Below are 72,089 nucleotides of genomic sequence, written 5' to 3'. Positions count from 1 at the left end.
GCTTTGTTAGTAGTAACTGTAGGAAAAATATCGCTATTTCCTACCTTAATAAAAGACATTCAAAGATAATTTGTGATGGATCTGTTACTTAGGTCACTGCTAGAGGCTGGTGGCGTAGAGAGACTAATGAACATCACCAGACAACGGCTCAAATACACACATCGAGTGCTGAAGTTTGCCGGCCAGGTCCTCTTTACTATGTGGCAACATCAGGAACTTAGGTATGTGTACAAAACTGAAGGACTTTCAAATCACTATAAAATGCCACTGTTACTTTTACTTTAATGTGTTGTGTTGATTTATAAATACAAGAATTCATCAGAGAAGCGAGATCAATGAATGACGAGACATTGTAGCGATTGCTTTTATGTCACAATAATTGGCCACTTTGCCATTAGTTATATTTTAACTATCAGTTGTTACAAATTGTTATTTTTTCCAAAACTTGATTTTTGTTTTGTTAGTACCAGTCTTTTCTTCTTGCATAGTTATTACTTTTTCAATTCATGTACGGCCTTTATTTATTTATTTATTTATGGTATATTAAAGAACTGTCGGCTATAGGGGTATTGCCTTGCTATTTTACTAGTCCTCTCATAAACACTGCTAAACCAACGATTGTCAGCAGTGTCAGGAACATCGGGGGAGTAATATTTCCTTGTTAATGTCACCACAGTAATAGTAGATTTGTTTGATAAGTATTTGAGGGTAATCAAGAGCCTGAATCTACTCCAGGCAAAAGATTTTCAGAAATTGGCAGACAACAAAATCTCAAGTTTTTTAAAGGTCAAAGCCAAGATGTTGCCTACAATTTGAATTTTAAAGTATCTTGATCTGGTTCTACAGCAGATAAATTTCCATTGTGTGTTTATAAGTTTCAAATTTGATGGTTTCAGGGAGGTGTACAAGAAGCACGGGTGGAAGGAGCAGGACTTTGTGACCAAGACAGTAGCTGCACGTAATGCAGGTCCTCATTCCCCCAACAACGCCAACAACACTCTGAACAGACCAATGGCCAGTCAGGGTGGCACACGTTACGAGGACAGAACCATCCCCAGGCCTACCAACTCCGATAACTCTAGGTCCCCGGGTCCCTCTAACAACTTCCCTCCAGGGGTGAGTCAGCTTGTAAAGATATACTCCATTCCACGTTCACTTTGCACTTTGCTTTTAAATATCATTAAAAAGTTATAAGGTTTACCAATAGGGTGTAGCACTACTGTATTATTATTATTTTTTTTTTCATTTATGACAACATCTAATTTGAACCAACTAGCAAAAAAAGAGCTTTGAAAAATGAGAATTTCATTTCACTGGTAGAACATTATGGCTATGGTAGATGTGCTATGTTAAAGCATACCGTAAATTGAAAGAACCAAATTTTCTTAAACCATGTCCTCTCCCATTGCAAACGCAAAGCACAAGTATAACTGCAATAAGCATTTTATACTTATACGCCAACCCCTCTCTGTTTGTACTAGATATTTGCATTATAATCACTTTGGTGTTTGAAAAAATATTTTTGGATGATAATTAACTCTTCAGCAGCTGTTTGAAACTATACAAGATGGCTGCTAGCCTCCAAGATTATGGATAGGACTCTTGACTTGTACTTTTTTCTCAAGTTTTTTTCTACTACTTTAATTTAACAATACCAAAGTCAAAATCCAAATCACTAAGTCAAATATGAATCTATGAAAACGCAGAAAGTTACTGAAACAAGTGAAAACGTTCTTTATGATGTTCGAAGACAGTTGACTCCGCCTGCATGAACATGATTTTTCCAGGACTGCCTCCTTGTAGACCTGTACTGCACGTGAACGTAGAATTGATTATAGTTTTCTAATACAAATCCTTAACTTATTTATTTATTCATCTGAAGCAGATATCTAGCAGGGTGTCTGTTCCGCACAGCAGTCACTGATTTTACAAGGGAGTCGTTGAATTTCTTAAAATCGCAGATTTAATTTTGATGTGTTATAAATCATGGATTTATATTAGGGTCACAAAAACTATATACAGGGGAACTTTGAACAGCCATCAATCTCATCTATCACCTCCCAGCTTTTGTCACAGTTATTTAAATAATATACTATCATTTTTTGCTAAGTTGCCTTTAGGCCAAGGTTTTTAAGGATTTATTAATGGATAGGCTTACCAGTAGCTTACCTTACTGACGAAAATTGATGAAAATCCACAAATAAACACATTGAATTTTCAGAGCTACTAGCTTCTTCTTCAGTACTGTAGAGTCTTTCTATGTTCTTGTAGATTGTGTGAGGAGTAAGATAAATATGGTGTCCAGTCTATAGCTTTTGGTCACTTTTACCAAATCACTACTGAATTCTATAAAAATTCATCTATATTTACAAAAAATTGGGGTAGGATTATTATCTGAGGTTTAAAGTTGGGGGTTTCTCTGAATATGGTTATCCTCTGGGGGAAAGTTCTCATATACTCAATCCTTCAATTGCAAGTTGGGGGAAGGGCTTTATGATTTTTACCTAACAAAATTAAGTTTGTTTATCCTTTCCTCCTTGCTTAATGTTTTGTGATTGTGACTGTATTTCAGCATGGATATAAGTGTCAAAGGCAAGTAATAAGTATGAGAAAATCTATAATTCTTAAGGTGACAATTGTTAGCTCTTCTAAGTAGCTAAAGAACATGTCTTCTAAGAACATGTAAAGCAACAATGAAAACTGAGATTGGTCCTTTATTTTACTATTTTGTGATATAAAAGTAGCCTCATTCATTGTTGATGAATGATAGACACCATCAGTTTATATATTATGTAATCATAGAAAGTAAATCAATTCTTTATAAAATTAGGAGAATTTGTCAAGTTATGTAACCTAACAAAGACCAAGATAAACCCATAGAAGGCTCATTCCCATGTGACATGGCAAGATGCAAAACCTGCCACATAAATAGGCCCAGCACAACATTTACAAGCACATCAACAGGAGAAACCTTCAAAATTAAAGGACACAATACATGCTCCACGAAAAATGTTGTATATCAACTTCAATGCAACCATTGCTTATCTCAATACATTGGACTTACCACCACTAGTTTTAGAACAAGAATGAACAATCATAGGACAGACATAAAAAACAACCATCCAGAAAAACCAGTGCCTATTCATGCTGCCAGCCACAATATGCAAGATTTAAACAGTTGTTTCAATTAAAAAATAATAAGATCTTTCCCTCCCACCTGTAACCCATCACAACTAAGGAGATGGGAACTTTCTTATCAATGGTTCACAAAATCCAGGAAGCCCCCAAACCTCAATCTCAGATAGGCCTAACATTTTCCTTTTCCCCTTCCACACCTAAAAAGCAGGCTTAGACTAAGTGTAAATAAAAATAAAAATCAATGACTCATTTAACCTGTAAATATTCATTTGTAAATTCATAGTGTGTTGGCAACACTGCTTCCTTACCAGTGAAAGACTAAATATCTAATGTGACTCTCCATGTTGAGAAAGGGGCCAGTGGCCTCGAAATATCCAGTGTTTATTTTGTTTTGTGTTTTCTTCTGTGTTCTGTAGTGAATGAAGTGGGATGCCTACATTTATTAAAGTAAGCCTGCTTATCCTATCCTTTCTCACACCCGGTGGGGCACACGGAAGATTTCTAAGGTGCCGTTTGACGTCACTAACTGCTGACGTCACTAACTGCTGCGTCTGAAGTAACAGACAATTTTATAATTTTCTATTATTAAATTAAACTGTCATAACCTAACCAAACTAACCAAACGTGCTGATAATGGAAAAATCGAATAAAGGTTTACTAATCTAAAAAATAGTTTTGTTCATAAAATAAAATTATAATTGTTCAAATTCAATTTTATAATCTTTTAATTATAAAATTAAACTGTCATAACCTAACCAAACCAACCAAACTTGCTGATATGAAAAAATTGTTGATAAAAAGTTAGTGCCGCCGGCGGGATTCGAACCCGGATCATCGGGATTATCAGCCCGCAACGCTATCCACTGCACCACCGAGGTCGATGGCTAAACACCGTATCGTTGCGGTATTGGTGTTCCCTCAAAGTGACGTCAGCAGTTAGTGACGTCAAACGGCACCTGAGAAATCTTCCGTGTGCCGTTTTGTTCTCACACCTATTCTCAGGCAATAAGCCCTTTCTCTCCAAACCTAACCTCAATTTGAATCAAGTTAGCTTAAGGGGAGAGTGCCACTTTCTCTTCACAATAAATGGGGGATCAATGTTTAAGTTAGGTACACATATTGGTGATAATGTGATGAAACGTTTGCACAGCTATCCTGACATATTAAGTAACATCGTAGTCCAAGCAGCAACATAAAAGTTCAGCATTCTAAAGCAACAAAAGTAAAGATAGTTTTTTACCGTTAACTAGAACCCATTAAAACTGACAGTCGGTTGCGGTTTTGTTTTCAGAATGAAGAAATCCCAATGGCCGACATGTCTTACCCAGAGGGTGCGACTCATGCACCTCCCCCGGGCGGTGTTCGAATCTACCCTCCACCACCGGTTAGCTTTTTATTCAGTTAAATTTAAATGTAATCCTCCTAATACTGTTGCCTCCAATGCAATTCAGAGTTACATTCACTTTAAAAAATTAAGTTTAAATGTTGCAAAATGTATAAGCATAAAATATTATTTTTTAGTGCTAATTTTTATTAAAGATGAATAACTTGTTACAAATATTTTCTTTTAATTTATTTGAGGTTCTAGAAAGTTTTTCTGCTAAATCAAACACAGAAATCAACATTATTTGACATAGAAAACTGATACGGTAGTTTTAATAATTTAGCTTTTTTAATGAACCGGACTCTGGTTTTCATTGTTGCTAATAATTAATTTAGTCATGCTCTTAAGGATCAAGACATAACATCAGACATAGGGGGTAAAGAATATCAACATTAAAAAAACTTATATTGGAATTAGTTTAAGATTAATTTTAATGATCTCAGTAGCTAATATTTTCTTATTTCTCTCGTTAAAACATTTAATATGAATTCAAGTTAATGAATAGTGAGCTAGCTCTTACAGCAAAATTGTGAAATGTGTGTTGTTAAAACATTACTCTGTGATGCTGGTAACCTGGTAGTTTTTTAGCGTTTAAGTTTTCGGTGACTTACTTAATAATCTTTTAAAGGCTCTACAAAATACATTTCTTGTGTTGTAGGTGAAACCCGGAGAACCGTTGTACGCTCAAGTTAACAGGGAAAAGAAAAAGAACCGAGGCCCTGGTAACCAGTTGGACGGGGGAGTTGCCCCCGGACCTGGGGACATGTGGGGCTACGAAGACCAAGGCCCCGCACCCAAGGGACTTGTAGTAGATGGACACGGTCACATGGCAGCCCCCGCGCCACCCGGAGGGGACTCTTGGGTCTAAGACTCACTTTTCTACTGTGTATAGTTTATTTATTACTGGAACAGTGCTCGAACGCTAACCAGTGTCTCTCTTTTCTAACAATTATTCTGTACATAAGAAGACGGTGGGAGGTCTATTTGAGCTGGAGTGCCATCCACGACTGTAAGACTGTAGTCTCCCTTTCTTGCGATTTTAAGATTGTGCATTCCATTTGTGTAATGTTATGGTGTATCTTTAAGTACATGAAACCAAATGGTCGAGCGTGTGTTTTCTTTTTACTGCTCGACATCGTACAAAATATCCTTTTTAGCCTCTTTTGTCAGTTTTCTAAACAGTCTCAAATGGTTTTTATTTAACGACATTGTCACGCTCGAAACGGATTGCAACCATGTAGGTGATTATATTGAATATATTTGTAAAGAAGGTTACATTCCTGTAACGATTTTTTTACTCGATGATGGTGAGTGAACTATATACTATAGGAAATAAATTTCCTACTATATATTACTGATATTTTTATCGTTCTTGTTTTAAAATTACATATATTTCCTATTCAAACACTGCTGAATTATGAAGAAAATAAAACATAAAATATGTGTTTTGTTTGTTGTTATTAAAAATGCTGACATCTTGCTATCAATTCTGAAATAAAAATAAAATTCTCTGTTTTGGACTTTATTATACAGCTTTGAGTGTCAATTTTCACTGACTGTGAACAAATTAAAACAAAAAAAAACGCTGACTAGACAACAAATTATTGTAGTACTACTAAAGCTTAAAAGAAAAAGTAACCTATTTTGAAAGTCTTCCGAAACACAAGTTAGAGAGTGTGAAATGATTCATTCACTATCTTTGAGGCATTATTTTCTGTCATCAGTTGGTTTCCCTATACTCTGTACACACCACTGAATCAAACCAAATACATGGCACCATATTAGAGAGGTAGAAAAGTGTATTAGCAAAGTTGTCATTGCATTATTATAATCATCAATTGTCTTGTTTACTAATGAAGATGGTTTGTTAATAGAAAATATAGTGAATGTGTATTCATTGAATTTATTGATATTGTTTCAGTTACAGTATCATAAAAGATATTTTGGTTTTGATCTCGTATTATCGTAATGTAGAAGGCAATGCAAGTTTTGTCTAACAGGCAGGTTTCTTCGAATGTTGACTTTTATGTTTATTTATTTTCTACGGAAGTTCCGTTTTTCGGTTATTGCCGGATAAGAAAAGAGTTGGCACCATTCTAGAATTGTGTTACAAAGCTCATATTTTTAATGTTGAGGAAATCGAAGCATTTTGTGTTTTGTACTTTTTTGCTGAAATTGTGCATTGTAGCAAATCATTGGAAGTATTTAGTTTTTTACATGATTAATTCTGTTACTCATAAGCAGTGCTTGGTTTTATTTTATTTTTTCAAGTAAAACAGTATTTTTTCTCAATTCAAATTTGCTCAGAAATATATCAAATATCTTCTGCCCACACAGACGGGGAAATTATGTAAAAAAATACTTCCTCAGACCAAACAAGTCTTAATTTCAGAGAAGTAGATTAGAAAGGATTGTACAACAAACTTATTTTTAATTATCTACTTTCTCATTTCAATTACATTTTGGAAAACCACCAATTGTTAATTTGTCACAAACCGTATTTATAGAATTTTTCCATGATTGGATGTGTTTTGACTTTGAGAGTTCAGTGTTAAGAGTGGTTCTATTTATGTTCTCAGAACTGAATTTGTAAAAATTCTTTAAAAAAGTGAATTTAAACTTTTTCTTACATAGTTTGTCATGACTAGGCCTAATGCAAGCACTGCACAGGCAATTTATTTTTCATATTTTCTTGTTTAACAATGTGTAATTAAGTTTACTTTTTCAAATAAGAAACTGATTTGTTGATTTTATGTTTAAATGAGCCAAGAATTTTTCATTGACAATTTATGCACCATTCATAAGTAATTTATCCAAAGGAACATCACTCGTATTGAAATTCTTAAGCAAATTATTAAAGATTTTGGTAAATGAGTTGAGTATTGAAATCCCTCTTGCCATTGAGAAATGTGCTAGAATTCTTTCTTTCTTGTTCCCGTTGATAGTAGGCTGGACTAAAAGTCATGAAACATCATGTTAAATTCAAATTTAGACTATGCTGCAAAGTGGAAATTTAGGCTGTAAGTTCGTTTTTGTTAGTTCTCTCCCAGGTTTCAGATTTACATAGTGTTTTGGGGTTTACACAGATCTAAAACCAAAGGCACCTGTTAATGCATTGGAAATAGAATTTATTTCATTTGTTTATTCTACTTATCAATCAGATATGTTCATCATAGAGTGTCAAGTGATTGAGTTGCCTTCAACAGACATGAAACCGAACATCAATAGTCAGTGTTAATTATTGGAAAATCTACTGTTTATTTTCAATTATTACAATCCAAAGGAAAGGTCCAATGTGGAATGAAATATGAGTATTAAATTATTAATAATAAACCAGATGCATCATTTAATTGATGTTATTAAGTCTAACACTAGTATGGAAACTTACAAGAATACATTCCATGTGCGCACATGTAGAGCCCTTTGAAGTTCTTAGAACTTGTAGAAAAGTTTTGGTAAATTCCACCGACCTCAAGAATAAAGCTCCTGGCTCTGACAAAATCCCCATCAGGTTCTGAAGATATACCTACGACAGTAGTTTTTTAAGTAAAGGCCATTTTTGCCTATAGCCTCGTAGTTCCCGTTTACGCAGCAACGAGGCTACTCGATGCTTACTGGCTTCATTTGTGAATAAATTGGCACAACTTGCAGCTCTGTAGCTGATGTATAAGCTTTGCTGTGCGTTTAAATTTTTTTTTTAATTATTTAATCTCCCGCCGCATGCGCAATAAGGTCATTGATATGTTTTTTTAACACAAGAAACATTTCCAATGCTAACATTCATTGCCAGATGACTTATGGTTATGACAGTAGTGCAATGAGTCAGGGTAAAGTGGGCAAATGGGTTAGGAAGTGTAAAAATGGCCCTAAACACCTTTTTCCTTTCTGGTCTTCTGTAAGAAGTCTGGGTACCTACCAAAAACACAATTCCTTCCAAAATGGAAATTTTTGTGGTCAAAAAACGTATCACTGGCCTTATCTTGAAGGTAGCAGGGGATTCAATAATTTTCTAAACATATGGCTACAAAGCTGCAAATGGTGCTATTCTATTCACAAATGATGCTAGTAAGCAGTGAGGAGTCTCGTTGTGGCGTAAAGGGGAACTACGGAGCAAAACGCAAAAACGGCACATACTTAAAAAAGACCCACGTAAAAGACAATTTTTGCAATTCATATATTTTCAGAATGGGTTGTTATTCTATAATATGTAAAATATTAATAACTAACAACAGATTTTGACAACCAGATGCTGATTTAAAACCCAATACAACAAATAAATTTGCCTTGGTATGGAAAGTTTGTTTTAAATTGTTTTGTGTGTCCTGTCTTATAAAATTTAAATTACTTAATATCTCAACTCATTTACCTTTTCCATCAAACTAAAAGATTAAAAAAAGAAAATTTCCAACTACATACTAAAATGTGACATAATAGCACAGCTGATAGATTAATTGACCTTTTTTTACCAGAGTATTTACATTATAGTTGTTTCCATTTGATGTTAAAAATAATAAAATAATATATTTTGATGTGTTCTGAGTTCAGAAATTGAAATTATTACTGGTGGCAGCGGTGTAGAAAAAGTGTTGATTTTAATCTTAAGCCTCAAACCAACAACAAAATGGATCTGATAGCTCCTAAACCATTAGACTTAAGTTTGGGTTTGTTTGTTTGAGTTTTTTGCCAAAGCAATCTCGACGTCTAGAACACCCATCCTCTGGCTCCAGCGGCACCACCCCAGCAAACTCAAATTTATCAGGACAAGCTATGCACTAGTGGGCCTAAGACCCATTATTCGTCCAACGCTTTGGACAGATGAAATTGGAAGGGAACGGAAGCGAGTTGGTTAATGAAGCTTCTTGTAGGTTGTTTGTATGTAACTGATGAACAATGTGTTTGATGAAAAGATTGAAGAAATAATTCTATTCCGAGACTGGCTTGCATTTCTTGCAGAAGTGTTAGTCAGTCTCCTTCTCGGAGTTGATCTCAGAACATAATAGTTTTTTCCATCTCGATTCCTAAGTCTTTTTATGCAAGACAATGTTCATCAGCTACATACTAACAATACACATCAGAACGATCTATTATGCAACCTTCATCCATTCCCTTCCAAACTCTTTCTCTTGTCCAATGCGCTGGACTAATGATGGGTCGTCTGCAGATCCACTGGTACACTTATGCATGGCACATCCTGATGAACTTGAGTTTGCTGGGGTGGTGCCACCGGAGACCATTAGGGTGCTGCAAGCTTGGGCAGTAACTTAAGTGATATCACTTAAGTCTAATGTTTTTCAAGTTTAAAGATCCATCTTGTTGTATGTTAGAGGCAGTTTTCATCACAAAAATGGTTACATTGAGGTTGTTTTGATTTGATGTTAAAAGAAAGTGAATAAACTGGTATATCTTGTTCTGACTTTAGACATTGAAATTATTAATTTTAATTATAACAAAGCAGGTAATCATGGTGACAGTTCTAGTTTTGGACCATATCCTCATTTCAAGGTATACCATTGTCGGGCCTATTTTATTATTAATAAAATTAGTCTTTTTTTAAGATACCTGGTATTTAACGAGTTCCAAGTCATTTATGAATGTTTGTGTGTTGTTAGCTGTTGTGTTTGTTAATTCACAAAAGACTACTGTTAGTAACTATCGACAGTATTAATTTATGTATTTTCTAAGACTATGACATTTATTTTTAATCTAAAAGTAAAACGTTATCTTTCCATGCTATGATTAGTCAGAAGACATAATATTTAGCACTCTTTGTAAAGCAAAGTGCAAATTCTTAGTTAAGCTATATTGTAATCATAGTTGTGAAATATGAATGTTAAATACTGTTACCCTGATATCAAAACTTTTTTTGTAAGATTTTTACAAACAGATTAGAGATATTAAAGTCGCATAAATTGTAGTTAAGTTGTGAAAACGCCAATCTCATGACATATGGTACGAAAGCCTAAGTTTAATGTAGTGTGGTAATGATTTGTAGATAGCTATATAAATGTACAATAAATTACAATGTGTGCTACACCAGCTAGTTAATATTTATCTGAATCATTGAACAATGTTATCATCTTTACTTATGACTATGAGAGATGTTTTATTATATTTTATTTTTATGTTATTATTGCTTTACATAGTTTATGAAAGCAGAAAGCGAAGGAACTGGAAGTTTACATAAGAACTGTGGATGTTATGTCTTTCAAAATCGCTGATAGTCCACCTGTGAGTTTTTTACTTTTTTGTGATTTTTAGCAACACGTATTGTATGTGACTTTATTGCTGGGAATTTAAATTTCATTATGCCGTTAATGTGTATTACTTATTCTTTATAGACTTAAAAACTTTCTTAACTGGAATGTATCAAAGTAATTTTCCAATAAACTAAGAATATATTTAAATTATTTATGTGGTCAATATGAAGACGGCCTTTTTCTGTCTTTTTATTGTATTCATACCTCGTCACTCATTAGCTTGTTGAATGGTAATTGTCTTATCTTACCTTATGTTAAGGGAAAATGTTATTATTACGTAATAAAATAATTATTGATTATATTACAATAAATAATTTTTACAGGTCAAAGTCAATTGTTGTTTATGAGTTACCTTAAAACATGTTTACCACTATCCTCCTCCTAATTAATGTGTTTCTTAGAAATCGTACGCACATCAAGTTTTATCAAGAAACTCATATACATATTGAAATTATAAAACTATATTGAGACATAAAAACATGGTGAAAGCTGGTTTTAAGACAACTACAAACAGAACCACCAAAAAAAATATCTCGGTGGGGGGGGGGGGGGTATGCTTGATATGATTCTTGTCTACGAAATGTGAACCAAAAACTACAGTGCTGTGCTAATTGTAATGAGAGCATCTGCTGCAAAGTCCATGAATTAAAAACTTTTATTAACTTAACTGTTTTGTTTTAACATCTAAAAACATAAAACATTGAGATTTTTTACAGTGTGTACCTATATAAATTTGATATAGTTAACATTAAGGTTTTAATGATGGATTTCGAATTAATTGTTTGTTGTTTTATTGCTTAAATCTAATAAACATTATATGTGATGTGGAAAGCGAAAAGGGACCTCTTGTTGGCGATGCAAAATTTTCAGTAAGGCCGATAAAGTAATTAAGTTAGAAAATATCAAAATTCTTTTTTTATCGATTTGTATACCTCATTTAACATAGAACAGGACAGTATCAGTTAAAATATCGAATTGTAGATGAAGGTCAAAATAAATCATTTTGTTAGCCTCTGCACGGTCTGAGAAAAAGTAACTCTTGTCGCCCAATGTTATTTTGCCATAACGACAGGAGGACCCATTTCTATATTCACTTTATAAACAGACTTTAGTCCAAAAAATAAGTTGTACTGCGTTCTAGATTTTTTTTTTTTTTTTAGGACGCGAGGCACTAGCTAGGGATTGTTTTTCACATTACTTCAGGCTAGACCTAGGGGTTGCGGCATTATCACTTAGATAAAATCCATTGGTGACTTGACAGGATTTGAACCCAGGGACTTAAGTCCCATGCAAATTTAGAGAACTACGACAAAGTTTACGGAGAACAAAATATCTCACAAAATATCAAATTTTGCGGTCCCGACAAGAGGTACCTTATTCTATCCTATGGAGAAATAACATAGGGCCGACAAGAGGTCCCTCATTGTTCTTAAATTATTGTGGATTGACTCATCAGTTTTGATGTTTGTTTGTTTTCACGTCCAGTGCCTTTGGATGACTGAAATCTGTCATTGCTTGCGTGTGTTCTGACTAGTGCTCGCTTACAGGTTATCTCTTTTTAAGGTAGATGGGGACAAACCCCCTGCCAATTTTAGAATTACATTCACTCAGAATGTATCTTTCAAGTTTCAAAACCAAATCCCGACCTATCCGAGCATTGGAATTGTCACACGTACCGTCTCGGGTATGTACGATCCATGTATCATGTGTGGTTTGAGGACTCAAAATTGATTGAGCCTGCGCCAAGTCAAATACAACAATCCACCTTTAGGGATAGAGGTGTGCTCTGTTGTATTGACTTGATTTAGTCTCTTCAGTGATAGATAGGTCTGAAGACCACTATCAGACAACAGTAAGTGTGTTTTGTGTGGAACGTGTTCATTACGAGATTCCAGCATTCACTGGGCTATACGAGCGTTCAACTCGCTTTTACAAACTCTGTGTGACAGTGGAAGAATTTAGCAATCCACAATGTCAAGAGTGCCCTACTTTTCAAAATTTCACAGAGACTATGATTAATAACTCAATTAAATTTAAAATGAATTTGATTAGTCATATTGAAATTCAGAAATGTCTACTAGAGACAGCTGAAGTTGGGTTCCAGATTCCAGGAACCAATCAGCAAGCGATGACAGATTTCAGTCATCCAAAGGCACCGGACGTGAAAACAAACAAACATCAAAACTGACGAGGTCCCTTTTCTGAAATGTGATTTTTACGACATGCTCCGATAAAACTATTATTTGAATTAAAAGTACCGTGGGTTAAGACAAAAATTGGTATTGCCTCCAAAGATCATAAGCTTTCTTTTGATACCAAAATTGTTTCCTAAATACAAAAAAAAAACTGTTTTTATGCTTTTTGAAATTTTGAAAATAGTTTTTCTCAAAATGACCCTTTTCCATAACAAAATTTTAAAGTCCTATAACTTTAACAAAAAAAAATCTCAGATGCATGGGACTTGCACAAAGTGATTTGGAATTTAATAAGGAATTCAAATACAAATATATATAAAACTTAAAATCAAAAATTCCCGACAAGAGGTTCCTTTTCGCTTTCCACATCACATATTGTAAATATTTATCCCACGCCTCTCGCTATGGCGATAAGTGCAGGCACACTAGAACAGGAGTTCTGCCCCCCTTGGAGGGAGTAAGGTGTATTTAAGGTGAAAAACCTTCAGGTTGTAGTATTGCCTTAGGAGTTTTATTGTATGATGCTGTTTATTTGTATCAATTTTTATTACAACCGGTGTAAAGGAAAAAAGCCCATTAGGTGCATCTATTTCATTTAACATTCATATTTTTATAGATCTCCAAATCTGGTATATTTCAAATAAAAATATTTATTAAGATAGAAAGTAAAAATAGATATATACGTACAGATTTATTGGAAATTAATATAAAAACAAGCAACAGAAAATATTGACTTTTTTTGTAACTTTACCTTTTAACTTACTTTTATACGTTATTGAAGCACCAACATTGTTTGGTCAGATCTGATTGCTGATATTCTGATATTCAATAGCTAGAAAATTGTACTGTCAAATTCAGGGCCATCGACGGGGGGGGGGGGGGGGGGGCAAGCTTAGGGGCCCGGGCATCAAGGGGTCCCAGGCCCCTTGTGCCCACAGTGACTTTTTAATATATTTTTTTTAATTTGTTTCCAAATGTCTGTGTAGCCCTGAGAATCTTTTGCACAATCCCGGTTACTGTGGCTGAGGCCGAAAGAAGTGTTAGCAAGATGAAAAAAATAAAAAGTGTTTTAAGATCCACCATGGCCCAACAGAGAATGAGTTCATTAGGCCTTTTAGTAATCGAATCAGAAATGGCCTCAAAGATAAACTTTGAAGACATAATAAGTGATTTTTCACATAAAAGGGCTAAAAGGATCATCCTGTGAGAGTAATACAGGGATTTTTTGTCATCTGCTTTATTATGAACACTCCCCTGACTAATTTTTTAACATTTAGCTTCCAAATTTTTATCTTGTTTAACATTTTTATGTAGCTTCATAATTTATGATAAATGTTTTACTTTTTGTCAATAAGTAAAACAATACTAACTTGAAATTGTGACTTCTGTAATTTCTTATTTAAATGTGCTCTTAATCAGCATATATAAAAATTGTATTACTTGCGTAAGATTTGCACAAATTTGATTGTTTTAAACCCCCACCCCTTGACTTTAAAACCGGATCTTTTTACAAATAAAATTTTTTTCTAAAATAAAAAAATCTCTTTTCTATATGGTAAATAGCCTAAAAATGTGAGTTTACAGGTCTAATTTCAAAAGTTCCCCTAGACCCCCAGTGTGACCCCTCCCCAGTTGGGGGCCCAAGGTCGTAAGTTGCACAGGGGCCCAAAAATTTTCTCAACGGCCCTGATAAAATTTCAACATTTATGCAGTTTAACAAGATTCATTAGTTTATCAAATTCAATGGACGGATAAAAAAAATGAAATTCATAAAAAATACATAACAATGCCAGATATTCGCAATTGCTATTGTAAAATTATATAATTAACAAGTATTAATAATTCAACTTTACAACTTACTCCATCATGTGCATTTCTTAATCAACTGCATATGATGGATTCTCATTGTTATAAATCAAGTACCATTGGTGGCTTGCTGATAACATTGAACAAGGTCTACAAGTACTAATTTGCAGATAGAATCATTGTATTCAAGCTGCAAACAAATTGTGAATCACTCATCTAGTGGCTATCTTTTAGTTAATATACACCTAAGTGTTGAGTTGCAGGTTTTCTTCTGAAACATATATTTTTGGAAATGTTTTGTATTTTTCAAAGGTTTGTTAACTTATTTATTACATCATCTCAGAAATATACATTCATTATAAACATAGGTATAGTTGCATGATGGTATTTTTTCCATTAAATCATATTTTGTGAATTTAGGCCTATGTAACATTGTACTTGCTGTTTCTTTTTGGCTTAAAACCAATTACAAACTAAAAATCAAAATATTGTTATTAAGTCTTGTTATTAGAGGAGTCTATGTCAACTCCATTAACCATTAACCTCATTAAAACGGTCAGTTTAGACAAAACTTTGCACAAGTAGATAAAAGAGAATCTATTATCTATTATTTATACATATATATATATATACAGGGTGTCCGGTCATAAGTGTTAAATAAAATTTTGCATCAAACTACATGGTAGTGGCGACATAATGACGCACATTTGAGGTTCCCAACCTCAACCGTTAGGGAATAACAAATAAATTAAGATTTTTCAAAAATTATTGTAGTCGTTATGAAAAAAGCTTATATTACTCTGTTAAAAATGCACTAATTGTTGATTTAAATGTCATTTTCAGAATCCTCACAAAATTTTAAATAGATATAACATATAATCGTTGGGGTACGGAAAAAAGTTCATTTAAATTTCTTCGTTTAACAATTATTTTTAATATCGACGAAAATTTAAATAACATTCAACAATATATTTCTCGGTTACCGAGATCCGCTGAGTTTAACAAATATTACTAAAAACTTCCTTATTTAAAGGGCTTTACAACGATGTATAACTACAATTATCTTCTGTAAAATCTATGGTGTATTTTACGTACTATTGTGAAAAATCATGGTTGAACCAAAACGGATATTGTAAAAAACAATGAATTTGACTTACTATTTTATGAGCTGACCACTGATGATGAGGGTTTGTGTAATTTATGATTGACCAGACTACACTTTCATCAAACTAAAGAGTTTTTGTTTAGAATTTGGAAAGTTTGTTATTAAAAACACACAATACATTAGTAAAAACACACAATACAAATCAAATCTATGACATACTTCGTCCGAAGCACTGGGTGTAAAGTGCCCTCCGTTTTCCCGCAAGCAGGCCCTAGCTCGCTTGTGAATCGCGCCTCACACGTCAATTTTTCCCTTACTTTCCCAGCAGCCTCAAAGATTCTCTCCCGTAACTCAACTTCAGAGTTTACAACAGTCGAGTAAACTAGACTTTACATGTAACCCCAAACAAAAAAATCTAACGGGCCAAAGTCTGGAGATCGAGGAGGCCATGTCACACTTCCTCCACGTCCAATCCATGTCGGGTAGTTTTGGTATAGCCACAACCGAACTTCCGCGAGTTAATTGAAATGTTATCTGAAATATGAAAAATAAACGATAACTGTAACTTTATCACAAACACATTTTGCTACTATATGTTTCTTTTCTTAGCTTAATAGTTATAAAAAAGCTTTGCATGCGAGAAAAAAATACAAATTATTCGTTGCCTGCAGTTAAATGTATTATTCTTCACAATAGCTTTTCTTTGCCCTACCATGTTTTTTCACAACAATGATTGAATTACATTAGAAAATTTGAAACTTGGTAAAAACTATTATACACCATTGTAAAGCCCTTTAAATAAGGAAGTTTTTAGTAATATTTGTTAAACTCAGCGGATCTCAGTAACCGAGAAATAAATTGCTGAATGTTATCTAAATTTTCGTCGGTATTAAAAAAAATTTCTTAACGAAGAAATTTAAGTAGAATATTTGCCCGTACCCCAACGATTATGTGTTATATCTATTTAAAATTTTGTGAGGATTTTGAAAATGACATTTAAATTAACAATTAGTACATTTTTATTAGAGTAATATAACCTTTTTCATAACAACTACGATAATTTTTGGAAAACCTTAATTTATTTATTATTCCCTAACGGTTGAGGTTGGGAACCTCAAATGTGCGTCATTATGTCACCATTACCATGTAGTTTTATAAAAAATTTTATTTAACACTTATTACCGGACACCCTGTATATATATATATATATATATATATATATATATATATAATAAAATATATGATCTTCAATGTTACATTTTATTTATGAATTTAAACGGAGGGTGTTTTTTTGCCTCTGAGGGCCTCAAAACGAAAAAGTAAATCGAATCAAGATTCAAGAATTTATTGCAACAAATTACAAAAAGAACATTTTGTATAGTTGAGGTCAATATGAGAGTAACTTAGGCTAAGAAGTCGGGTATAGGTCTTACCATGAAACCTACGGTAACAGGTTATTTCCTATATGGGGAATTCGCCTAAAAATCTAAACAAAACCCATGTACAGTTAAAAGGATACAATTTAAAAGGATGATACAATTTATTTCTATAGTTTATATTTAAAAAGCAAGAAATAATTTTATATGTACGTAATATTTTTAAAGGATATTATTTTTTACAAAATAATTGCATTATCATGATTTGAAGTTAAAAATTACTCATACATCGAATTGCAAATTTTTCCCCTTTTCCCCCCTGATCTTATATTTTTAACACTGGGGTAAGACGAGTCATCATACACTTTGTTTTGAATTTCTTTTCTTATCAAAGTTGCAGCTGTAGAAACGATTCTCTAGTCTTATCATTGTTATGCCTTTTATATTGAGAGTACCAAATTTTACACAAAATCTTGTCCACCCATCTTAAACAAACTATGGAGGATTTATTTTTATGTTCGTAATCTAGGTAAGAGTTCTTTCACCAATGTGACTAAAAGTAATAACGTTTTGAAGTATTTTGTTTCATAAACCTGGTCTCTGCCTGATATTTTTTTCATCAATTGCAAAAGGTCAGGAATACTATTATGGCAATCATCATTTTCCTCAATGATTTCACAAACTTTTATAAATTATTCTTTTAATAAATCCTTATCTGGTCTACCACGACCTGCACACATATTGGATGATTGAACGGGTTGTTTCAAAAACCTAGCATAACACACAGTCAGAATGGTACGGTAACGCCACAGACAAATATAATACCTACTTGGTTTCCATTGTCTGTGGTAACGCCCCTCAGCAGCTACAAGGTCTACAACTCCTTCTAGCCTGGACCCTGGACCTGACCAAATCACCCCAATCATTTTTCCTATTTTCAATAAATTTTACTTATAGTTTGTTTAGTAGTTGAACTATGAACTAAATATACTGTTTTCCCATATCAGTCAATCTAGGGTTTTACCCGGAAATGTGAGGTATAAAGCTAATTTTGCACAGATGTCCGTTATGGTATGTAAAATCACATCCTAAAAGTCCCCGCCTGTCCCCTGTGTGCTTCCCCCGTTTTAACGAAATAAAGGGGGGAGGGGCGCGACTTATTTAAACGTGTCCGTGAACGCGATAGCTTGAGTAATTTTGGTCCGATTTTGATTAAATTTGGCTTAAAGGTGTAAGATGGGATAATCTTGAATGAGTTGGCAAATCACCATGATCGGACCTTGGGAACGGGTGTTTACAACGGGGGGTTTTATGGGGTAAAAATTGAATTTTCTCATTTTTGACCCTCAAAACATAAACATTTCTAATTTCCCTCTAAACTATTTTAAAAAGCTTAAATAGTCAAATATTTTAGTATATTAAAGTTTTGTAAGGTTATTAGTTACGAAGAAGATTAAAAAAATTATAAATTTAAAATTTCCATGTTATCTGTTAGCTGTTGTAGTTTGCTTGTTTACGGATATATTTTCATCAAACTTGGCAAATCAACTTAATTTATACTAAGCTATTGATATTTTACTAAAAAACGCACTTCATTACCCTCCCTGTAGCAGCAAACCTAGGTACTTGTTAGGCATAATGTTATTTAAATAGATTTAATTAAAAATCCAATTGGGCAAATGAAAATTTGCTTAGTCTGCAGGTTTGCTGCGGCGGGGGTATTTTCATACAAAGTTGCACTGTCCTAAATTTACTTTATCAATGGTTTTCGTCAAAACAACACTTAATTTTTTTCCCTTAAAAAGTATATTTAAGCTGGTAATAGTATGAATAAACTCCAGAATAAACTTGGACAATAGTCTAAAAACATAACATAAGCATGGTATTCAATAAATAATGTACAGGATATAGTAACATTAAAAAGTTTTACTATTATATATTTTAAGTACAATCAGAAAAGATTACTGACATTAAATAATATTTGTACAAATTGGATTAACTACCTTCAATATGATACCCAATGTTTAATGGGTAGGTCAGTAATAATTACATTTTTTTTGTCCTAGGACTTTAGGCACGAGCCTGGGATTGTTTTTCACATTACTTCAGGCTAGACCTAGAGTTTTTCAATGAAAACCTGGAAAAAATCCACCTCTTATCTCAAAATGGCCCAATTACAAAATTATAATTGGTGGTGATGTTAATGCCCAGTTCCACGTTACCAAGCCAAGTACCCCGGTCATCAGACTCCTGAACCTATTAAGACAACATAACCTGTATCACCACAACGACCAACCAACAAGATATAACGCCTGCCTTGACAACGTGTTCACAAACTGTGGCAGCGACAACCTCTCCACCTTCTGTTGTTCCTTGTCACTTTTCGGACCATGATGGACTCGCTCTGTAATACTCTGAGCCTGTAAATACAGACGAGAAGACCTTTATAAGGCCTTTCTCTGAACACAATCTCACACTTTTCAAATCAAAAATTCTCAACACTGATTGGACAAAGGAATTGACTACCCTTGGAACACTACAACCAGGTAACATTTTTCAAAACTTTTTTGACACTTTTATGCATGAGTTTGCTTTGTGTTTTCCACTGATTAGATCTAAGCCTCAGAATAGCAAGAACACACTTAAACATAGCTGGTTTGATGATAATTTACTCAGGCTCAAGGAACAACTTCATCTTAAATACCTTAACCTTAAGTCTAGTAATAATTGTCCTACCCTTAAGTTGGAATATCAAAATTCTAAGAAGTTCTATAGAAAAGCAATCAATGATGCCAAGCTAAAACACAATGCCAAGGTAATAGAGAACTCGCAAAACAAATGCAAAACTGCTTGGAAATTTGTAAAAGAGAACTCTGGTAGTAGTACAAAAAAAGTTGACATTCCGCTTGCATCCCAATGATCTCAATAAAGGTTTTATTGACTCTGTAATTAGTATTAGATCTGAGATAAGTAGTGTAAATACTTCTTTTGATGTTTTTCTAAAGAATGCTCCTCAAACAAATGCATCATTCAGGTTTAGTTATGTAACTTGTGATGAAGTCCTATCGGTAATTAGGAAAATGAAAAACTCAAAAACAAAAGATATTTATGACATTTCTAACTGGTTCATCAAAGATACCTCCTCCTGTGTTGTTTTCCCTCTCACAGTATGCATAAATGCCTGTCTTCGGGAAGGACACTTTCCTCAATTTTTTAAAATTGTCAAAGATCTGTCCGATTTTCAAAAAGGGGGATAAAGCTAGTCCTCAGAGCTATCAGCCTATCAGTCTGGTACCGACTTTGGCTAAGGTAGTCGAACATGTGATCTATAACCAGGTGAGAAATTTTTTGAGTATCATGCTCTGTTCAACGAACAACAATTTGGTTTCAGGGCTGGACGCTCTACTACGGGGGCCATCGATGCCATGGTCCGCACAGTCTTCAATTGTTTTGAAAGTCGAGAGGCTGCTTGGGCCACTTTTATTGACCTAAGCAAGGCCTTTGATTGTGTTGACCATGGCATCCTCATCCAAAAGCTGGAGTATTATGGTATCCGTGGTGCGAGCCTCAGCCTATTCAGCGCACATACCTTGCTGATCAAAGACAGGCAGTTTGCATAGGCAATACCTGGTCCTCTGTCCTATCCACTAACTGTGGAGTACCTCAGGGCTCAGTATTGGGTCCTCTCCTGTTTCTCATTGCCATCAATGACCTGCCCTTCAGCCTCAACTGTGATGCATATTTGTATGCAGACGATACCACCATTCTAACCCCAACAGCACAATGGGCTTGCTGGGAACTTGTTCCAAGTCCATTGGCCCAAGTCCCCAAGCCTGGTTTAGACTCAGGGACCAAAGTCTGTAGGCTTGGTTTTGACTTGTTTTAGAGACCGAAGTTGGCAGTTGTTCAACTTGTTATGGGTTTGGCTCCCCAAGTCCAACCCAAGTCCCAACCCCAAACCTACAGTGAACTCATGGGCACAAACCCACTCTAAGCTTGGAATGGTGGATACAAAACGGGTCTGGTGGATTAAGCAGGCTCATTATGGACTTGTTCGGGACTTGGAGACCCAAGCCCAATTTTAGTAGGCTCATATTGGACTTGGCTTAGACTCATATTGGAATTGGTTTTAGCACATTTTAGACTTGGGCAAACAAGCTCACACTGATAAATTAAACAGGCTCATTATGGACTTGGAGACCCAAGCCAGCTTTTAGTAGGCTCATATTGGACTTGGCCTAGACTCATATTGGAATTGGTTTTAGCACATTTTAGACTTGGGCAAACAAGCTCACACCTATAGACTCACTCAGAACTTGGTACGAAGTTTTATATACTTCAATTACTGTCATGATCAGAGATAATAATAATAATAATTATTAGAATAGGCTATAGTAATAGTAATAGTAATATAATGTATACCTATTTAACATATAAGCTGTTTCACACCATTCATTTGCTAGCCCACATTTTTTCTTATAATTAATTTTTTACCAAGAAAGATTTATGATAAAATAAAGCCTATTTTATGAGTGATCTTGAAAAAATATTGGTTATATATGAGGTTTAGAAAGCAAGACATTCACATTTCAAGACAATTTATTAATATAATAAATACAACGCCCACTATCTTCCACTTCACCTTCAACTTCTTTTCTGAACCCATCAACTCCACCGCTTGCTTCAGAAGATCTATAAAAAATACAATTGCATTAGAATTATTTGGTTTATTAAAATTTATCATTTAAATCATTTCTCATTATTTTTATTTGTTATTATAATTATTTGATTATTTGGTGTTTGTTGGTGTTGCAAACACAGGGTGTTAACTTACCTTTGTTTTCAAAATTGTTATCAAACTTTTATTTCTTACTATTTTACTTTTATACGTAAACTAATGATTTGGCCTGTTTTTATCTGTAGACTAGGATTGACTATAATGGTTAAGGTCAAACACAAATTTTGGCACTGTTCTGTTGGGTTCAGCAGTAGACTATTAGAGTATAGTATAGTGAGTGACATTGTCGATTCAGTGAAGCGCTGAGTATGTCAAAGGTTAAAGCACAAAAGGTTTAGGTTATAAACAAAATTCTACGGGTTCTTGATGCAATGAAATTAATTGTTTGCTTAACTTAGCTTACTTATATCATCATAGACTAACCAACACAAGTATATTTTTTATCAATGGAGTTTAAATCTTACCTTTACAGGAATCCCTTAATTCTTCTTTGCTTCGTCTTGGTATCAAAACCATAAACAAAACTCACAACTAGTAACGAAACGAGTAACTCACAACACCAGAACTAGATAAGTGAGAACTGACAACTGAGAGTGAGGAAGTCTAAATCCAACAAAAATGGTGGTTCAGCACAAAGAAACAGGTTTTAGGAGCGTTCTGGGTAGGGGTGGAGGGAAAATTCTTTTGTCATATGGCACTGCTCACTTTAGACTCACATGAACAAGCTTGTCGTGGGTCTGGTTAGGTGTTTAAATTGTGGACTTGGCCAACCAGGTTATATATGTAAATAAAACAAGTTTAGTTTTGGCGCATTCACACAAGTTCACTTAACCAAAGCTGTTTTAAATTTGTAGTGGGTTCCAAACTCCAAGTTTGTCATACCAATTCAGAAATATGTAAAAACCAAGTTTGGTCCAAGCTCACGTGCTGTCTGGGAAGTAAGGGTGCAGATGTAACGCAGCTTGTAGCTGCAGTGGAAAGTAGCCTAAGTTTGACCTCTGAATGGTTTGCAGCAAATAAATTCCTTGTCAACGAGGACAAAACACAGTCTATGCTAGTTAGCTTGCGGCCTACACCTCAAATGGAGGAAACTATCAAAAACAATTAAAATGTTAAGATTCTTGGAGTAATTGTTGATCCCCAACACCAAAACTAACTTGGAACTCCCAGGTACAACATATATGCACAAGACTAAGTAGGCTTACTTTTTTATTTAGAAAATTAAGGAACCTTCTGGCTCTAAATCATCTCAAAAATGTTTATTTTGCACTTGTCCAGTCAATTCTAAGCTACGGGATAATACTTTGGGGAAATAGTTACCACATCAATGATGTTCTTGTTACCCAAAAAGAGATTATTGGAACAGAACTATATTCAACAAAGATCAAAATGAACATTGTGAACCATTATTTATATTAACTTTAATGCTTTGACTGTGATAAACCTTTATACTTATAATGTATTGTTATCTAGTTTTAAGTTGCAAGAAACCTTTGCTCTAAGGGGTGATTTTCATTGCTTTGACACTAGGAAAAGAGAAAACAACATTCCTTTTACAAGACTGGAAAAGATTAAAAGAAGCCATATTATTATGGGTAGAAAGTTGTGGAACAATCTATCGCCAAGAATAATTCAACTCCCTTACAATAGTTTTAAGAATGCAATTTATGAATGGCTTGTCAGAAACCCCTGTATAAGATTGATGATTTTTTTTGCTTTACAACCAATGACATAACCACATATGATTATCTAATTCCAGCCTTGCATCTATTGTCAGCCTGTCTATACTTCTGCTTTTGTACCATTATTTATTTGCATGATGTGTAAGTTTAGGTATCCTTGTACACTAATTGTTAACTATTACTATTAGTTGCCTGAACTTGACTTGTGCCTCTACCAGCATGTATTTATATAATTTGACTGTGTTTCATGCATTTATATAATGTCTATAGACGAATAAATATCATTTCATTTCATTTCATAGTATTATCTAACTTTATTGACCAAATAAATAAATAAATATATAATAAATATTAATTAAATTAATATTGCAACTATACTCTTTATTTCCATGCATTATTAAATAATGAAAATATAGGAAGAAATTTTATTTTATTTTATGCCATTTTAAATATACAGGTAGGCCTATATATAGAGCCATGAACAAAAATAGTAATTTACGCCCAATGTTAGACATGCCCAATTCCTAGACATATGCAACATTGAAAGGTATTGAAATATTAGCAATAATTTTCAATCTATGAATGTTGCACATCAGACAATAAATCTTACAGGCTTCATCATTTATTAAAATGTCAGAGACAATCTATATATATAATACGCTAAGCCGATTTTTGTGTGAACAGAACTCTTCCCTCATTTTTGGACCGATTTTGATGATTAAAGTGTAAAAAAATGGCCCTGATCCTGATCTGTAGTTTTGCAAAGTGTTTTTCATTTTTTTAATCTTTATTAGTTTTGGGCAGGGTCTTCTAGCAAAGTTGAGTTTTCTCCCATAAGATTAACATGGGGGAATATAAAAATTTAATTGGAAACGTCTCCACTAATTTTAGAGAACGGCTGGGCGTAGAAACTTAGTAGAGGTGTCCAAAGAAAGGTCTTTGTCTAGTTATCAAAAGAAAAACGAAGTAAATTCCTTTAGGGCTCTGCCCCAGAAGCCTTTAAAGATCTCTCCACAGATTTGTTTACATTTTGGCCATGTGGATAATACTTTTTAATGAAACAGCTGTTCATTTTTAAATTGTATTTTATTTTAAACGACACACATTAATAGGGAGTTACTGAATTTTCCAAAAGAAGCATTTTTTGCAATGTTATTTACTGATTTTAAAATTAATTTTCTTCTGTATCATGTCATATTTTGCAATATATAACTTCCATGACGAAATCAGTGGAAAATCCTTTTATCACAGTAACTCTTACAATTATTTCTTATTGAACTATCTTATATCTATTTTACGGGTTGGTGTCTGCCCTCTTCACCATTTTACCTATATTTTATCGTATTATTCTAGACATTAGACAGATCATCATAGGTTCATGAGATTATTGTCATACATGTTTTCAATCATTGGAAAAATCTTCGATTGTGTAATACAATACAAAATAATACAAGTGCAGAAGGGAACGTGCCTATTTGAGCCATGGGACGAAGGACGATTGCAAAGGTTCTGTGACATCATTACAAACCTAACACCTGCTTGGTTTAACAAACTCTGTATTCTCCCAGCAAATTCAGCCTTCTCTGAATTTTTCTCTCTTTTTAGTGACCAATTCAATTTGCAATTCCCTATGAGAAGCAAGATGGTTAACCTGAATAGTAACACCGGTGAACCGCGCGTCAAAAAGTGCAATACCTGGTATACTAGTGAGCTTGCAGAATTTAAGAAATATATTCTTCTTGTCCATGAAATTTCAAAAAGTAGGCCGAGCACTCTTCCCTACCTTCGAGAGCTGAGAAAGGAGTATCGCACTTGTCTGCGAGAGGCAAAGCAGTCAGCGGCGGCAGTCAGGATCGCCACCTCGGCTAATCCGTGTAGGGCAGCATGGGATTTGATCAACCAGAGCAGACCTAGGGCGGGAGCGGGCGCTGATTTGAGTTTTGCAACCGCAGAGGATTTCAACAATTTCTTTTTGGACTCTGTGGATGGTATTGTTGACTCCATTCCACTAAAGGATAACAATTATTTTGATTGTATTCCAGGGGTACATAATAAGTTTGAGTGGAAAATGGTTAGTGCATTAGAGGTAACAAATGTAGTCAGTAGTTTTAAGTCCTCTAGCAGTAAAGATGTTTATGATATGTCAACTGATTTTATCAAAAGGGTTGTACATGTAATCGCTCCTTTATTGGCCCATTTGTTTAGCTGCTGCCTTCTTGAAGGCGTCTTTCCTGATGTTCTTAAAACAGCCAGAACAGTGCCTGTGTTTAAAAAGGGCCCTAGAAATGTACTAGCAAGCTATAGGCCGGTGTCCCTGATACCAGTGCTAGGCAAGATATTTGAAGCCTTAATGTTAAGGCAGATAAGTGATCACTTTGAAACCCATAACTTACTAGTCCCTGCTCAGCACGGATTTCGTAGGGGCAAGTCCACTGTAACTGCGGTGGGCTCCCTTTTACAGGTTATTCTTAATGCTTTTGAAGACAAAATGTCAACCTCTGTTGTGTTATGCGATCTGTCACGCGCTTTTGATTGTGTGCCGCATGACCTACTTGTCAAAAAGCTTTCAATGTATGGTGTTGGAGCCTGTGCGCTCAAAATGTTTGAGTCCTACCTTGATAATAGGTTCCAGGTTGTATCCTGGGCTGGGGATAAATCAAACTCTCGAGTGGTAAAGCATGGAGTCCCACAGGGCTCAATCCTTGGTCCCTTCTTATTCATTGTTGCCATGAATGACTTGTATTATGGTGTCTCAAATGATATATTGATGTATGCAGATGATACCACTATTTTTGCTACACACATTGATCATATTATGGCAAAAAATTCTGCTAGTTCATTGTTAAATGAAACGTCTCAATGGTTTGATGGAAATAAATTGGCCTTGAATGCAGGCAAAACTCAAGAAATCATGTTTAGCCTTAATAAAAATGTTTCCAGTGATGATTCTGTAAGACTGCTGGGTTTCACCCTGGACTCGGAGCTTGCGTGGGATGACCACATAGATGCACTCTGTGTAAAATTAAGTAGAGTAAGACATCTTTTGAGGAAGTTGACCTCTGAACTACCTTTTAACTTTTTGAGACTGGCTTTCTTTTCTTTTTTTCAGTCCCATATTGTATATGGCACGCTCCTGTGGGGTCACTCCCCGCATGCTCTGAAAGTACTGCTCCATCAAAAAAAGGCTATCAGAATAATATGTCAGGTTCATTATCTGGAGCATTGTAGGCATTTGTTTGCAGAACTTCGTATTATGACTGTTGTAAATGTATATATTTATCAATCTTTGTTAGCTATTAAGGACATGGAAGAAGATCTGGTTTGTAACAAGGATGTCCACTCATATTTTACAAGAAATAGAAACAATGTACATTTAAGTAGCAATAGATTGAGTAAAACTAATAACTGTTTTCCTGTTACAGGCAAAAAGTTTTACAATGCTCTCCCGGAAAGTGTACGGTCATTGCGGAAGTCAAAATTCACAAAAATTGTAAAAGATTGGCTTGAAACGAATCCTTTTTATGAAACTAAAGAATTTTTTGATGCTCTGAAGGCTGGCCATTGTTTTTAGTTTGTAATTTTTATTTTTACACTCAGGTATGTGTCACAGTTTTCATTTTCTTTTGTTTGCCATAACTGCATGGTTTGCTGTTTTGTTTGCTGTGAAGATTAACCATTTTTTATTTCAGCATGGTTTGTAATGATGAACTTTTGATTATTTATATGCATTGGTTTGTTATTTTAGAATAGTTTGACGTTACCTATTGTATTTATTTACTTAATGGTATAATAAATCTCTTGAATCTCTTGAATCTCATGTCCATATATTGTTAAATTAATGAACATGTTGTTTACAGCAACTGGATAAAACATTTTACAATATTTATGTAGAAATATATGCATGATTTAGAGAGTCATTATAAGCTGGAAAACTGGAATATACTGCAGCCTTTTCAGAGAGGTTACTTCGATGTATTCATTCAACTTAGTGAAAACATAATATAGATATGTAAGAACTTGAACTCTTAGAGAGCCTTTGAATTTTATTAGACTAACGAAAAGGGTTGTGCATGTTTACTAGTCCTACTCAGCAAAAAAAACCATTTAATTTATCTCAACAAAATATATTCTTAAAGTGCACTGAGCAGCAGCCTAAAAAAATCTATGTAACTTACCCAGTTACAAAATGCTCAAACTCGCATTGTGACATTTATAATTCGGCTTTTACTTCTCCATAACAGATACTTAATCTGTAGAAGAATTTTAGTGTGCTCTTACCATGTCTAATAACATCAAACACAGAAACCTTGCCTAAAATGGTACCTATCTTGACAAATTATTTGCAGTGGTCTATATTACGGACCGTGACCCACTGGGTTGCCGGGTTGGTAACATTATTGAAAATAACACTAAATTTTGGCTGTAAAAAATTGCCCAATGAGTAAAAAAACTATTTAAGCAGCTATTGTCATTACAGAAAGGTCATATCCCTTTTAAACTAGATCACCTCATCCTTTATAAGATACGTTTATTAACAATGCATGTAAACGTCAATATTTACGTAACAGCCAATTTACAGTATTTTTTTGCTTTTTTGAAATGCCACATTGCTATGTCATTTGCATTATTTGTTGCCAATGAAGCCGCATGACCATATTTAAACAAGGATGAGGCCCCTAGCAGTTCACGAATAAAAGCTAACTTCACTTCAAGTAGCCTATATATTCCACTACACCACACCTAACATTACGTAGAGCGATTATATTGACAACTTTATGTAATTGATAAGGCTTAGACAACTAACTGACATCCCCCATGTCAAGGAATTCCAGCTTTAACAGTAACCTCACAACCGATTTCTCAAAACTGTGCTAGAGGGTTATTCATTCGCACAGAAATACGATGTGAACTGACATGACGTGACGAAGGAAAAATCAAACTTACACTGTATCGGATATACCTCCCTTTGAAGTTAGAACGTGTCTTCCCAACAAACAGATATTTTCTTTCAAATAAAATCGTAGATTAATCTGCATTACACTGATGAAATCGTGGAAGTGTTTAACAACAAAAGATCCACCAATACGATTTTAATACAATTTAAAGGTTCTTCCAAAGGAAGAGATACCAGATAACACTAATAACTCCGATGACGTACGGTATGGGAAATATGTTATTCATTGAATGATCAACCATACTAACGCAATTAGTTTCATTATTGTTGTAACATGTTAAATTTCGCCATGAAATGTTTTTTTTATAAGGAGCCGATTTAGCACCAATGCAATGTCACAAATGTAAATTTGTAAATCCCGCCAACGTTTGAGTCGGCGGCTTCCATTCGCACAGCGCCGGGCGCTCTGCGCATGCCCGACTGGACCTGCGCACAAGCGTCGTCCCCGGCCGTTGCACCATACGCAGCTCCTTAGAGACAGTCGAGGCCAGGACACGAGAGAGCAGACTTCACGCTACCTGATAGTCGAGTCAGGGAGCCGACCATACCCACTACGAGGGCACGAGACAGACGACTGTCAACCACGCACGGGTCTCCGAGGACCAAGTACGACGACTCTGTATAAGGTAGTCATCGCCTTGCTTTGAATCAGACATTTGTCATTCCGTTCGTTCAAGTCTAGTACACGATCAAGTTTCATTGAATATTCGGATAAAGTCAGCTTAATGTAAAACCTGCTTGCGCTAATTGTTCAGTATATTTATTCTTCAGTATATTGTTCAGTACATTTAGTACTGATCGAGAGTAAACATCATTGCAGACATACATTGACATTTTGTCTCTCACTTAATTCGATATTTTTACATGTAATTATTTATTGAACTTGATTGAACCATAATTACATTCAAAGGAATTTACCGTATCTCTTATCTCTTATCCTCAAACATTGGAGGAAACCATTTAGCTGTTGTAGTCTTATTTACTGTGTGTTGTGTGTTGTGTGGTTTTAAATTATTAACTTAACGACTATAACCGAAGATATCTAACGTTTTGTGTGACGAATTATCTGTAGTGTAAACTGGTAAATACTGTGCGATATCAAGTGAAGTTCTATCTCAACTAAACGACTTTAATCAAAGATATCTAACGTTTTGTGTGACAAATTATCGGTAGTGTAAACCGGTAGAAGCTGTGCAACATCAAGACGTGAGAGCTGATTGAATATTCGAGATACTAGCTTATTTGTGTAATCTGTGTAAATATCAGTGTAAACCATCCTTTCCCTGTGGTTCGCCCGCAGCATCCCCCGATCCTACCTGTGGTTCGCCCACAGCAATTAGCTATAGTTAGCTTTAGTTCCCTGTGGTTCGCCCACGGCAATTAGTTGTAGTTAGCGATAAACCCCTGTGGTTCGCCCACGGCAATTAGTTGTAGTTAGCGATAAACCCTGTGGTTCGCCCACGGCAATTAGTTTTAGTTAGCTTTAATTCCCTTTCCCTGTGGTTCGCCCGCAGCATCCTCCGATCCTATCTGTGGTTCGCCCACAGCAATTAGCTTTAGTTAGCTTTAGTTCCCTGTGGTTCGCACACGGCAATTAGTTATAATTAGCGTTAACTCCCTTTCCCTGTGGTTCGCCCACAGCAATTAATCTTAGTTAGCGATAATACCCTGTGGTTCGCCCACAGCAATTAGTTATAGTTAGTGATAATTACCTTTCCCTGTGGTTCGCCCGCAGCATCCTCCGATCCTATCTGTGGTTCGCCCACAGCACTTAGCCCTAGCTAGCGATAATTCCCTGTGGTTCGCCCACAGCATTTAGCTTTACTTAGCGTTAATTCCCTGTGGTTCGCCCACGGCATTTAGTTATACTTAGCGTTAAATACCTGTGGTTCGCCCACGGAAATTAGCTGTAGTTAGCGATAATTCCCTGTGGTTCGCCCACAGCTCTTAGCAATAATATCCTATCCTTAACTGTGGTCCGCCCACAGCACTCCCCGATCCTTAACTGTGGTTCGCCCACAGCATGTGTAAATAGGTTAACAATACGTTTGTGTTTTATATTTAACTATATTTCAGGGTCTACAGTTTTAGTAGTGACGAATACGTGTGTCTTGGAAAACGGTATTTTAGGAGTTGTGGTGTAGATGATATTAATACGTTGGTGTCTTAAATAACGGTATTTAAGGTGTTGTAGTGTAGATGTTACTAATACGTGTGTGTCTTGTATAACGGTATTTTAGGTGGTTGTAGTTTTAGCGGTTACTAGTGCGTGCGTGTCTTATATAACTGTGTGGTCGGTGGTGTAGGTTTAGTGCTTACTAATACTTGCGTGTTTTTATTTAACTGTTTTGTAGGTGTTGGTTAGTAATACTTGCGTGTTTTTATTTAACTGTATTGTATGTGTTGGTGTGATATAATCATATTTTGCAGCTTAGCTTCTTCCCGTTCCCCAAGATCGACGTATCCGTCCTATCTGTGGTTCGCCCACAGCGATCCGTCCTAACTGTGGTTCGCCCACAGCAATCCGTCCCTAACTGTGGTTCGCCCACAGCACTCCGTCCCGAACTGTGGTTCGCCCGCAGCGCACCTTTCTTTCAATATAGAGAACAAATATGGCAATGATGATAACGTGGGTTCGATTTTTGGAGATTTTATATCTCATACCCTGTGTCTGAGCCATCCGTTCTCTTTTCAGGTTATTAGTCCGCCCTTAAACTGTCGATTCGTTAGACATTTCGACCCCTGGAACCGCAACCCAGCGCGACTAGCTATCCGGCAACCGGGTCAAAACCGGACTCGCGTATTTTCCGAACGCCTCACCCGGAAATACGTCGTATTGTTTTTAAAATTATTACTCTTTAAACAGTACTAAATGTTCAACTAAAAGATGAATTAGATAGCGTAAGCCTTGAAAGTAACCGTCGATTTCAACGAGTTTCACCTAGTATTATTATATTACTCATTCGCAAATTACTACTTCTAAAGATGATGCATTATTCGTCATCAGTGCATTTGGCTTAGCCATACATTAACCACGGCGAAAACAGGTGTGTGAGAAGTGACCTCGCCGTATCCAGAATCAATGTTAACACTACACCATCATTACCGTACCCTCTAAATAACCTTGTCTCTGTGCGTGAAATTATGTATGTGTTTATATCGTCAAACGCACTATTTATTAGACACCTTGGTTCATGGGATAAATTATTAAAAAATAAAATATGGATTAGAAACATGAGGAGGATCTTACATTTAGATCATAAAACCAATACCAGCATTGGAAAAATCCTTTACAAGGATAATGCAGAGTAGAATTAGAACAGAACATAGTGCATACCCATTTTCATATTTCAAAATATTTTGCTAATTGGAAATTTTAATTTAAAGGGTAAAAGTTGTTTTCATACAAATAAAGTCATGCTCCTATTATTTTACAAATTGTATGTAAACGTGTTTTCGCCTCACCACACAGTGAGCGTCTCTGTCTCTATTCTATACTCTTTTTAGATCAGAATATCATTGTTCACAGAAAAGGGTCGGTAAAGTCAGCTGGAGTACGGTACATTCATTTACTTGTCATTTATGTAACAAATAGGCTTTAAACAATATTCACTGTTGAAGCTGTCAAACCACTGATTATCTTTGTAAATTGGTGTGCCATTGGTAAATAATTAAAGCTACCTCTCTGGCCGGTCGCGCGTAATAGACTCGCCAAAAATCACTTCGATATTGACGACTGTCAGTGTGTAAAGTGTCTATTAGTTATTAATTAATAATAGTATAATATTAATATTTATAGCAATTAATTAAAAATCAATTGACCACAGAAAAACAACTACGATAGCGTATATTGTGAAGTTACACTAACACCTTTGACATGTAACAATTAAACACTTGTCACACTTGTGTTTATATCGATGAGTGACAAACATCGATATATAAACAAACATCGATGGTTACACATGAAGTAGTAGAGAAAAGTACGGTGAAGACACTTAAGCTTATAAGCCAATCGCCGTTCTCCGATAGAGTAACGACTCTCGGCTTTTTAAAAATTGATACTAGAAATTACAAAAAATGGGTGCATCTACAGTGGGCAGTTTGGGAAGTCATGTATTAGCATTGACTATATAACACTACAAGTTGTAGTGTTATAACACTACAAACATAACAAGTTGTAGTGTTAACCCAAAAATTGTTGCGAGAGTCAACGGATTTGGAAGTTTCTTAAATAACTAACGGCTTTAAATCGTATAAGCGAACAGCATTTTGTATGAACAGATTGTGTTGGTGTTTTTTTTTTTCGCTTAGAGATGAGTTTTTTGCTTTATTTAATTTAAATGATATATAAATAAACACACATTGGTGGATTACTAAGTCGATTTCAACGATACCTAGCGGTGACTTGGTGTACTGTTGCGAATGGTTTGACACCTAGCGGTAAATAAGTGTACTTCTGTTGCATATCTTGATGTGGTGTCGTATTGAAACAATTTACACATTGTTTCCTTTCCTTCCAATGGTGATTGGTGAACCACATTACAATAAATATTACAAGATGACGTATCCTTTATTACTCTTATGTAAGCAATGTTTGCTTGTATAAGCTTAAAGAAAGTTAGCTTATACAAGCATTAAGCATAAGACTTGCTTCAGGGGTGGCTCTAAGCTAACGGAAGAAAGTATGTGTCAGATTGGCAGATTCAGATTGCTGATACCATTTATTTTTCTCTTTATGGGTAAAATCTATACCCCTTAACTCTTGACTACTTTACCATAGGCCTACCCACCCTTATATACTTTATTTTACTTGTTTACTTAACGTAAAGTAATTTTACTGAAGATGTAAAACGACCATTCCACTAATAAATTATTAATACAAATCAAATGCAGTGCTACTAAAGGTCTTTTAGTTGTATCATAAGTTTAAGTTACAGCATCTACTTATTTCAACTGCTCCCGTTGACTTGTATTTTACATTTCTATAAAAATAATTGTTGGTTCAGTATCAAATAAAAACTATATGTGATGTTTAGGGTGGTTAACTATGGTGTCTTTAAAATATAAATTGGGTTACCAGAAGCAAACTGCCCAGCTATTTGATGAAAATCCAACTCATTTAAAGTCAAATTAAACTAACAAGTAACAAATAGTTTGCTACTAGATTTTTAAAGCAAAATTGTCCATTTAAATTTGGTTTAAAGTTTGATTCAAAAGCTTAAATTCCAATAAATGTGCAGCGTAATTTAAAGAAGTGTTGGGGGCACAACCCCCCCCCCAACATTATAACTATGGGTTAGCCCCAGACCTCTCGGCATGAGTCAATACAACGAATTTGGTGGTATTCTGTGACGTGAGCTTTGGGAGGATGGGCACCTCTGCAACCACCGCGCCGTGCGCCTTTAAAAGCGCTGTTAGTGGGGCGGATGGGTTTTTTTTAGCTTCGACAATCTGATAATTTTACAATAAAACAGCAATTGTGTCAATTTTAAATACCTAGAAGTGAGATTGGTGGACGATTCACATGCATACGCACTGGTTTTAAGTACCTTTTACCTTCGATGTCTTCACCACAATCCGTAGATCGGGGAATCGTCATAGTTCTTCCGTCTGGACGGGATTTCACTGTACCTTTGCTAGATACCACTTTCCATTGCATACTATCACTTAACTTACACCGTAGGCCCACTTATTTTACCTTCGTGGCCATTGAAACCTTAAGAGGATTCTGGCCTCACATTCTCTATATCCTGTGCTTCTTCTAATGTAGATCCCAGTCTGGAAATATCTTGTAAATCGGAGGATCGTCATGGTTCTTCCGTATGGACGGGGTTTTTTGCTATATTTTTACGAAGTGAGCTGGCGTATATGTGTGTATCTTTTTGTATCTCTGTTCTTCCATATCCTTCAACTTTGGGTATTAAAAACAAACTTTTTTGAATTTTAACCGTAACCAACTGTACACTAACATGGTACAATAAAAAATATTTGTTTTTTAAGTTCTTCTAATGAGAAAACCCTATATTTTTACTCCATAAAACCCCCCACAATACTCAGTACCATGGTCCACATGCTGGTTCGTGAATAAGTTTTACTTAGTTTTACATGTTTGTAGCATATTTCATGAGAATCTTATGATTTTTTGGTCGAGTTATTCATACCAATGGACAAAAACACATGCTTATATATATATATATATATATATATATATATATATATAAAGATTAAACATTTATAAACTTAGTACCCAAGTAAAATTATTTATTAAAATATTTACTGACAAAATTTTAATATTTTAATATTATAGTCAGTAAATATTATAATAAATAATTTTACTTGGGTACTAAGTTTATTAATGTTTAATCTTTATTTATATATAGTAGCCCTATTTTTCTATTTTTCATATATATATATATATAAGGGAAATTCGCTAAAAATATTAAAATAATGATAAAAAAAACTGCAAAAGTACTCTTATCGATTGTAAAATACATTCTCTGCTCTTTGCTTAGCGCCGACATTCAATAAAGATTTATTATATATATTTTGAGAAAATATGTTGCTCAAAGACGATTTTCAACTTGTCTCCTTGTCTGTTTATATTGCAAACGCCACAAGAACAGACCGTTCCCTAGTTCAAAAACAAACAGCTAACTAACTAACAACAGCTAAGAAAACAAACTGAACTATTTGTGTAGTATTTTGACATTTTGTGAAATAAGAATAGATTAGTTTATTTCTATTTAGCACAATGTTTTTATTTTTGACTTCATTTGTTCTCAAGGTTTTATGATAATTTGGCTTCCTTTAATATCTGGTGAGCTTGTATTTTCTTTCCTCATTCGTAGTTATTTTGAAGTGGAAGAATTAGGTTATGTGGCCCAAATTTAGGTTTTAATAAATTTATGTATTTAAATGAATTAATTTCGCCTACATTATGATTGAATATGCTTACCAATATTTTCAGGTCATGTATTTAAATTTTTAAATCATAAATGCCTTTTTGTAAGCAATATTAGGCCTAATTATAAAACCTTGTAAGCAGGCTAACCTCGCATTTCCAGTAGAACCAATCTTCTTTTATAAAATGTTTAACTACAAATGTTAGCCTCTGTATTTAAATTATATTTTTCCGTATCCTTCAGTTTAATTTGTTTCTAAGAAATACACAGTGTAGGCTTATCATAGTAAATGTGTCAATACGGTAAAATAATGATGCTATCACGCAAAAAGTTAGGCCAAGAACCTATCTAACCCTGTTACGCCTATTTATGAGGAATCACACATATGGAGAAGTTAAGCTATATGTACATGAATCCTTGTGATTTATAAACAGTGGTATAAGCACTATATGGTACTATAGTCTCAATAACTTGCCCGTTTGCAGTTCTAAACTTTTGAATTGGTATATGAGTATATATTGGTGTGAACCTGGCAATAACTCCAGCCATAAGTAGTGCGCGCGGCCAACAAAATTTATTGCTGGCCGTTTTGCGGCAAAATACGTCCGCGAGCAATATTACCGATGATGCCAACAGATAGAGGACACTTTAACGGACACGACAGTATCAATATCATGTACCTGGGGGATAAGTTAAGGGGGGTAAAACCAGCAATAAGTTGTGCGCGCGCCCGAAAAAATCTATTGCTGGCCGTATTGCGGAGAAATACGTCCGCGAGCAATATTACCGATGATGCCAACAGATAGAGGACACTTTAACGGACACGACAGTATCAACATCATGTACCTGGAGGATAAAAAAAGGGGGGTAAAACCAGCAATAAGTAGTGCGCGCTCCCGATAAAATCTATTGCCGGCCGTATTGCGGAAAAATACGTCCGCGAGCAATATTACCGATGATGCCAACAGATAGAGGACACTTTAACGGACACGACAGTATCAACATCATGTACCTGGGGGATAAGTTTAGGGGGGTATAACCAGCAATAAGTAGTGCGCGCGCCGGATAAAATCTATTGCAGGCCGTATTGCGGAAAAATACGTCCGCGAGCAATATTACCGATGATGCCAACAGATAGAGGACACTTTAACGGACACGACAGTATCAATATCATGTACCTGGGGGATAAAATAAAGGGGTTAAAACCAGCAATAAGTAGTGCGCGCGCCGGATAAAATCTATTGCTGGCCGTATTGCGGAGAAATACGTCCGCGAGCAATATTACCGATGATGCCAACAGATAGAGGACACTTGAACGGACACAACAGTATCAACATCATGTACCTGGAGGATAAAATAAGGGGGGTATAACCAGCAATAAGTAGTGCGCGCGCCCGATGAAATCTATTGCTGGCCGTATTGCGGAAAAATACGTCCGCGAGCAATATTACCGATGATGCCAACAGATAGAGGACACTTTAACGGACACGACAGTATCAACATCATGTACCTGGGGGATAAGTTTAGGGGGGTATAACCAGCAATAAGTAGTGCGCGCGCCGGATAAAATCTATTGCAGGCCGTATTGCGGAAAAATACGTCCGCGAGCAATATTACCGATGATGCCAACAGATAGAGGACACTTTAACGGACACGACAGTATCAATATCATGTACCTGGGGGATAAAATAAAGGGGTTAAAACCAGCAATAAGTAGTGCGCGCGCCGGATAAAATCTATTGTTGGCCGTATTGCGGAGAAATACGTCCGCGAGCAATATTACCGATGATGCCAACAGATAGAGGACACTTTTACGGACACGACAGTATCAATATCATGTACCTGGAGGATAAAATAAGGGGGGTAAAACCAGCAATAAGTAGTGCTCGCGGCCAACAAAATTTACCTGGTTTTACCCCCCTTTTTTTATCCTCCAGGTACATGATGTTGATACTGTCGTGTCCGTTAAAGTGTCCTCTATCTGTTGGCATCATCGGTAATATTGCTCGCGGACGTATTTTTCCGCAATACGGCCAGCAATAAATTTCATCCGGCGCGCGCACTACTTATTGCTGGTTATACCCCCCTAAACTTATCCCCCAGGTACATGATGTTGATACTGTCGTGTCCGTTAAAGTGTCCTCTATCTGTTGGCATCATCGGTAATATTGCTCGCGGACGTATTTTTCCGCAATACGGCCAGCAATAGATTTTATCCGGCGCGCGCACTACTTATTGCTGGTTATACCCCCCTAAACTTATCCCCCAGGTACATGATGTTGATACTGTCGTGTCCGTTAAAGTGTCCTCTATCTGTTGACATCATCGGTAATATTGCTCGCGGACGTATTTTTCCGCAATACGGCCAGCAATAGATTTTATCCGGCGCGCGCACTACTTATTGCTGGTTATACCCCCCTAAACTTATCCCCCAGGTACATGATGTTGATACTGTCGTGTCCGTTAAAGTGTCCTCTATCTGTTGGCATCATCGGTAATATTGCTCGCTGACGTATTTTTCCGCAATACGGCCAGCAATAGATTTCATCCGGCGCGCGCACTACTTATTGCTGGTTATACCCCCCTAAACTTATCCCCCAGGTACATGATGTTGATACTGTCGTGTCCGTTAAAGTGTCCTCTATCTGTTGGCATCATCGGTAATATTGCTCGCGGACGTATTTTTCCGCAATACGGCCATCAATAGATTTCATCCGGCGCGCGCACTACTTATTGCTGGTTATACCCCCCTAAACTTATCCCCCAGGTACATGATGTTGATACTGTCGTGTCCGTTAAAGTGTCCTCTATCTGTTGGCATCATCGGTAATATTGCTCGCGGACGTATTTTTCCACAATACGGCCAGCAATAGATTTTATCCGGCGCGCGCACTACTTATTGCTGGTTATACCCCCCTAAACTTATCCCCCAGGTACATGATGTTGATACTGTCGTGTCCGTTAAAGTGTCCTCTATCTGTTGGCATCATCGGTAATATTGCTCGCGGACGTATTTTTCCGCAATACGGCCGGCAATAGATTTTATCGGGCGCGCGCACTACTTATTGCTGGTTTTACCCCCCTTTTTTTATCCTCCAGGTACATGATGTTGATACTGTCGTGTCCGTTAAAGTGTCCTCTATCTGTTGGCATCATCGGTAATATTGCTCGCGGACGTATTTTTCCGCAATACGGCCAGCAATAGATTTTATCCGGCGCGCGCACTACTTATTGCTGGTTTTAACCCCTTTATTTTATCCCCCAGGTACATGATATTGATACTGTCGTGTCCGTTAAAGTGTCCTCTATCTGTTGGCATCATCGGTAATATTGCTCGCGGACGTATTTTTCCGCAATACGGCCGGCAATAGATTTTATCGGGCGCGCGCACTACTTATTGCTGGTTTTACCCCCCTTTTTTTATCCTCCAGGTACATGATGTTGATACTGTCGTGTCCGTTAAAGTGTCCTCTATCTGTTGGCATCATCGGTAATATTGCTCGCGGACGTATTTTTCCGCAATACGGCCAGCAATAGATTTTATCCGGCGCGCGCACTACTTATTGCTGGTTTTAACCCCTTTATTTTATCCCCCAGGTACATGATATTGATACTGTCGTGTCCGTTAAAGTGTCCTCTATCTGTTGGCATCATCGGTAATATTGCTCGCGGACGTATTTTTCCGCAATACGGCCGGCAATAGATATTATCGGGCGCGCGCACTACTTATTGCTGGTTTTACCCCCCTTTTTTTATCCTCCAGGTACATGATGTTGATACTGTCGTGTCCGTTAAAGTGTCCTCTATCTGTTGGCATCATCGGTAATATTGCTCGCGGACGTATTTTTCCGTAATACGGCCAGCAATAGATTTTATCCGGCGCGCGCACTACTTATTGCTGGTTATACCCCCCTAAACTTATCCCCCAGGTACATGATGTTGATACTGTCGTGTCCGTTAAAGTGTCCTCTATCTGTTGGCATCATCGGTAATATTGCTCGCGGACGTATTTTTCCGCAATACGGCCAGCAATAGATTTTATCCGGCGCGCGCACTACTTATTGCTGGTTATACCCCCCTAAACTTATCCCCCAGGTACATGATGTTGATACTGTCGTGTCCGTTAAAGTGTCCTCTATCTGTTGACATCATCGGTAATATTGCTCGCGGACGTATTTTTCCGCAATACGGCCAGCAATAGATTTTATCCGGCGCGCGCACTACTTATTGCTGGTTATACCCCCCTAAACTTATCCCCCAGGTACATGATGTTGATACTGTCGTGTCCGTTAAAGTGTCCTCTATCTGTTGGCATCATCGGTAATATTGCTCGCTGACGTATTTTTCCGCAATACGGCCAGCAATAGATTTCATCCGGCGCGCGCACTACTTATTGCTGGTTATACCCCCCTAAACTTATCCCCCAGGTACATGATGTTGATACTGTCGTGTCCGTTAAAGTGTCCTCTATCTGTTGGCATCATCGGTAATATTGCTCGCGGACGTATTTTTCCGCAATACGGCCATCAATAGATTTCATCCGGCGCGCGCACTACTTATTGCTGGTTATACCCCCCTAAACTTATCCCCCAGGTACATGATGTTGATACTGTCGTGTCCGTTAAAGTGTCCTCTATCTGTTGGCATCATCGGTAATATTGCTCGCGGACGTATTTTTCCACAATACGGCCAGCAATAGATTTTATCCGGCGCGCGCACTACTTATTGCTGGTTATACCCCCCTAAACTTATCCCCCAGGTACATGATGTTGATACTGTCGTGTCCGTTAAAGTGTCCTCTATCTGTTGGCATCATCGGTAATATTGCTCGCGGACGTATTTTTCCGCAATACGGCCAGCAATAGATTTTATCCGGCGCGCGCACTACTTATTGCTGGTTATACCCCCCTAAACGTATCCCCCAGGTACATGATGTTGATACTGTCGTGTCCGTTAAAGTGTCCTCTATCTGTTGGCATCATCGGTAATATTGCTCGCGGACGTATTTTTCCGCAATACGGCCGGCAATAGATTTTATCGGGCGCGCGCACTACTTATTGCTGGTTTTACCCCCCTTTTTTTATCCTCCAGGTACATGATGTTGATACTGTCGTGTCCGTTAAAGTGTCCTCTATCTGTTGGCATCATCGGTAATATTGCTCGCGGACGTATTTTTCCGCAATACGGCCAGCAATAGATTTTATCCGGCGCGCGCACTACTTATTGCTGGTTTTAACCCCTTTATTTTATCCCCCAGGTACATGATATTGATACTGTCGTGTCCGTTAAAGTGTCCTCTATCTGTTGGCATCATCGGTAATATTGCTCGCGGACGTATTTTTCCGCAATACGGCCGGCAATAGATATTATCGGGCGCGCGCACTACTTATTGCTGGTTTTACCCCCCTTTTTTTATCCTCCAGGTACATGATGTTGATACTGTCGTGTCCGTTAAAGTGTCCTCTATCTGTTGGCATCATCGGTAATATTGCTCGCGGACGTATTTTTCCGTAATACGGCCAGCAATAGATTTTATCCGGCGCGCGCACTACTTATTGCTGGTTATACCCCCCTAAACTTATCCCCCAGGTACATGATGTTGATACTGTCGTGTCCGTTAAAGTGTCCTCTATCTGTTGGCATCATCGGTAATATTGCTCGCGGACGTATTTTTCCGCAATACGGCCAGCAATAGATTTTATCCGGCGCGCGCACTACTTATTGCTGGTTATACCCCCCTAAACTTATCCCCCAGGTACATGATGTTGATACTGTCGTGTCCGTTAAAGTGTCCTCTATCTGTTGGCATCATCGGTAATATTGCTCGCGGACGTATTTTTCCGCAATACGGCCAGCAATAGATTTTATCCGGCGCGCGCACTACTTATTGCTGGTTTTAACCCCTTTATTTTATCCCCCAGGTACATGATATTGATACTGTCGTGTCCGTTAAAGTGTCCTCTATCTGTTGGCATTATCGGTAATATTGCTCGCGGACGTATTTTTCCGCAATACGGCCGGCAATAGATTTTATCGGGCGCGCGCACTACTTATTGTTGGTTTTACCCCCCTTTTTTTATCCTCCAGGTACATGATGTTGATACTGTCGTGTCCGTTAAAGTGTCCTCTATCTGTTGGCATCATCGGTAATATTGCTCGCGGACGTATTTTGCCGCAAAACGGCCAGCAATAAATTTTTTTGGCCGCGCGCACTACTTATGGCTGGAGTTATTGCCAGGTTCACACAAGTTGAGTATATTAAGTAATATTTAAGCTTTTATGCCATTATCTAACACCCTTCTTCAGGAACTATTCATCTGTTACTGCTTTGTCAATGACATACAAACACAAATACTTAACGCTACACAAACGATTACAAATGGGAAATGTTAAACTAGTTATAGGCCTATCAATTCATTGTAAGAGCTAACATACTGTGGCTACTAGTAGGAACAGATTGTTGGATTGAAGTCAGTACCCTATTGTAGTGTTCTAGGTACTTTGGTATTAAGTTTATACGGAGGCCACCCTTATACAGCATGCTGCGGCGGTTATGTTAGGTTTGGTTATCATAAATAGAAAGTATGACTAGTTTGGAATTGTTCGATTTATAATTAAAGAAACGAGAAAATTTCTACAAACATATTTATGATAACCCAACCTAACATAATTGCCGAAGCTCACTTAAATATCTGGCCTCCGTATGATACCAAAGTAGCGTGTCCTATTTTCTTCCTTATTAATGGGATGGTCAGGTGAAATGAGTTGCTTCGGTGAAGGAAAGCGCTAAAAGTAACCACACTTGAAGTAGAGTAGCCTATGTCCCTTTAGATTTAGAAAGTAACTTACAGGTATTTATATAGTAGGCCTAAAGTGTCAAAATAGATTTTTAAGAGCTAGGTTATGAAGACAGATTTTACATCATACTACACTGAAACAGGTAAGTTACTTTTCCATCCGTATTGGTAGGCTGGAAAGTTGCCTTGCCTACACACGGAAGAGTAACGTAATTTACTTTTACTGCGCACTGCAGAGTAAAAGCTTTTTACCGTACAATTAGTCAGCTGATAAAATAAACAGGTAATTGCAACGGCCTATTTTATTTTCTGAAATAAAAAAATATTTATGTTATGTCCTAAATAAATTGTTTGAGTTTAAAATGTACTAATATTTCTGTGTAGTATGATGTAAAGTATCGTACATTACTCGTCCGGTGAGCTATACCGTACTCGCACGAAAATCCCACACGAGGCGCATGCATGGTAAAACACCACTTACCTGGTTATTAACGTAAAATAGTAGGAAATAGGATGATTTTAGCTGTGTAGAAAAGAGGAGTGACAGCACAGCCTATTCCAGGAGTCAATGTAAAGTTAAAAGAGATGGAAGATTATAAGGGTACAGTTCCACAGAAAAATTGTGATATAGGTATTATTAGACGAATAACAATAAATATCAATATTTATCCGAAGCAATATATCGATCACAAAATATTGTTTATTTTTTTATTTTATTCATATTAATAAATAAATCTAACAATATTCAACCAAAAACTAATCTAAAAGGATAAAATAAAGAAACGGCTTTGATAATATTTTTATATAGGCCCTACCATATGGTATTAAATTCAATACGATATTAACGTAATATCAAACCAAATAAATATTGATATATTTATTATTATTTATTCGATAATATATACCAGGTTTTCTGCCGAATTGTACCTGATTGTAAAATTTGTCCAACAATTCATAATAAAAAATAAATAACTTCTTAATTGGCATGATACATGTTACATGGAAAGAGGATTGGTGAATGGTAAAGTTAGGATATAACGTTTTTTTATAAACACCCTGTAGGCTATACAGGGTGTCCCGTAACTCTCTGGACACATGTATATAGTGTTAATGCTTAGGTCAAGACAAACACATTTCACCATAGGAAAATGGGTCTGTGGTGCCTAGTTTACCGTCTGTCTGTATTTATGTGTTTTTTTACACATAATAACACATAATAACTCCTAAACGGTTTGAGATAACTTTTAGTGTTGAGAATTTTCAAAAATGTTAATCTTATCAGGACCTATTTCAGTTTAAAATTAAACAAAAAAATCAACAACCTTTTCAAAATGGCGACCATTTAAAATATTTGATGCCAAATTTAACAAAAACCGTTAATTTTACCAAATTATTTTAAGAGACAAAAAAGTTAGTAAAATATATGTAGTTTTCAATAATACCTTACTTGTTAAGAATGGATAAATAATAACAGAGAAATATATGATCTTTTTGTAATGCATGACCACTTTTCTCCATTTAAACAATGCCAATACTCCTTCTGAAACATTGTCTAAATATCTTTACAATCATCTGTAATACGTCAATCAGGAGTTTTAAAACATAACACATGATTGAATCATTTGTTTTAGCAAATTTCCCATATAGGGAATACGCTATTACCGTAGTACTCATTTTAAGACCTGAACCCGGGACCGATTTACTTTTTAGTTTTGAGGTCCCTAGAGGCCAAAAACACCATCCGTTCAAGTTCATATTTTATATATATATAGGCCTATGTGTCCGTTAGCACGATAACTCGAGCAAAAATGATCAGATTTTGATGAAAGTTGGTTTAAAGGTGTAAGGGGGGATAAACTTGAATGAGTTCGCAAACCAGCATGATCTGGCCATGGGAACTGAGTTTTATGGGGGAAAAAATGGTAAAAAACATTGGAAAAAATGATAAAACATTTTTGACCCTTAAAACACAAAATTTCCCAATTTTTCTTTAGACCTTTTTAAAGTGCTTTAAAAAACAAATAACTTAGTATATCAAAGTGTTTTTGTACAATTATTGGTAACGGAGAAAATTCAAAAAAATTGTGAATTTAAAATTTCCATATTATTTTGGAGAATATTGTAAAATGTTGTAGATTGCTTGTTTATGGATATATTTTTAAAAAAATTTGGCAAATTTATTGATTTTATACTAAGCTATAATTATTATACTTAAAACACACTTTACCGTATTAGTTTCCTTGTAAACCTAGGTACTCGTTATTTAAACCTAATGTTGTTTAAATAGATTAATTGAAAATCATTTCAGGCAAATGGAAATTCGCTTGGACGGCAGGTTTGCTGTTGCGGGGGTATTTTTACCCTCCCTGTTGCAGCAAACCTAAGTACTCGTTAAACTAATTCTATTTAAATGGGGAATAAATGTCATATTTTTATGGAGGCATTTTAGTTTAAATCCAATCAGGCAAATGGAAATTCGCTTAGTCTGCAGGTTTGGTGCGGCGGGGGTATTTGTTATTTATAAAAGTATTGTTGTCTGAACATTACTGCAAGTCTTTACTAGTTGCTTACGATTCTTACAACCTAGTTAAAGTAATTATTTATTGTGTTTTTACATTATTAAGTTGGCTGTTTGGTACTGAATATGACCAAAATGAATACTTACACATCAGAGGATACTTCAATCATCTGTTAAGACCCCCTAATGAGTTAGGGTATCTATAATAGCAATGTAAATTCAAGGAATTTTTGAACAGCTGTCATTTTTGGCTTGTTTGTACGTTTGAACTCGGGTTTGCGGCATTGTATGTTACTGTACTAAGAAAGACCTTTAATTTTATGTGCATGTGCATATCCACCTAATTTTAAGATTCTATTCTGACTCCTAGCAGGCCGTCCCCCTAAGGATGTACTGTATCACAATGCGTTAAAATATTTTTAGTTTTTGTATGTTTATTAGTGTGTAAACGCCAGTAGCATTTTCAATGAAGGAATCACAAATGCTTTGAAGGGAAAACAGTACTTTAAACCTTTCAAAATTTGTCAAAAAAAATGTACATATTAGTTATAAGTTTTAATTTAGAATTTGTTTGCTGTTTTTAGAAAGACTCACAGCCGGTAAAATGTAACTCAACCCAGTGAGACAGTGTTACAGAAGAGGAAGTATGTTTTGGTAGTAAAATTATGTCATAATGCTGAAAACTGGCCAGAAGAGGCCAACCACTCCAAATACATCCAAGCCTGAGACGGGAGGAACAAATATAACTAATGATCACTGGCAAAACAGTCTTCAAGTGGTTACAGTAGCCCCTATTGAAGATGGAACACTGAATTTCTCCATCGGTGGAGGATCAGATAGTGGGGAATTTGCCCATATAAGTGATATATCCCAAGGTAAAGTGAACTGTGTGAGTGGAGTGTTGAATGAAAACGACGTCTTACTTGATATTCAAGGACAAAAAGTTGCTGGGTATACCAGAAGAGATACTGTTGCGTGGTTGAATCACTGCTGTAGAAGTGGCAATCCGATAACATTGAAAACCATACCAGCAGGTAAGTTGGCCTGTATACAAATAATAACTATATATAGTTTACCGTAAAGGTAAGAATGTTATAACTTTTATAAAATGATGTCTATCTTGAAACACAAAAATTCTAGCTAAATTGCCAGGTATACTGTTGTTCTGAAAACTCCTGGCTCATTAATAGGCTATATTAAATTAGGTAGGCCCCCCTAACTGGAAATTAAAAGTACGGCCTTGATAAAAATTATCTTATGCAGAATTTGCCAAACCTTTATTAGAGGATTCTTTGCTCCCTCTCCAATTCCATTAATAATGAGTATTATTGTGACCCTGAAATGCAAAAAAATTATGATTACATACTCAAAACTGATGTCAGGATATGTTATCTCAGAGTTGATTTTGGCTTCAATTGGTGACATCACATCCAGGGCCGGAATTTTCATCCTTAGGTAGCATCCCTGTCCTTGTCCAACTTATAACTATTTTGCAGCCCCATGTGTTCTTATTCACACAGTAAATAGTTACATTCAATAGCTCTTTTAAAACCACTATTTGTATAAAAATATATTTACAACCCCTCCCACTGCCTTTATATAAAGTATTTTATTCTTCAGAAATTTTAATCATAAAAGTTTCCAAAATTTTCTTATAGCCTAGGCTAATATGTAACAAAAAATATTTTTCCTACAGTTACCTGACAAAGCGGGCTTTCTTGTACTGATTGTAGCACGCAAAGAAGTTAATTGCTGATTGCTGTATTTACTTACTTTTGCCACACTCTTTTTACTTTTGCTATACTCATTTTTTTGTCACACTCCAGTATTTCAGTCAAAAAAAAAAAAAACAGTGTGCTTTAGGCTTGTAATACGTGTACGCTTGAAAATAAGTTGGCAACACTTAAAGAAACTGCGACTACGATCAGCTGGTGCAGTGTTTCCCATTTCATTTAATGCTTGGAACCTAAAAAGTGTCGTTTAGTTTTTAAAAGACTGATTATTTCTATGCTTTATAGTTGTTTTTCCTATAGAATTTTATTTTTCCTACAGTTCTGTAAGAAAAATAAAATTTGTGTAACACGAGCGCAAATTGCCTTTGCTGCACTCGAGAAAACTTTGAGTAAACATTTCTCTCATGTGCAGCAAAGTTCCACTTCGCACACTAGTTACACAAATTACTATTGTATGGAAATAATAAAAACTATAACTAAAAAATTATTATTACAAAAGAGTACTAAGTTAACACTCCGCACAATATAGTTGACACAAACACGAAGCACCGAAAAAGATTGGTTGGCCGACCCGGAAACGAAGCTTGCCAAAAGTTGAAGTAACACTTGTACAAAACGTGGCAGTCGAACACAACGTTCCCCATGTGAGGCTTAGCTCACTTTGAAGCAAGGTTGTTGTTATGTGAGGCGGACGACATTTCCCGCCCTGTGCACTCAACGTGTTAACTGATTTTTCCTTTTAGAAAAGAGAGCTGTTCGGGTGAATCTATTGTCTATAGCTTAACAAAAGCTCTTTGTAATTATGTAGTCTTTGTATTCTCCTTATAACTAGATTGGTTGTTTAGAACTTTATAAAATGTTAGGCTTGATACCGATGTGTTAGTTTGCATGGCACTTAGAGTTTCCAAGTTTGATTTAGGTCTTGGGGGTCTCAATCTCGTGATCCTAGCCCTGCTTTTGATAGGCTACCTTTATTCCCGGAATCAGCATAGTTTTCTTCTGGATGTGATGTGTTTTGCTATGGCTTACATTATGTGATAATCCATGATTGAAATGTTAATTTTGAAATAATATTGTAAGCCTAGAAAATTGCTACACATACAAATTGTATTATTTATAGGTTATAACAATATGTCTTTTATTCTGTCTATAATTCGTTCAAGACTAGTGCGCTGATTAATTTTACAGTCCCAAATTTCGGCAATTTCGCGCTTTATAAACACGCTGTACATGAACAGAAGTTTCGTTGTTTGAATTCCGTTGTAGTTTACTGATGCAACTGATTGAGCAGTTGATTGAATGAATGAATGAAAACAGTGCTTTCAATAAAGCACTTCAATAACAAAATATTTTCCTTACAAACCTAGGCTTCTCGCAGGAAGCCACAATAACTTACACTAAAACCGTAATGGTTCATAGAACCGTCTACGTGGTTGGCATACACCTTTTTTTTACAGTACACTTTTAATTTAAAACTAAATTAAATTCTGGACTAAAATCAAAAGTAAAAAGTCTGAAATCAAAATGTTTAATTAAAGCAAATGAAACTAAAAAATAAAATAGCTGGCTCACAACCCAGTATATGTTACAGATACATACACACACACATACACACATACATACACATACATATATTAAAACAAATACCCCCACCCTAAAAAAAATCTTGTCTTAAAGTCAGTGAATTTTACCTTGAATCTAATTTTGGAGTAGGCCTATGACAATTTCAAATAATTTTTATACGTTAAATTCGATTATCAATCCCCACCTAAAATACCAAGCTTCTTTTAAATAGGTACCCACCCAACGCGTGCCAATCCCTCCCATTCATAAAACTAAAAAAGTCTTCCCACTCCAATACGTGTTTAGAAAAATACTTCTTTCTTATATGAGACAAAACCGGGCATCTACCTACAAAATGGAAAATGTTTTCGTCATCTTGAAAATTACAAAGGATCAATGGAAATTTTGTTCTAAAATCCAAGGTTTATAATTCAGATGTATTCCCTCAGCTCTTGCCTTGAAAATCCAACGTTGTAAATTCATAATAATATTATCTGAAAGATAAGACCGATGGCAGAGATTTAAGTCAAGTGATCTATAAATGTGGTGATAACGACATTCCAGCGCGGCTTGATTCCAGGCCTGCTTGGTCGCCGTCCTAACTGACTCTACAACTCTTATCAGCTGATTGTGCATTGATCCTAAACATTCAATATTAAAGTCTATGTTAATACCATGCATTTGACCTAAATTCCTCCATTCTCTAGCCCAGGCTACATTTTTAAAAAAAACTTGCTTGGCAAAAAATTTTGTAAGTCTGTTCGCTGGGAGCGACAAAGATTGTATTAAATAACTGACATTTGACATTAAGGTATAACAATACATATTTTCTATTCCTGTCTCTAAATGCAAAATATAATTTGGCACATTCTTTGGAAGGCAAAATATTTTCTTAATAAATAATTTCAAAATTCCCTCAACCTGTTGACTCTCTTTAAAACCCCAAACTTGGCTTCCGTAACACATTATTGATCTTATCAATGAATTAAAAGCGACAGTTATAAACAGTTTTTCTCTTCGCGCTTCAGTTTGTAGACACACAATGTTTGTTAGATTACAAATATTGTCCACCATTGAGTAACCTTTCTGAAACCCTGCTCGACACTCAGTCAGAGTTTGCCGTTCATTGACCCAACTATTTATTCTATTAAAAACAATACCTGCGTATATTTTTGCTACACAATCAATAAAAGAAAGTCCTCTATAATTCTGAACATTATTTAAATCGCCCTTTTTATGCAGTGGAAATATAATAGATTTTTTTGAAACTGTTTGGAACACTTTTTGAGCTAAACATTAAGTAATAAACTTTACACAATTTTTGTAAAAAAGTATCTGAACTGTTTTTATAAAATTCGTACGGAATACCATCGCTTCCGGGTGCTTTGCATTTTTTTGCCGTTTTCAGAACTGCTTTAATTTCACACACATTTATATCGCTATCTAGATAAGGATCTTCAATGTACGGTTCAGCATAAACTACGCTCGATATACATAATTTTGGATTCAACAAATTCCGGAAATGCCTCTCCCATTCATCAGCTCCAATTGAACCTACTACTACGTACGGCTTCCGTAACACATTATTGATCTTATCAATGTATTAAAAGCGAAAACCTTGGAGCTCAACGGGACATTTCCATTGTTAAAAAAATCTCTCCACAACGAATTCATTGCAAATTTTGCAGCTACCTACAGATTTTTCTCGCAAATGACTTTCCCACGACAGTTTTGTAGTTAATAATATCCCCAAATACTTATATTGATTTACCACCTCAATTCGTTTTCCTTTATAAAACCACTTGTCTCTGTCACGTAACCTCCCTCCTTTTCTGAATACCATAATTTTAGATTTATTTAAATTCACTCTTAGGTTCCAAAGATCACAATAACGCTCTAGATTTGCGATCATTTTTTGGAGGGCTGTTGCGGTAGGAGCTAACAATACAAGGTCATCTGCATACAACAATTAATAAAACAATAACTTAACAGTAACTTCGTCCCGTCCTTCTCTGTTATCAGCTCGGTGGTCAGCTGTTCCAGATGAGATAACAGTGTTGAAGAGGGAGTGCGACTTGAATTGTAGTTTATCATTGAGGAGTTATCTCATCTGGAACAGCTGACCACCGAGCTGATAACAGAGAAGGACGGGACGAAGTTACTTAACCCGTGTCCAGTCTACCTACAACCGCTGCCGTGCCGTGTCATGATAGCGCTATCGTGTTATTACGTGTTTAAATGTTTCGTGTTCCGTGTTTTGTTCTATGTGTAATTATTTGATGTTTTTGACAAAAAGCTCCGACGATGTTGCATTGCAACGGCACATGTAAGCTTTGAACAACATTAGTTGAAAAAGACACAATTTTGGACTACTGACGGAGGTAAGCCTATATAAGTCATTATTCGTAGTCCAGGGGCTATCAGAATGAATAATACCATTATTATTGTTGCTGTATGGTCCAGAGGCTACCCATCATGAAACAGTTCTTGCCAGGAGTACAGCGGTCTACTGAGTAAGCACTGGCGTAGCGTTGATTTGAATCGCTTTTTGTCAAGAGCACAAACATGTGCTTTTGTCAGCAGCATATTGAAAAGCTGAATAACAAGTGATGGGTAGGAGTTTAGAGTGTGACTAAGTGAGCAGCGGGGCAGGTTTAGGTCACACGCTCTACACATCCCGTAATCATGCTGCATGCTCCTAGTCGTGAAGGATGGCTCGTTTTCATTTAGGAGAGCTTAGATATTAAGCACATAATGGCTATGTATGGTCAGGATACCAAGCTGCTTGAAAATCGGCCGACAATGGTAAGTTGTACTCGAAGATGTTATTATTCGTACAATATTATTATTGTTCTTTTGTAGCAGCAATAGACTTTGGTTGGCGGGGCTATGTCCCCAAATTCAGATTCACTCACCTTAGTCCAGTTTTTCAAAAAGTTAGTGGGAGTTAGATCAGCAAGGTCGTCAAGTGGTTTACTGTATCAGAGGTATGTTGGAGATTAAGTCATCTGCTAGGCTAGAAAAATAATCGTTGAAGTCATCTGGCGACGATGGGGATGCCGGAGCATGACTGGAGGGTCTGTGTTGGTTTATTATGTCCCACGCAGCTTTGCAGGAATTGTGGGAGTTCAGAATAGCTTGAGCATTAGAGGGTTTTATGGCAGTTTTAACTTAGGAGATGTAATCTTTTTTTTTTGGGTGAGTGAGAATTATTTGGTTTTTAAAGCAGGGTCATGGTCCGAGTTGTAGTGGTCATACACATAATATATAAAACCAGTGAGGCCAAACAATTTATAAATACAACTCAAACGGTCTTACAAACACTGTTTGGATGTAACATAATACTTTACTTTTTTCTGCATATTTATAATTTCTTTCCTTGTTATAATTGTGTAGCTTGTCTGTTTCATCAATCAAATCTGTTGTTTTATGCAGCTTTTACCCAGACAATTTCCATATTCCTCAACCTTAGGAGTCCTAAAAGTTTATTTTTTATTTTTATCTGTGATTGAACTGTTTTCATCTTGAATTTCCCATATGAAGAATAAGCTATTGCTATTACCGTAGTTTCATGGTAAGACCTACACCCGGGACCGATTTTCTTTTTCACTTTGATGTCCCCAGAGGCCAAAAACACCATCCGTTCAAATTCAAATATACAGTTTGTAAATTAAGTATGGAAACAAATCTGTATTTTTAAAACCGAAATATATAAATATATTCTGTTGATGGCATTGATTGTTAACAAAGGTTCTGCAATCTTTTACATCAAAAATATTTTTCAACCGGTTGGGGGGTTAGGGGTGACTTATTTTTTGCAAATAACAACCCCTATTGTAGTGACCGCTCATTTTGGGTTTGTCAAAAGAAACATTCCAAAATTTTATTTATGTGAAAAAGGACCCATTCCACCAATTCAAAATTTGGAATACCGTACCTGTCATTTTGGCTAGGGGTGAGATATCTATCTCCGGTTTGCATCATTGTATTTCTTTTTAAAAACCCTTCAAAATGATGGGTCACTCAATAGGGATTGCTATTTGGAAAGATGAGTCACCCCTACCCCTACACTTTTAGGGTGGTTAAAAAAATATTTTTGAAGTAAAATATCACGAAAATCTTTGTTAACAATCAATGCCGCAAACAGAATATTTCTATAATTTTGGGTCAAAACATACAGACTTGTTTCTATATTTATGAAATTGGTGCTTATCACATAAATCAAATTTTGGAATACCTACCATTTTGGCTAGGGGTAAGATATCTACCTCGAGTTTGCATTATTGTATTTCTCTTGACAAACCCTTCGAAATGAGTGGTCACTCAATAGGGGTTTCTATTTGAAAAAAAAGTCAACCCCTACCCCAAATCCAATTAGAGGGGTTAAAAATATTTTTAATGTAAATTATTGTGGAACCTTTGTTAACAATCAATGCCACGAACAGAATATTTCTATTTAAGTTAAAAAATACAGATTTGGTTCCATACTTAATTTACACACTGCAGTATATATATATATATATATATGTGTGTGTGTGTGTGTGTGTGTCCACTAGATTGATATCATGATTAAATACCTCAGTCACAGCAAACCTGCAGCCTAAAGCACATTTCCATTCCTCTGATACTATTTTTACTATTTCCTTAAACATGTCCTTAAATATGTCATAGGTATTGGCACTAAATTACAACTTTATGTTAATAATAACTTCAGTAGGGTTCTGGTCCTGACAGTTGGTCTTCTGCACCCTTCCTGGCCAATGCATCGGCTCTTTTGTTCCCCTCATGCCCCGAATGTCCAGGGACCCAAGACAGTTTGACTTGGTTCCGCTCTGCTAGCATTTTGAGGGTGTTTTTGCACCCTTTTACTGTTCGTGACTCTATCACACATGACCCTAGCGCCTTCAATGCTGCTTGTCTGTCAGAGAGAATAAGGATTTTCCCCTTGCTCAGATTCTTGCCAAGAATGTTATTGGCACAGCACTCAATCGCCAGGACCTCTGATTGAAATACTGTTGTTGTTCTGCCCAAGGCCAGGGATATGTTGTTTTTGTTGCCATACACTCCCAACCCTGATCTCTCATCCTTTCGACTTCCATCGGTGTAATAAACCAAGCATGATCTATCAAAGTTGAAGTTACACTGTTGCCAGTTTTCTCTTCCTCCTATAGCCACTTGGTAAGGAATCTCGAAGTCGTATTCCTTTGTCATGAGGTCTGGAATACTTAGTTCCATGTCAATACTTGGGAAGTCCCTTAGGATGGACAGGTGACCAGACTGCCTCTGTAGATTCAGCTCGCCTCTGCTTCCCATTTTAAGGGCAGATATGGCTGCACATTTCTTGACTTCCAGCCCTAGTGGGAGCATGTCGAGTATTGCCTCCATTGCAGCTGTGGGGCAGGATTTAATGGTCCCGCAGATCCCCGAGCACGCTAGCCTTTGCAGCTGCTGCAGTTTCCTGCCAGCTACTGTCTGTTCTGCCTTAGGCCACCACACTAAGGCTGCGTATGTAACCATTGGTTTGACAATAGCTTCATAAGTCCATTGTATAAGTTTGGGACTTAGTCCCCATTTCTTGCCAAAGGTTCTTCTGCAGGCACCAAATGCTCCTTGTGCCTTTTGCAAGTACATAGTCAAAATGCCTGCTCCAGGTCAGTTTCTGGTCCAGGTAAACTCCAAGGTATTTTGTTTCCTTCACAAGTTTCACTCTTTTCCCCTGAATTTTGGGGGGTGTTAGATTTGTTCTCCTTCTCGTAAAGGAGATTATCTCTGTTTTGTCAGGGTTAATTGTGAGGCCCTCTTTGGAGCACCACCCCTCAATGAAACTCACGGCTGTCTGGGTGGGGTTGTTCACTGTGGCTGCATGTTTTCCTCTGACAGTCAGCACTAGGTCGTCTGCAAAGGCTTGGAGGTCCATGTCTCTCCTATCAGCCTCTCTCAATAGATCGTCCACCACAAGAGCCCACAACAAGGGCGAGATAACTCCTCCTTGAGGGCATCCCTGTCGAGCTATGATAGCTGTACAGTAGCCGCCCAATTCTGCTGTCACCACCTTGCTCTTGAGCAGAGCGTTAATGCAAGCTACTAAGTCGGGGGAGATGCCCCTGCTTCTGACTGCAGCATCTATGGAGTTGTAACTCACATTGTCAAAGGCACCCTGTATGTCCATGAAGACCCCTGTAGACTAAAGCACATTTCCATTCCTCTGATACTATTTTTACTATTTCCTTAAACATGTCATATTGTATTCCCTATTTAAAAAAATAAACAGTAGGTTTGATTAGTACAGTAGACTCCCTCTTATCCGGACACCTTTTAACCGGACATCGGTTTAACCGGACTACACTCGACGGAAATGCCATCTCTTTTCAATTTTTCTCTCGGACAATTTTTATCAGCACATCGGTTTAACCCGACTAGATCGGCAGGAAGTGGGCGGTACTGAAACAACTGTTCTCGTGGGAAAGATTTGAGACCAGTGATCACGTGTCTAAATACAACTCTCTCCTAAATTTAAGTCAAATATTTGGGTTACATAACAAGTTTTTGGAGACGTTGGTTTAACCAAAAAACCCATTATCCGGACTGGCCTCGGTCCTGAGAGGAGTCTGAATAAGAGGGAGTCTACTGTAAATGGGCATGCTGCTACAGGGATAAAATTAGAAAAATGTTTTATTAGTAAAATGTTAATAGCTGAGTAAAAAGTAAAGTAAAATTAAATTTTCAAAATTTGATCAAAATATAAATATATCCTTAAATAAACTAGTCTACAAAAGTTTACTTATCCTCCATAAGAATAACATTCAAGAATTTATATAAAGGGTGTCCCAATAAGAACGCCGGATTTCAGGAGCGTCTTATCCTTATCTGTATTTCAATAGGAATTCCCTAACTATCAGCGATGTTATCAGTATTAGGTCCCATTTGTAGTCATGAATCGCTACACGACGGATCAACGCGTGGTTATGGTTAAAGTGCACTACAAGTACGGGGAATGTTTCGCTGAAACGGTGCGGAAGCTGCGCGTTATTTTCGGCCGGGACAATGCACCAAATGAGTCATCTGTCCGAAGATTGATTTCTAAGTTCGAAGAATCTGGCTCAGTTTTGGACATTAAAAGACCAGTGCGCAGTCGGTCAGGACGCTCCCTTGAAAATATTGAGGCTGTACATGATAGTGTAGAGGACGACGCAAGAAAATCGATTCGTCGGCGAAGTCAGCAGTTAGGCCTAGCTCGGAGCACAGTACAAAGAATTTTGGTAAAAGACCTTCACATGTTCCCTTACAAAATTCAACTAACACAAGAAATCAAGCCAAGAGATCCCGTAAAACGGCTTGAATTTGTAAACTGGGTGGTGGGCAATCAAGATGAAAATGACGCGTTTTCAAAAACTTTGCTGTTCAGTGATGAAGCACACTTTCATCTAAGCGGTTATGTAAATAAGCAAAACTGTAGAATTTGGGGAACTGAAAATCCTCGCCTCATTGCAGAAAACCCGTTATATCCTCCGCGTGTTACAGTTTGGTGTGGGTTTTGGTCAAATGGAGTCATTGGTCCATACTTCTTTGAAAACGAGGATGAAAATGCTTTGACTGTAAATGGTGAACGTTACAGGGAAATGATACGAGAGTTTCTCTGGCCTGAGCTTGAGGAGATGGACCTGGAAAACATGTGGTTTCAACAGGACGGCGCAACATGCCATACTTCTAGAGATTCAATTAATTTGTTGCACGAACGATTCCCAGGACGTGTAATTTCGAAACATGGTGATCGGAACTGGCCAGCAAGATCGTGCGATTTAACACCGTGTGACTACTTTATTTGGGGATATTTAAAGTCGCTTGTTTTCGCCAATAATCCTCAAACAATCCAAGACCTGAAGGAGGAAATTATTCGTGCGATTAATGGAATTCAACAGGAAGTGTGTGAAAAAGTTATGGAAAACTTTGTCAAGAGATGTCGGGCTTGTCAGCAAGCAGCAGGTGGACACTTACAAGACATAATATACCATTACTAATCGGAGATACTATACTTTAAGATTCATGTATCATATTGTAAATTTAGCGTGAAAATATATGGTTTGTTAACGTTTCAAATCCGGCGTTCTTATTGGGACACCCTTTATATATAAAGTATTTTAGAATTTTCTCTGTAACCTTTAATTTAGTGAGTCGGTGGCTCAGTCAGTAGCGTCGCAGACTTCGAGCCCAAAGGTAGCGATGTCGTGGGTTCGGATCCTGGTCACTGCCACTAAAATTTATCAGTACAGTTCACCTTTCTACTGTACCGGCTCACTCCTTGCTTCGCTGTAAACTAAACGTTCCACGCACGGGCGGTTAGTCTATGTGGACGGGCAAAGCAAATGCAAGGTTAAAAGAGGCCGCCAATCTCTTAAAAAAAGTCACACAACAACATATATAAATACACCAACACTTCAATTTAAAAAAAAAATTATTTGTTTATATGAGATCTACTTGATAGTTGAAATGAAAATTGAGCGTCGCGGACTTCGCGCCCAAGGCAGTGGTGTCGTGGGTTCGGATCCTGCCACTAACTTTTATCAGTACAGTTCACCTTTGTACTGTCAAAGTCAAAGTCAAAGTCTTTATTGCCATTAAATACAACAAGTACAATAGGCTCGTCATTTAAATAAACAAAACATGCAAAATCAAATTCATCAACAAACAATTCAAATAAATAAGCTCTAGTCAAAAAACAAAACAAGAAAACATGCTCAAACCATGCAGGTGTACCTGAAAATGACTCAAATGGTTACCACCAGATTGCTTTTGTCACAGTTGAAAAATTCGGATATGTGGTAAAAAGGATTTAGAGTAAGCCAATTTTTTACAAAAGTGGAGAATTTTTTTGTGTGTAAATTTCTTGTACTTTGGGGCAATTTGTTGAAAAGTTTAATGCCTGAAACAGGAAAAGAACACAATGATTTTTGAAGCCTATTTCTAGGTACAAAGATATCAAACTTATTTCTAGTATCATAACTATGTACATCGCTATTTACATGAAGAGAGTCCTGTCTGGCTTTTATTGCCACCAGACACTGAAAAATGTACTCATTCACAATGGTCAAAATTTCATTTTCAACAAACAAAGGTCTGCAATGGTCAAGGTACCCAGCATTTGAAATTACTCTAACAGCTCTCTTTTGAATTAAAAGAATACTGTACCGGCTCACCCCTTGCTTTGCTGGATACGTTCCACGCACAGATCTGTAGTCTATGTGGACGGGCAAATGCAAAGTTAAAAGAGGCCGCCAACCTCTTAATATATATATATATATATATATATTTCGTACTAAATAGCTATTTATTCACCATAACAAACTTTATTAACTTTCCTGTAACATCAAACCAAAGAGCTCATTGAACCTAATGTTATTTAAATAGAGAGTAAATCTGACATGTTAAGTTAAAGGAAATATTTTAGTACAATCAGGCACATGGAAATTCAATTACACCGCAGGGTTGCTGTAGTGGGAGTACAGTATTTTGAATTTACTCTTTGAAGTACTTTATTTGTAAGGTTTTCAAAATTGATTAAAGTAAAAACTAATTCAAAATAATTATTTTCGAATGATATGGTATTATTATTATTTATTATTAGCTATTTTGTTTATTCTGTGTCTACGCTATGATAATAAATACATTTCCATAATTTATACGAATTAATAATAGTAGCTATAGAAAGCGTTTAGAAATTTTTGATACAATTTGTATTCACGTTACATTACATATAATATGGTATGATGGGCGTCACCGAATTGGAATGCGATCAAGTTGGTCGGGTGTTATTTTAAAGTAACGTCGTATCGTAACGAAACGAAATGGTTGTTGTGTGGTCTGGTCGTTCGTAAGGTCGTTGTGGAAGAAAACGGCGAAGGCGAAATGGAGATTCCATGTTTTAGAATGGCTACCCTTATTTTAGCCTTATTTTATTAATATTTGTACGTTTGAAAAGTGTATTCATCACCTTTAAACCGTAGACTGTTTCTCGATAGTTGTGATAGAATTGTTTATGTCTAATATTCCCCCAAGAAATTAGTTATGTGTTGTTGATAACAAAAATGTGTCAGTAGGCGTTAACGTTTTATATTTTTTTAGCAAAGTAGTTGTGATTTACTTGTAAATTCAGAAGAAAACTACAAAATCTTGCAAATGTGAATTTTTTTGAACTAATTCTGGACGGTAAGTTTCATCAATTTTACTCAGGTGAAATATAATGTATGACTTTCATTAACGCTTAACCTATTTTAAGTCCAGTGGGACTTGTTTATAAGCTATTAACTGCGTTGTTTTTAATACGTCATTAGGTTCTAGCGCAAACGAGCTTGGTATCAGCTGTCTTATTTTGATCTACATTATTGATAACAAAGGTTTATAACCTAATTTTTACACCTTATAATTACAAATAAGCCTATTGAAGGAATCTAAATTGGGGGGGAACAGGCCTACCTCTTAAACATTGACAAGAGGTTGTGCTTGATTACTAGGCTACCTTCCACTTTAAATCAATCCCTTTCCAACATATCCATGATCCAATAGCTAGAGTAAAGATTTGGTAGGCTTATAAGTGTTTTGGATCTTGACCCTTACGTATAACGTTTGCTGAAATTCAAGGGCTTTTATTAAGTAACTTAAAACTTTTTTGGCCTAGCATGCTAAATAGTAACCTTAAGTAAGAGATGTAAGGTACCATGTGTAAAAAGTTAAGTTATCAGGTGCAGTTTCTTAACTGGGCTTGCGTTAATATTGATTGAAATATTGATTCGATTAATAAACCTTCATTCGATTTTACCATTATATCAGCAAGTTTGGTTGGTAAGGTTAAGTTAAGTCATAGCCTAACAGTTTTATTTTTAGTTATATAACTAATACAGTTAAAAAATCTAATGAAGGATTACTAATCTAATTGATAATTTTAATCAATATTAGCGTAGCCAAGTTAAGAAACTGTACCCAATTTATCCATTGATAATTAAGTTAGGTACCATTAGATAAAAGTAAAAATTTGATTAGGCCTGTTAACTTATTCAAAATCGTGTTTCTTTGGCCGCCTCTGTCCGATATATCGGACAGTGGCGGCCAAAGAAAGAAGATTTTGAATGATGATAGCCTATATCGGACAGAGGCGCTATTGCGAAAACCACCACAGTCTGATATATCGGACGTATGCTAAATGTTTGTTTACTGGCTGATCATCCAAATAGGACATATAACCTATGAAACAATTTGTCATGAATCGGGCTACATGTAGAAACAGCTTTTGCTTTACCTTGAGTTTCGTGTTTGGTACGACTTTGTTGGAAAAAGTGGCATTGCATCATCTGTGTTTGTATCCTTAAGAGTGCTGTTAGAGTTGGAGGTTAATTGTCGTGTTTCTACAACTTGTATTGTGTTTTACAAGTGATTTTGTTTCTGAAAATGAGTTACTGTAGGCTATGATTATTATTTCTAATTTGTTTTGTAACTATGGATTATAAAGTAAATTTTTTTAGTTTTATGAAAGTCAATAGGCCTAATTAGGACTAAGTGATAATAGTAAGCCTATATGCCTAGGCCTAAAGCCTTTAAAATAAAAAACACCACTGTGAGCTGATTTTTTAAGGTAAGACTTTCAAATTTTGCCAGTTAGCCTAACTAACAAATATATGTAGAAATATATATATGTAGAATATAAGAAATACTTTTTTCTGGTGTTGTTGCTGGCTTATGAATTTAATTTTTATGTATTTTTTTTTTCGTATTGTGAAACATGTTTTTAATAGGCCATGTACAGAAATAAAAAAACAAATCTAACCCAATAAATTGTATACCGGTATTAATTTAAAGACAAATGTATAACTAATCTAACAAAAAAAGAATTATTGTTCTATGTCTAAAGAAACAAGAGATAGAGCATGTTATAGTAATCAAAACATTGCTTGACCAATGAGCGGAGCGCGATAGCGGGCCCGCTCCCGCTGTGAAAATTTGGTCAAAATTGTGCAAGCGATAGCGGTAGCGGTTGGTCAACGGAGAATGGAAGGGGGACACAGTCTTGCCAACTCAAACTCTGCCAACTAATTAACACAACTATTTAGCCTATCCTAAGTGCACGTGCACGTGGGTCAAGTTGGCAACCCTGGCTGCAGCCGCTCCCGCTCCCGCCGTGCATAAACAGTCTCATTTGACTCAATGTAGTTGAAAACCGCTCTATCCCAAGCAACCGCTGCGATTTCTAACTACACAGCGGACGAATTAGAAACCGCAGCGGGAGGTCAACCGCTACCGCTATCGCTCTTCGTGCATAAACAGCCCCATTTAACTCAATGGTGTTGAAAATCACTCCGCTGTCGCTACCGCTCCCGCTCTTGGTGCATAAACGGGGCCTAAGCTAATAAGTTGTTTTCTCAACCTGTAGGAAGTTAAGTAGGCTAAACAAATAGGTACAGATGATGGAGCCCCAACTGCAGTTGAATCTAAGGGCCCTTTCACACTAGGCCACTAGTGGCTGCCACCAGTTACTGACTGGCCACTGCAGTTGATGGTACATGAGAAACTGACAAGCTACTCCATCTATAGCCACCATAGGACTAGGCCTAGTTGATAAAATGCTGAATGAGCAATGAACATCTCCCTCTCGCGTTACGATTTATTTTTCTGGGTACTTCAATCCCACAATTTAGATCCTCAGTATTAATTTTGTCTTCCAATATTTTTTAAAATCTCCAATTATATTCTCTTTCCTTTCTTTCTGCAATTTACTCATTCTTTTTCTTCTAATCGCTGATATTTCTAAATAAACAGTTCAACACGAAACCACTCCACAACTAGCTCTTAAAGTGCGTTTGCCTCAAGTGCGTTTGCCTCAAGTGCGTTTGCCTCTGCGCCTGAACCAACTTTCAGTTCAAACACAGAGGCAAACCCCATAAGTTAACAGTTGATGCCCGTGCTTCCTTGTTGGTGGCCACTAGTGGCTTCGTCTGTGCGACGCTACTTTCTGCACTGGAAAAATATTACAAGTAAGTGCAGTCGCAAACGTTTGCCGGGGATGGCTCAGCCTACAATGGCTGGGTTAAGTTCCAGGGTCTGCGATAAGGTCAGGGAAACCACTAGGCCAATAGCCGGGTCTAACCGGTATAGGACTGGCTGATACACGGGCACTGTGAACAAGTCAAAAACAAGTCACCAAAACAAACGTGCAATAATCACGACCAGGCCTAAGCCGATTCTCCACTCTCCTAGGGGGTCGTTGCTGACTACGCAACTCGGGCTTCGTCCTAACTATCCAATAGTTAAGTCCAGAGGGCCTAAAACATAGTGAGTTACACGACGACTTGCCAATAAAAACCACAACGCGAGTTATCCCCAGGCGGGGTCTACTAGGCCACTATAATCCAATACAAAATTCTCATGCCCAAGCTAACCACCAAAACAGTTCACTCAATAATAATACCATATAATAATATAAAAGTATACTATAGGCAGAGTGACTACACCTCTAGTAGCTGGTCTCAATAAACACCAAGCTAAACAAGCAAAACTAGATGTCAATTGCACTACTATTAAATTATTGAGATACTTAGTAGCAGATAAATAAATATTAAATACGTTCCAAACACTAGATAAGTATATTATCTGATAGCCGGTACTCCGCTGTCCAAGCTACCAAGATAGTGTGTTGGATTACTAAACAAGCTGTTCAGGTTAAATTAAAATAATCAAATGATTAAACAATAACAACCCTACTACTGCTACTGCTACTACCAACTTTATAATATTAGTTAGCTGGGCTTCTGTTAATAGGCTAATAATCTTAGCTACTAGCCTATGGCCACGTGCTTCCAAATACGCACGCCAAATCGTGCAGCCTAGGTTTGCCGGGCCTCAGAGTTACTAGTAATGTAACTAACTCTCATGGTACAACGCCAAATAATATCTACCACAGTCAATAAATTATATTATTTGCGCTCTAGCGCCTGCCCAGAACCGTCAGGAATATACTGTAATATTATTCCTGACACCTGTAAATACTAACTACCATCAGGCTTTGACCAGCACGGTTACAACTCTAACTCTCGCAATCAAATCAAATATTAATATTATCAAACTAATAATATCAACTCCTTAACCAAAATCAAAAGAACGTCGTCCACTCACCAGTAGTGGGTCTCAACACCCAACTTAACACCGACACTCACTGTCACTCGTATCACTGTACTCCGATGTCACCCAAATCACTGGACGTCTCACTAGACACACGCCAACTCTTCGGCATCCACGACTTGAATGTCCTTCTCGGCTATCCGGTAGTCCCAGGATACCCAAGCTTATCCGAACTGATAAGCCGGGTCAAAGGGCGCTAGCCAGGTTCGCCGCCACCGCTTGCTTACCTCAACAATTGGTGCGCGGCCAAATAGCAAATATTTACCCCTCTAGGAAAAATAGCTCGTTACACTCCCCACTTACATCGAGATGAAAAAAACGAAAACGGCCAAAAAGAAAAAAAATCTTTGTACTCCAGCCAAAACAAAAAAACTCCTGCTCCATGCCCAATGGCAAATCACACACCACAGGTCTCAAACCCAAAACAAAGAAAAACTCTTCCACTAGCCACTACCAGCCAACATGGTGCTGAATGATTTGGCATCAGGAACCAGACGGGGATTTCCATTGCAAGGGCCTTTGGAGTCTTCGTCACCAATCTTGACACTGTCTATGCGACCACCTTGGCCAGAACAGTCATCACCCACGTCCATTCTTACTACCTCTGTCCCACATGTCACCAATCCGAGGTCTCGGATGACATCCATACCCAGAATCATGTCTGTAGTGAGAGTGGGGACGTACAAGGCATCTCCTATCCACCGTCTTCCCGCAGCTTCTCCTGCTAGCCGAAACGAATACTCAGCCTTCGACCGTGTCCCATCTGCCATCCTTAGAGGAGTGGTCTTCTTACAAGGCTCTATCCCCTGGCGTTGAAGATGTTCGGCGACTCCTCGCCCAACCCAGTTGACGACGGACCCAGTGTCCAGTAACGCCACGAAAACGCTGCCCATCAGCACAACTTCAACGAAGGGCCTAGAGTCCAAAGTTAGCCGGTCCTCGTCTACTCGACCAACCAGGCTGTTTAGTTTTCCGAGCAACTCGGAACACTCATCTGAGGTCGTTCTTTTTGGGTTGCCTTGCCCAGTTGACCTCCTGATGTCTGAGCTGGCTTGCCGTTTCCCGCACGACATCCACACTGATTCACCGTCATGCCGGGTTTGCCACATCCATAACAGGAGACGGTCCTCGGCTTGCCACATTCTTTGGCAAAGTGACCAGTCTCCTGGCACCTAAAGCACCGTACACCATCAGCATCTTTCCTTGTCATTGCGGGCCTTCGTACACGAGCCTCGATCGAGTATGAACCAACCCGCTGCCCAACTGACTTGGCTTCAGGAGACGGTCTCTCAAAACTACCTCTTTTGAATGTGACAGTCTCAAGAGTCTTCTCAACTTTCTTCCTGGGAACGTAGGCGGTTTCCAAAACCAGCGCTACGTTTGGTGAAGGAGGAGGTCGGAAGGCCGCCTTCTCTCGCAGATAGGCCTCATAGTCTTCAGCCAACTCAACCATCTCAGCCAGGTTGCTGAAGTCCCGCCGTCGCACCATGAGTTTGTACTCAGGTCGCATGTTGTTGTAGATCAAGTCCAACCTACTATACTCCGACAACGTACCGCTACGCCTAAGCAAGGTACTTAAGGCAACGCCGTAGTCCCGGAAGTGCTCGCCTTCACCCTGTGTCCTTTTCCGGATCTCCTCATCCAAGTTCCTCCAATATCCTGGTGGGAAGAACTGGATTTCAAACTGATGCCGGAAAGCTTCGATTGAATACAGGAGCTCCTTGCAGTTCCTGTACCAAAGAAGTGCTGAACCTTGCAGCAGCTCCGGTAGCGCTCTGAGCAGGTCCTCTGATGATATAGAGTAGGACACTATCAGCTCTTCTAGGCGCTCTAGGAATGACACAGGGTCTCGTCGGCCATCAAACCTTAAACCCCACTTTCGGACCATGTCGCATATCTTGGAGCAATCCTTCGGCTCCACCCTGCTGGCCTCATTCAAAAGCATATCCGAGCCTCGTGGCACCTTCAAGCTAGAAGGACGGACTGGTCTCTCTGAATGATCCTTAGGTCGCTGCTATCCCTCGGGTCTACTTGGTAACCCAAAGGTAGGCGTGGGAGCAGCCACAACAGGGGACGTAGGGTTGGCGGGTCTTCCGAACCCATAGCCGACCCCATTACTCGGCGAGCCCCTCGCCTGCCGCACCACCGATGCCAGATGTTCTCTAAGAGTCTGGGTATCGGTCTCCAAAGACAACCCAAGGATCTCTTTAACCGCCTCTAACTCCCCGCTAAGTCCCACTATCTCTGCTTTATTTGATTCTGCATTACCCAGTACCTGAGGTACGGTTCTCAGGGGGTCAGGAAACCCCACACTTGTAGTAGCCGGCGGTAAATATGTCGGTGCAGCAGCCCCTCTCATAGTTATGCATAGTCAAAGTCATGCAAATAAATTTCCTATGTATGAAAAATATATTTACACTCCCCCCCTAAAAAACAAAAAAAACAAAACAAAAAACTAATAGCAACAGATAACTTAACAGCACTGACGAATTGTGCCAACAGGCCCTCAATATTGCTGAATGGAGGGAAAAAGCAGGGGTGAAGTATGTGTACATATTATTATAAAAAAAAAAAAAAAAAAAAAAAAAAAAACTAGGCCTACTGCAACAATTTTGACAAGCACAATTATGAGGTTAGGTAGGCGTAGGCCTACCTATTTTTTTTTGTCCTAGGGCGCGAGGCTTGAGTCCAGGATTGTTTTTTATATTACTTCAGGCTAGACCTAGGGGTTACATTATCATATAAATAAAATCCATTGATGATTTGGCGGGATTTGAACCCGGGACCAAAGTCCCGCGATTTAACCACTACACCAGCTCTCGCTCCCCCACTAAGGCCTATTGCACTCATTAAAAGTAATGCTATTCCATGTCACTAAATCTAATCCATAACCACACAAGGTAAGTAAGAAGTAAGAAACCGGCTCTACACACGGCGACAATAACAATGTTCCCCGCCGAATGCTGGGCTCACATCCAGGCAATGTGAATGAGGAGAATGCAGTACTGCATTTACAGGAAGCTGTGTGCATTGTTAGTGCTAAGGTACTACAATTGTAGTAGCCCGCATCAAATTTGGTAATGAGCTTGTTTTGTTATTCATTTATTCAAACTGTAAAATTGTAGGGACAAAGTACGAAGAAGAATGAGGCCTAGCTATTACCATCGACTTTAGGATAACTTACTTAAGTGGACGTCTTATTTATACGGACTAACTTTAGCAAATGTTTTATACAAAATGACATAGGCTAGGTACAGTAACTTATTTAGGCCTAGATAAATAAGCCACTTACTATGTGCTCTACAGACTAAAATTTCATTTTCTCCATTAGTTTTTTATTACTTTGATATACTTGATGTGGCATAACAAGCTATAGACTACAATAATTTGTTCTTTCAGTTTGGTTTGGTTAAAAATTTGTTTTAGGCACAACAGAAATCAGTAATTTACATCAGCACACTCAGTTTAATTAGACACAACTTTTTACACAAAAACTTTCCACATACTGTATTTAGTTATGGCCTATGGAATGTCTAATTCTATCAATTGTCATAGCTATTACTCATTAATGAGAACAACAAAGAAATGCATAGACAGACTCAGGATAGTGTTTCTTGACTAGACGGCGGTACCTTGCTAAGAATCATCAGGTGTTCCATTGCAAAAAACTGTGGATGCGATGCTCCCTGGTGTGGATTAACAACCACACTAGTGAGTACTAAGACTATCCGCAGTGCTATCCTGATAATTAGATCAATTCGTTAATTGCAAGGAAAAAATGTGGTTCGGATTCCACTATAAACTGTAGGTCCCTTAATTGCTATAGGCTGTATGGAGGAACATGATATTAAAATGGTTTATTTTTTCAGGCAGAGTTAGGGCCACATGGCCCTTTCTTACACTTAACCTGACATTCATAAATAAAGAAATAATATTACGGGATAACTTAATCTAATTAAAAATCAAAATATTTAACAATTCAAATACCTACATTTCTCAGAAAAAAGAGAAAAAACATACAAACTTAACTAAAAAAAACAAACACATTTACACACTCGCGCATACATGCATCAGCAAACGCGCAAAGAAACAGTAGCCATAGGACACGCCAGCCGACACCATCTTCTCAAAGTAGAGCTTCTTCAGTGCTACCACAAACTGGGGATGTATTTCAAGTGTCTTAATGTGCCGGGGTTCCACAGACGACAAGCGGTAACAACAAAAGCCCTGTCATAAGCTGTGGTCACATGATGACATTCGTGAAGTACCCTGAGACACAAATTTAAAATCGGATTTGAAATATTTTGGGGAGCCTGTTTTCAAAATTCAAAAAAAACCAATGACAAAATTTTAATTGTAAGGAACATGTTGGCTTTAGTCACTAACAAGACTACAGGCGCCACACATCCTACACTTATATTTATGTTGAAATATGCACATAGTAGCGTCCCCATCTTAAATTATTGATATAATTAAAATAAATTGATGATTGATTTTCCCTCCGTTCTACCTTCTGTAGACCCTTACATTTAGCCTATGTGATGTAATCCATCAATGTATATGCTAGTACTTCAAACTCATTCCCTTAACTCATTTGCTGTGGTCCTGGGTCGCCAAATTATAATCCATGTCTGAGAATGCTTCATCTCCTTATTAAGAACCACTTACATAAAAAAAAATTGTCTCAAACTTTTGAATAGTTCTTCACTGTCTGTGGCAGAGCTAGCTTAGGCCCACCTTACTTAAAAGTGGATTGATTGAAAACTAATGGGGTGTGTGAATTCTTAGTTTATTTGCCCCTCAGACTTTTTTACCATCTTTATTGTGTGTGTTAATTGAAGGCTCTTTTTAAAAAGAGATTTTAAAGTGATATTGAGAGTTATGTCAGCTACGAGATAGAACTAGGCCTATTTTGAATGTAGGGATAATCAAGTACAGTAGAACCTCTTTAATCCGAACCCCCGTGATCCGAACGTCCACTAATCCGAACACCTCATTGCTGTACGTTATACACAGTACAGTAATTCTATATTGTATACTGTATTTAATGTACATTACTGTTTATTCACTATGTTTACTACTGTATTAAATAAAAACTGTATTTTAAGCGTTTTTTGACTTTTCCCGTAGCAATTACGATCCATTTTAGCCTTGTTTTAGCTATTGTTATGTAAAGACAACAATATGTTCTGTAATCCGAACTATTCAATAGTCCGAACTACCCCCGGTCCCAATTAGTTTGGATTAAAGATGTTCTACTGTATATTAATACATGGGGTTTATAAATGGGTTTTGTTTTAAATTAAAGAAACAGCCATAAAGTAGACCTACCAATATACCCAGGTAAATTAGTTGGGAAGCTTGTTACAGTGTGATATTAGATTAATTGTAGGCCTTATTTTTGTTTAGACTAGCCTAGATGTGCATCTGATTTGCTCAGCTGGTTAAATAACTTATTACGTTTTATTTTATACCTTACTAACACAAACTTAATGTATATACACAGCCTATTGGATTGCTATTTTGCTAGTGTTGGTTGTGATAAGAGTGTTACATTTTCTACGTTGCAGACTGTGAATTTTGTGAAAGATCCAAGAACTATGGCTAAGTGTGGAATTTACATTGGCTTGCATATCCCAGGTGTCTTGGGAAACTATAATATTCTTGGTATACCTTAGTCCTCACATAGGCTTAGCATACCTTAGTTTGAATAAATCTGGCTTGAATGGGTCTTCAATTACCATTCATCCACAAGCCTTTTTAAACGTTTAAACTGTAATGTTCAGGAAGTTTTTTTTACTAACTTATTAGGTTGTTTGATGTCTATGAACCAATGTTGAATGAAAATGTTCCTGATAATTTGTTTGGTTGCTTATAAATGGTTATTTGAAAAATATAAATTATTAAAAACCTGGTAATGGGTGATAAATAGCAAGAAATCGTTGAAAACAGCTTCAGGCATAGTGGCATGGTTTAATTCTAATTTGATTTATGTGGCTAATCTGTTTTAAACATGAAAATTCATGCCTTAGTAATTGAACTTGCGGACTCATTCCTATCACCCCCATTCCTGGCACAATTATGTTATCTTTCTATAGTCATAGTCAGCCAACAGAATCTGCATGCGCTTAGTTTTCGATTTTTTTTAAACAGTAAGTTGATTTGGGATTATTGTTTGGATAGGCAGTATTTTTTAATCAAAATTATCATTTTTGAGCCCCTGTTAATGCAAACCTGCAGACTAAGTTGAAGTTGCTTTGTTGAAACAGAGGGTTTACTTTACAAAACACAATATTGTAGTGTATACAATAATGTACCATAATGTTGCCATTTTTACGATAGGCCTATTTAGATTTGCGTTATAAAGAGTTGGCAATATGTTTTGCATTTGTGTCCTGACTGCGATCAGGCGACTGTGACGTCATATCGTATGATTTTAATAAAGCTCCCGGATTGGCTACAACCCATCACGCCACTTTTCCCTCTACTTTTAACCACCGATCCAAAAGTTTCCTTGCTCTCCAGTCCTCAAGATTCCAGCAAACCGTATACATGTAGTCGGCCGGGTTTTATTTAATTCCCCAAATGGTGTTTTTATTTCAATCATTGCACCCCCAAACGTTCCGTGTATTACCGGTTATATCAGTGGCTTAATCATTAACTGATCTGAGAATCGCAAAAAGGTTTGCTTTAGTTCAATATCATAAATCTTCATTAAAATAATATATTAGTCTAAACCTTGAATATTAGAACAAAAACCCATATGGATCATAAACAAATGATGCAACTGGCCTGAATCCTATACTAATAACATTAACATACAACATTAACATGGAACCATTCCATTTAAGCATGTTAAATAATGATTACTTTCGGGCCAGTAACATAATTTGTTTATGTCCATGATCCATACTGGGTCTGTTCTAGTATTCATGGTCTAAAACATATGTTTGGGGTATAATCATGTTCTTTTAGTTCTCTTCTTGTTTATAGATAAAATAATTACTTTTCTTATGAAAACATGTCTTTTTCAGGTTTGATAACTAAGGATTTACGCCTCTTCCTGAACACTCGCTTTCAGAAAGGCTCTGTTGACCATGACCTTCAGAATACGATTCGAGATAATTTATATCTACGAACAGTGCCTGTCACTACCAGAGCCCCAAGAGACGGAGAGGTTAATGGGGTAGATTATACTTTTCTTTCGCCTGAAGAGTTTCAACAACTGGAAGAGAGTGGTAGTCTCTTAGAAAGTGGAATATATGAAGGTTTGTTTGAAATAAATTAGTGATGGTCGGATCCGGATATCGGACTACCGGATCCGAGCTGGAACCGGCACCCGATCGGATCCAAAAAATTCCGGATCTTGGGCTGGATCCGGTTTTGATGGATCCGATTTTTTTCCTAACACAAAGCTGTCTGTATCCATGTAAGAGACAGATTTCCCCCGATTTTTTTACTGACACAAAGCAGTATGTATCACTTTATAACCCCGATTTTTTAAAATACATAAAGCAATCCGTATCACTGTACAACCCCGATTTTTTTACTAATACAAAGCTGTCTGTACAAGACCGTTTTTTCCCCGAGTGTTTGTCTCTTGATGCAAATAACTTATATGGCAAGGCCATGTCTCGCAGTTTGTATCTAGATGCAAATAACTTATATGGCAAGGACATGTCTCGCAGTTTGTATCTAGATGCAAATAACATATATGGCAAGGCCATGACTCAGTGTTTGACTCGAGATGCAAATAACTTATATGGCAAGACCATGACTCAGTGTTTAACTCGAGATGCAAATAACTTATATATGGCAAGGCCATGACTCAGTGTTTGTCTCTTGATGCAAATAACTTGTATGGCAAGACCATGTCTCAGTGTTTGACTCGAGATGCAAATAACTTATATGGCAAGGCCATGACTCAGTGTTTGACTCGAGATGCAAATAACTTATATGGCAAGACCATGACTCAGTGTTTGTCTCTTGATGCAAATAACTTATATGGCAAGGCCATGAATCAGTGTTTGTCTTTTGATGCAAATAACTTATATAGCAAGGTCATGTCTCAGTGTTTGTCTCTTGATGCAAATAACTTATATGGCAAGGCCATGTCTCAGTGTTTGTCTCTTGATGAAAATAACTTATATGGCAAGGCCATGTCTCAGGGTTTGTCTCTTGATGCAAATAACATATATGGCAAGGTCATGTCTCAGTGTTTGTCTCTTGATGCAAATAACTTATATGGCAAGGCCATGTCTCAGTGTTTGTCTCTTGATGCAAATAACATATATGGCAATGGCATGTATCTTTCTGAACCGAATCCGACCCGATTTTTTGGATATCTGCACACCTCTAGTTTTTAGTTTTGTACCTGGATGATAAGCTAACAGCCTATAATCTTGTCTCAAAAATATCCCTTTAGTATTTAAATCAAATCCCGCCCGATGCTTCGTGATAAAATAAAATCTCGATCTTTTAGGTCTTGTCCATCACTATAAAATACCCTGTGTCTGTGTACAAGAAGATTATCTCTGTAGCCTATATACAGGGTGAATAAAAAGTCAAGACTCCCCCATCTAATATTTTTCTAAGTTAGAACACAGTATAAACTTCTTGTACACAGACACGGGGTATTTTACTTGTAGAACTTCACATACCCTCTATCAGTAGGGTGGACCTGGAACGAATTTAAGGAAGAGATTAACAAGAGCTGATCCAGGCATAAATAAATTGGATGCTGCATGCAAAAACCACGATATAGCATACTCAAGATTGAACTATAGTAAAATATACACAGATACCCTTTTGGTGGTCGTGCAAACTTAGTGCATTTTATGATTTTGAAAATTGTTAGTGTCCCCAAAAAATGAGGGATTATGGGCTCAACTGGAGATTACTCTATAATATATAAGATATACCTTTAAACATTACCTTTTAGATTACCTTTAAACATTACCAATTTAATTTTAAACAGTATGATTTAAATTGGCATTCTGTTAATTACTTTTTTTTAACCTGCCCTTATGACAGTGTGTATCTGGATCCGCAGATCCGAAGATCCGGATCCGAATTTTTCAAGATCCGGATCCGGTACCGACATTTTCTTTGGATCCGCCCATCACTAAAATAAATTGTCCTACCAAGTCAGTAATTGTTAAAGTGGAATAGCTGAGAGAATTCGCGAGCGTGTCGATTTTATCACATTTCAGTTTCACATTACTTACAGAATTTTAATGTTTTTTTTTTTACTATTTATCATTTCAAGTAAGCTACACTATAAAAAATATTTGATTGGTTTGAATTTTCTGCTTGTTTTAAGATTATAACTTAAGTAAATTTAACTTGCATATCTTTGCAACTGCTAAATTCAGCTTTTTCAAGCCTCGACTTGGCTGGTTTTATGTTAAGAAAACTTTAATTAATTCTGTCATGACTGCACTATTAATGTATTTAGTACACTTAATGTACCTAATAATTCCTTAAGTATTTTCCAACATTGTATGAAAACCCAGGCTTATAAAATCAGTCAAAAACACTATGGATACGTTTCAAGAACGCATGGTTAATAAGTTATTTGTATTTATACTTTTTAATTGTATTTTTTATCAGAGAAAATGTATAATTATAAAACATTATACCTTTATTAGGAATTATAGGGAAAAAAATTTGGTGACTTTGTGCTTCAACTGTTTTAGTTAAAGTATTAAATTGAGTAGCTAGGTGCTTACACAGCATAACTAATTGAATATGTGGAATAAACACAAAAAAAAACATT

The 72,089-nt window shown here is 36.8% G+C and overlaps 2 protein-coding genes across 9 annotated transcripts in view; both read left to right on the top strand.

Annotated features, from left to right (window-relative positions):
* LOC128997838 (catenin delta-2) overlaps positions 1-11,099 on the top strand; it is a 56,933-nt gene extending 45,834 nt beyond the window's left edge. For 6 of the 8 annotated variants that reach the window (XM_054423589.1, XM_054423587.1, XM_054423594.1 and 3 more), the window contains 4 exons: positions 93-221; positions 897-1,116; positions 4,430-4,522; positions 5,181-11,099. In XM_054423589.1, coding sequence (XP_054279564.1) covers positions 93-221; positions 897-1,116; positions 4,430-4,522; positions 5,181-5,390 — 652 coding nt within the window. In that variant the 3' untranslated portion in view covers positions 5,391-11,099. The remainder of the gene's footprint in view (positions 1-92; positions 222-896; positions 1,117-4,429; positions 4,523-5,180) is intronic. The other 2 variants (XM_054423592.1, XM_054423590.1) reach the window with 1 other exon arrangement.
* Positions 11,100-35,295: 24,196 nt separating this feature from the next.
* LOC128999018 (membrane-associated guanylate kinase, WW and PDZ domain-containing protein 2-like) lies at positions 35,296-69,599 on the top strand. Its single transcript, XM_054425374.1, has 3 exons — positions 35,296-35,452; positions 45,437-45,886; positions 69,346-69,599. Exons 2-3 carry the CDS (start codon positions 45,526-45,528, stop codon positions 69,597-69,599), a joined length of 615 nt encoding a protein of 204 aa, XP_054281349.1. The 5' UTR covers positions 35,296-35,452; positions 45,437-45,525.
* The last annotated feature ends 2,490 nt before the right edge of the window (positions 69,600-72,089 follow it).

This window comes from Macrosteles quadrilineatus, unplaced genomic scaffold (genome assembly GCF_028750875.1).
Source record: "Macrosteles quadrilineatus isolate MER2022 unplaced genomic scaffold, UCM_ALF_1.0 Scaffold_7__1_contigs__length_78375512, whole genome shotgun sequence".
In the NCBI taxonomy this organism is placed as follows: domain Eukaryota; kingdom Metazoa; phylum Arthropoda; class Insecta; order Hemiptera; family Cicadellidae; genus Macrosteles; species Macrosteles quadrilineatus.
The sequence above is the reverse complement of the archived record's forward strand: the minus strand, read 5'-3'. Positions and strand labels throughout refer to the sequence as shown.

What these genes read in the sequence shown, in the direction of transcription:
- LOC128999018 (XM_054425374.1), top strand. Translation starts at nt 45,526, where the DNA reads ATGCTGAAAACTGGCCAGAAGAGGCCAACCACTCCAAATACATCCAAG. An exon ending in ATTGAAAACCATACCAGCAG is followed by an intron (nt 45,887 to 69,345) that starts GTAAGTTGGCCT and finishes TGTCTTTTTCAG; the next exon opens with GTTTGATAACTAAGGATTTA.